Source organism: Homo sapiens, chromosome 5 (assembly GCF_000001405.40).
Source record: "Homo sapiens chromosome 5, GRCh38.p14 Primary Assembly".
Lineage (NCBI taxonomy): Eukaryota > Metazoa > Chordata > Mammalia > Primates > Hominidae > Homo > Homo sapiens.
Window position 1 is genome coordinate 121,299,433 of NC_000005.10, and position 72,089 is coordinate 121,371,521.

Below are 72,089 nucleotides of genomic sequence, written 5' to 3' on the forward strand. Positions count from 1 at the left end.
AAGAGAGGATGTTTTCTTGTGTCTCTTTTTCTTCATATAAGGGCACTAAACCCAGGGCTCCACTCTGATGACTTTATCCAAAGATAATTATCTGCAAAAGCTCCAACTTAAATACCGTCACGTTAGGGGTTAGGGCCTCCATATATGAATTTTAGGAGTACACAATTCGGTCCATAGCATTTGCCCACCACCCTCTCCAAACTCATGTCCTCACATGCAAAATACATGCATTTCATCCTACTTGCTCCAAAAAACTTATTCTAACATCTATTCTAAAATCCAATGTTTTACCTAATATCATCTAAATCACATATTACTGAGATTGAAGTTAATAATTCATCCTGAGCCTAAATTCTCCTCTACCTGTGAACCTGTAAAAACTTGTAGACAAGTAATGTGCTTTCAAAATTTAATGGTGGAATAGCCTGGAAAGACATTTTCACTCCAAAGGAGAGAAAACATAAAGAAGGAAGTGGTGATAAGTCCTAAGCAAGTGTAAAATTTAGCAAGAGAAATTCTATTATATCTTAACATTTAAGAGTAATCCTCTTTGGTTCAATGCTCTACCTTTTGGACCTACCAGTGTAGGAGCTGCTCTCTGTGGCTCTTTCAGAAAGAGATCCCACACCCAAGAACCTGGGTCTCCACTCTCTTAAAGTTCATCAGCACAATTTCACCCTGAAAGCTTTGGGAGGAGGCCCCCTGGCCTTTTGAAACCTAGTCCATGTCTCTGATGACCTCTGATATGCTTTCAGTCTCCTTATTCTAGTTTATTGGATAATGATGTTCCTTTGCAGCTGAATATCACTATGGTCCATACTAACAAAATCTAAAAAGTTGATTAAGTTCATTAGTTGCACCCATGACCTCTTTATGAAATGGTTATTCAGCTATCCCCAAGTGTTCTCTTAAGAACAGTGTTCTCAGTTTTTGCAGTATAGATAGGCTGAGAATTTGCCAATATTTTCAAGTTCTCATTCAGTTTAACTTAACTATTATTACTTTATCTTTTTTTTTGTATTTTACTATAAGCATTCAAGAGAAATCAAGCTACTCCTTCAACACTTTTATTAGAAATCTCCTGAATTAAATATCTAATTTCATCACTCCTAAGTTCTGCCTTCCGTGAAAGATTAGAACACAGTCCAGCTAAGTTCTTTGACACTTTATATCAAGCATTACCTTTCCTCCAGTTTGCAATAACATGTTCTTATTTTGGTCTGATTCCTCACCAAAATTGATTTTAACATCCATATTTATATCAGGCACCTCAAACTCCTCCAGCTTTGACCCATTACCCAGTTCTAAAGCTGCTGCCGCATTTTTTAATATTTCTTACAGCAGCATTCCACTTCTTAGTACCAATATCTGTCAAAGTCAGCTGGAGCTTCTATAAAAATATATCGTAGACTAGGTAGTATAAACAACAGATTTATTTCTCATGGTTCTGGAGAATAGGAAGTTCAAGGTCAAGGTGCTGGCCAATTTAGTTCCTGATGAGGGCTTTCTGACTTGCAGTATGCCTTCTCACATGGTGGAGAGAGTGCAAGACGTCTGATACCTTTTTTTTTTCTTCCAAAGGCACTAATCCCATCATGAGAGCCCTACCTTCATGAACTCATATAAAATAAATTATCCCAAAGGTCCTGTCTTCAAGTACAATCGCTTTTGGGGTTTGAGTTTTAACATAAGATTTTCAGGGGGACAAAATTCAGTTCTCAGCAGACAGTATTTCAAATTGTCATTCTTCTGTAACTCATTTTATACTTATGTGCTTTAATATACTAAAGAAAACAAATGACTTTAGACTTTTCCATAATTCTTTCTTTAGAAAGGGTAACAAGCTGCTGACACTTTGGTCACTTTTTTTCTGTTATTGTCCAGTTGGTAATAGAATTTGGAGAAACAGAGAATATGAAGATCAATAGACACAGCAAGGTGATAAATGCCTTATTTTTACTTGTACTTGTGTCTTAAAACTACTTTTTTGTATGTTCAGTTAGCAGGTGTAGAAAATAGAACACAATGGAAATAAATAGACATAGCAGAAAGTGCCTGCTCTGTGAAAATAACTGTCAAGAGAATGAAAAGACAAGCCGCTGACTGGGAGAAAATATTTGCAAAGACACATCTAATAACATCTGATAAAATACTATTATCCGAAATATACAAAAAACTCTTAAAAGTCAACAATAGGAAATTATACAATCTGACTTTAAAATGGGTTACAGGCCTTAATAGACATATCATAAAATAAAATATACAGATGGCAAATAAGCATATAAAAACATGCTGCTCATCATATGTCATCAGGGAAATACAAATTTAAAAAATGAGATATCACTACATACTACTTTAAAAGACAGTTTGGTGGTTTCTTAGAAAAGGAAACATACTCTTATCATGTGATTTAGCAGTCACACTCTTTGGTGTTTGACCAAAGGAGTTTAAAACTTATGCCTACAGAAAAATCTGCAAACAATAGTTATCACAGCTTTATTAATCATTGCCGAAACTTGGAACCAACCAAGATGTCCTGTGGAACACACAAGATTTTTAGGGAAGAAAATATACTCTAATGATGAATACATATAATTACACATTTTTCTAAACCCATAAAATGTACAACATCAAGAGTGAGCCCTAATATAAACTATGAACTTGGAGTGACAATAGTTTGTCCATGTAAATTCATTGATTGTGACAAATGTACCACTCTGATAATGGGGGAGGCTATGCATGTATTGCTGCAGGGACTCCTTGTACCTTCTTCTCAATTTTGCTGTGAACTTAAAACCACTGATTCTCGTATACACTAATCAGCCTGGGTTTAAATCCCCTCTATGTCACTTACTATATTAGTTTTTCATTACTTTGTAACAATTCACCCCAATATTTAGCTGCTTAAAACACAAAAGCATTTATCATTTACTTTTTTTTCCTGTAAATCAGACATCTTAGGGCAGCTGAGCTGAGTGGTTTCGGCTTAAGATAATCTCTTAAGACTGCAACAAGGTATTGATTGGGGCTTGCTTGTAGCTATTCTAAGATTTGAAGAAGAGGTGACTGGGGAATGGTAGGTCTTGTTTCCAAGCTCACTCACATGGCTCTCTGTGAGGTCTGCTTCTACATACTATGGCAGCTAATTTTCCTAGAGCAAGTGATCCAAAGAGAGAATGAGAGAAAGCTTTCAGAACGGAAATTGCAGTCTTTTATAGTCTAATCTTGGGAATGACATTCAATCATTTCTGCCATGGTCTTTGTTATTAGAACAGTCAGTAAATCTAACCAAAACTCAAGGAGAGAGATTACATAAGGGTATGGATATTAAAATGGCAGGACCATTGAGAATTGTTTTAGAGGATCCCTACCACACTTCATATGTGTCATGTTTCCTTGCTTCTAGAATTAGACTAATAATGTTAGTCTCATGGAAAATAAATTGATAATTGTGAAACATAATGGCTCACAGCAACCTCTCAATAAATGTCATCCATGGTCATGAGAATGGCATCCATTGCTTGAATTTCTCCCAATGTAGTCAATACTGCTCTAGCTACCCTCCAGCATCCTCTGCTCCAATCAATCCTTCTATGAGGCTCCCAGATTTTTATTTAGACACTACATTTATTGTGTATCTCCATATTATGCTGCCCTTTACAATGATTTTATTCCTCACTACATCGAAACTCCAACTTTCACTGCCCTTTATAATCTAGTCTTTTACTTCCCAGGTACCAAACAGACTCTTGGCTTTAACTGGACAAAGATCCAGATTTTCATTGAATTATATTCTCCTGTACTCTTTTTTATAGTTTTTACTTTCTACATTGAGTCTATAATGCAAGCCTCACTAACTAATGTAGTTTTCTCAGAATTATGGACACAATGTTGAACAAGTCGATGCCTGTACTTAAAGAATGACTGATTAAAAGGGGGAAACAGAACAATTAAGGGGGAATTACAATGTAGCATGATACATACCCATTAGGTTATAGCCATTGCTGCTATGGAAAAAAACATCTTACAACATGGCATAACCCCACCTCTACTAAAAATACAAAAAATAGCTGGGTGTGGTGGCCCATGCCTGTAGTCCAAGCTACTGGAGAGGCTGAAGTGGGAGGATTGCTTAAGACCCGGATGTCAACGCTGTAGTGAGCCATGGTCATGCTGCTGCACTCCAGCCAGAGTGACAGAGTGAGACCCTGTATAAAAAAAAAAAAAAAACCCAAAAACATATTAATATTTAATAATCTAGGTTAGGGATCAAAGAAGACATTTTGACAAGAAGCTACACTTAATATAAAGTCTGAAAGAGAAAAAGAGATAATTAGATAAGAGGCAAGCAGATAAGAAGGTGTAGAAATTAAGGGTTGGGGGTAAGTGAATAAAAAGCAAGCCCAGGGCATGTGAAAATACTGTATTATTCACTAATTGTTTCATCTGCATAGGTTGCAATTAACCAATGGGATCATATCTCACTCACCTATAATGTAGCAATAATGTCCCTAATTTTCTTCCATATTTCATCCACCCCTAGGTCCAGGGCTACAGATTAATTACTAATCAATAATTAAAACATGACTTATTCATATGAATGCAACACTATAGCTTTCTATATCTCTAATTATTTGACAGTTATATTTATATGTTAACTTAAGAAAATATAACTACCAGTAGTTGTTGATTTGAGATTATGGTACTATGCACAACAAGTTACAAGTCCAAATCCATTTAAAGGGACAACCCTGTTCATCTTCCACATACTCCAGTTTGCTATGTTTATGTAATGGCTTTGGAGTCAGACTGCCTGGGCTCAATTTGGAGATAGATAGATTAGATAGACTTTATATAATTATACATAAAGGTAAGTTATTTAACCTCTCAGCCTCAATTACTTCATTTCTGAAATGGAAATTAACACTTACCTTAATAGGATTCAATGATTATTACGATGATGATTGATTATTACTTTGAGTGAAACTCCTCCAGCTTATAATGCATAATTTATGAGTATTCATGAGGTTTATGGAATTTTGACTAGTGTCCACTCAGCTTAGAATAATGCTCAATTTGTTCATACATTTATTCATTCATTCATTCATCAAAAAATGAAGCTTCCAGCATATGCTGGGCTCCTGTTGGGGGCTAGTGAGGTGAAGATGTATAATAAACATTCCCTGCCCAGCTGTTGCTTATGGGATACAAAGCAGAGCAGTTATTTGGGCTATGAAACAAAATAAAGTTTGGCAAATGTAGCTGAGCTACTATGGTGGTACAATAGAAAATTTGATCAACTTTGCCTCAGAGGATAAAAAAAAAAAAAGCAAGAACAGCATCCTGGAGTAAAAAAAGGTTTGACTTGATTCTCAAACAATTAATAGGAGTTTTGCATGAGAACGCACAAGGAAAGGCATTCCAAGAGGAGGAAAATGTATAAAGAATTACTAGACAGATGATGATTATTAAAATGTCAATATTTTGTGTGGACAAATTCTGAATTCAGGTGTTATTTTTAGAAAATATTTACATGTTATCTCTTTATTGTTATAAAAATCAAAGCACAGAGGAATATGGAAACTTCTCCATAGTATATTGCGTAATTCTTATATATGTTAAATAGTGTGCTACTCAGTCACATTCTACCCCTTCTCTTTCTATCCCATTTCTTAATATCTATAAGGCAAATTCAAAACAGCTAGGATATAATATTTTGTAAAAAACATGTTAATGGAACTATGGGTACATTTCCATGATAGCTGTTTCTTCTCTTCTCTTCTGTGTTTATAATGCACAGTTTGACAAGATGGGGGATGAGTGGTGGCCAGAAAGGGAAAATGATCTATACTGTCTCCTATTAGATACTGGGCATGGATGGAAATGGGCAAGTTATTTACTAAATAAAAACAGATACTCTGGAGAGTAACATCCACTCTAATCAGTAATATCATTTACTTGTAGGTTAGGGACACAGGAACATAATCTGCTCTGTTTTAAAGATTAGCTGAAAACCCTATTGGCTTCAGTCATCTAGAGGAATTATATTTACCATTAAATGTTATTACATTAAGTTAACATTAAATGTTACCACAATTTATTCTTAAAATAATACTGTAGAAGTTAGTATAAGATAAACTTGACTGTTTTTAAAATATATACATATAGCATAATTTAAATAAGGAAAAGAGTGATATCAAATTATAATTGCTAAAAAGGAGCTGAAATAGGAAATTGTCTTTTCGAATAAAAATCAGTGTCATTGTAAGAAGAAATAAAATAATTCCTGCTAGGCCAACTTTTAAAACCAATATTTTATCATACCTTCATAAAAGATATTTTACTGATAATGTAGGCATAGCGGTGATATACAACTTCCTCCTTTCTCTATACCCCTAAAAAAAAAAAAAAAAAACAAACAAACAAAAAAAAAACAACAACAACAACAAAAGAAAGGAGAATATTCTACGTGCCAGAGATAATTACTCTTATTTGTGCCTCATAATCAGTGTATCTCCAGAAGGGAACAATATTAAACACATTTAGAAGTAGCATAAATACTTTATGACTTTTGAAGTATGAAAGTATAAACAGTTCTTATTCTTATAGTGGCAATAAAAGTTGAACATTCAATATATCCGTGTCATGCAACTTAAAGCAATTGGTGTTCTTTCAAATTAATTTAAGCAGTATGCATGATAGAAGTGGAAGGTAGTTGTTTATGACTAAATTTTAAGCCCTATTTATGGAGCAAATTATTTGACTTTAAACAGCAAAATGTTACTAATCAAAGAAACTAAGAATACTGAGTTTGCTTATGTTTCATGAACACAATTATCACATATTATTTCTATGCATTTATAAAACAATTTTATTTTAAACTTAATTTTATAAAAATGTTACAATTTGTTCTTAAAATAATACACATTTTAAGCTGACTTACACAGGTGAAACTTTAGAATACACCTTTAGCTTCAGAATCAATGTTAAAAGAAATCACTAACACAGTCAGATATATGCTGTACTTTAGATAATGCCATTTTAGCAATATTAACTTTAGTAATTATAGAAAAGCATAAAAATTTGGGACTTCCATGACATTCATTAAGATTTTATAATTCATTATGTGAAATTACCTGTTTCGTAAAGGTAAAAATAAATACCCGTTAAAATTTATCATTTGTTTTTCTTAACTTCGTTGTTAAGACAAAGGGTCTTGGTAAATATAAATGAGCCTTAAAATATAAAATAATTACAAGTCAGCTACTACCTGAATTGTGAATAGTCTGGAGATACCACATACATAGCAATGATTGATTGAGCACTGTCTATTTCCCCATGGCTTGCTCTCAGTTTTGCTGCAGATAATACCTAAGCCAGCCTCATGCATTGGGACTATCTGCAGGGCAATCCTTGGATTTCTGATCCACATTTTCTTCTTGCTATATAATTCGGCTCTTTCTACTTCAGATAGTCACCTTTCCACAGCTAAATACAGATATTTAACTCTAGGTTTTGCCCTCTTCATTCTCTTAGTATAAGTAACATAGGAAATGGGTCTTCTCCCTTGCCCGTTTTCATTCATTTGCAAAGCAAATTTCAACTCTGATTGTTACTAATAACTAGTTGGGTAGACTTAGAAACAAAGCTCTATAAAAGTATGTGAAAATAATATGACTCAAATTTAAAAAATAGAAATTAAAAATAAGAGCTTTAAGGCTGGTACAGGATACTGAGCATTTAAGTCAACTGGAAATTTTATATGGGAATTCTGGAAACAATCAAAGTATCTCATAGCCTCCTTTCTGTTTAACTGAACAAAGTCTTCAGATTAAGAATTTTAACTATGCTAAAAATGATAGATTTCACATTTTGATGCTATTGTAAGTGGTATTTAATTTCAACTTCTGAGTTTTCATTGGTTGCATATAAAAATACATTGATTTTTGCATATTGCCTCTTATATTCTGCAAACTTGCTAAGCTTATTCTAGTTGCTTCTTGAAGATTTCATAAAATTTTCTACACAGGTTAGTCATGTCATCTGTCAGTAAAGAGGGTTTGCTTCTTACTTTCTAATGTGGATGATTTACATATTTTGCTTGCCTGTTGTACTACATAAAACCTCCAGAACAATGCTGATTAGAATTCTTGAGAGCAAACACCCTTGTTCTCATCCTAATCTTACGTGAAAAACTATTTTCTTTCACAAGTAAGTATAATGATAACTGTAAGTTGGTTGTAGGTGCCATTTTTGCAGTGAAGGAAGTCCCTTTCTATTTGTAGTTTGCTGAGAGTTTTTTTTAAATCAGGAATGGATATTAGATTTTATCTAATGCTATTTCTGAATCTATTGAGATGACCACATAATTTTACTTTATTATTTGTTAATATGGTATGTAACACTGATTGATTTTCAGAAGTTAAATTATACGTATATTTCTGTTAAGAATTTTTGTAGTTTCAATTTTTTATCTGCATTTGCGTAATAATTATTGCTTTCTGTCATTTTTGACATTTCAATTTTGTAAAACTATCAAAAAGCAATTTGGGATGTTATAGTATCTTTTATTTAGAACTCATTTCTTAACAGGAAATCATATCCAGAGCAAGATGGAGATAGAGTAATAATTGACAGCTTTATCTGTTCCCCAAATACACATGTTTATATTTTAAAAAATATATTATTTTTATAAGATATATATATTACATATAAATAACATAGTGTTATAATGTATTGTAAACAAATGGAAATTTCAGGAAGGAGACACATATATGAATTTAAAATAGGCAACTTCTAAATATAAGTAGAGAGTAAAGTCAACAGAGCATATCCCTAATCTACTAGTTAATTTAGAAATATTATTAAATATGTGCCAAACACTATTTTTGGTGCCTGGGATATGGCATCAACTGGAACCCCAGCCCTAGATTTATATTCTGTGTCAAGGTCAGGCAATAGAAAACTGTACACTGAATGTAATATTAAGAAGTAATAATCACATTGACAAAACTTAAACCAGGACAAGCAATAGGCAGTAGAAAGTGGCAGCAGCAGGGGGAAAGGCTACTTTAGAGACGATAGTCAGAGAAGGCTTCTCAGAGAAAGTAGGGTTTCACTCTGTTCATTAATGAAATGAGAGCCATACAAAGATCTGAGTGAACAGCCTTCTAGGCAAGGGAAGAACAAGACCAAAGTTCTGGGGAGAGAACGAGTTTGGCAATTTCTTATGTGAAGAAAACCAAGAAGGCTGGTGAGGCTAGAGTTGATATCACATGAGGCCTTCTAACTTAGAAAGGAGTGGAAAATTAATTTCTAAATAAAGTAAAAAGACAAGGATAGCTTTGAGCAGGGGAGTGACAAATGCCGGCTTTTGAGGCCTCCATATTATTTTATGGTTTTCTCACTTCAGGAGTGTCCATGCTCCCCTCAGTACAGGAATAATCAGAGGAAGAGTCAGATTGCTTTGGGCAGTCTGGACTCAGTGCACAACTCATGGTTGTTCCATACATTTTAATCAGCAGTCCAGTTGAATAATTGGTTGCAAGAAACTACCTATACAGCAGTTAGTTCCCATTTTGTTCAAATATACCAACTGATTCATTAAGATTTTTCTGGAATTGGAGGATAATTAAAATGTTGGAATATAAATAGAGGTCTCTTAGTTAAAAGAGGAGTGAGAGACAATTCTGAGCATTGATTTTTAAAGCTCCCTAATCAACTGGGGCAAATACTCATGATTATAGGGACAGCACAAAATGGAACAGGTAGATTTTAAAAAAACCAACAGGATAAAAACATCATCCTCTAACCAACACGATACCCTTTGGGCTACTTGAATATACACAAAGACCTCAGGGCACTGGTAACACTTCTCTTCCCTGGTCGCACCTGACATAAAGCTATTCAGTTTTCAATATTTTGCTAATCATATCATATATAATGTGAACATATCTTTTTATAGAGTCTAATATTTCTGTTATATATTGCTTTATTGATAGCTACTTTAGTTGGGGTGGATTTCATTATATTACCTCTATTTCTTTGACAAGTACTTTTTCAGAATTCACTATGTATACAGTTAAGTAATATAAAATGTTCTCTTTTCTATTACTCCCTATCCTTGGGTTGTTTTATGATTGCAATGAAATGATGTTGTTACTAAAGTGATTATAAAGCACCTAATGTTTCTGGATGCAGAAAGGTAGGACCTTATTTTAGGGACATTTTTATGACCCAGAGGACTAAAAGTGCTGCAATGGTAGAAATCCATATTGTATTAAATGACATCATACATTTGGATTCACTCAGTGTTTTTAAAATCTGCTACCATAGTTTTCTCCATTTTAAAACACATGTAGACCTAGATTTTTGCTGAGGCTGCTCTTCAGTTAGCAATGTTCCTAAGTCTATCAACCTGCACACAACTTCATGCTCTAAATATGCCCACATCCATAAAAACTCACCAATACATTGCCCTGTTCCTCAGGACACTGTTCTCCAAACTGGGTGGAAAAGTCAGCCCTCCTAATATGTTGACTATCCAGCTAAAATGCACTTCTATAGTTTCTATACAGTTGTTGAGAATAGCGTGTATTAGGGAAATGGTACAGATAGGAAGAATAGTAAAGAGGCAATTGCAGTAAGAGAAATTAGGGTTTTTCAGACCCAGATGGTATCACAGTATGGTCAGAGACGTGGTCAAATTCTATCTATATTTTGAAGCCAGCGTCAACTGGATTTTCTCTCTCATTAGATACGAGGTGAGAGAAAGAAAAAGGTAAGGATAAATTCACAGTTTTTGTTGTTAGCAAATGGAAGAGAGGAGCCACCATTTTCTGAGAGTAGAATGGTTCTGGACAAGTTAAACGTTAAGTATCTGGTCGGTGTTCAAGTGGAGATGTTGAGAGATATGGCAGATATGCATATAAGTCAAGAGCTCATCAGAAAGATGTCTACTAGAGTTATACATGTTTAGAAGTCCTCATATAGATGGACAATGTAGGAAATAAGTTTAAATAAAGCAAAGGACAGATATATGAATTTTGGGACACTCCAATAGGAAGCAGTCCATTAGAATCAAAATAAAGCATATTTGAACTAAATAACTGTATCAATTATTTACTCCAAAATGAATAAAGGAAGAGAAAGAGAAACGATTTTGAATAATAACCAATGGGACTCTAAATGGAAGCATTCATTTTTTTTATAATAATATTTTGTAATTGGTTATAAATTTTCACCTCTGGAGAGCAAGAACTATGCAGTTTGATGATTTATAATACTTTCAAAATATTTTATTGACTTTATAATAGATAAATGAGAACTTTGTAATTTTAGAAAATAACTTTTATATTCTTGAGAGAACATGTGCAGATAAGAAATAATTTTCAAAATTGCCATTTTAATTAATGAAACCTTAAAATTACATTTAAAGTTGGATATGTGCTTTGTTATTTTTATTATATTATCTTTTCTTTCATGTATTCTTTAGTTATTTCATTATTTTTATTGAAAAGTTTGGGTTGATATTTCTTTTGATTAATTTCACTTCTTAATTACTTTCCATTAAGTATGTATTTCAAATTAATATATACGTATCATTTATTTAACTACTGTTTCAGGAGAAGTACAAAGGTTCATCCTAGGAAATACACTCCAGCTGTAAGACTATATTTTCTGTTATCTTCTATTATGTTAGGAAAATGTAAATTATATTGTGAAACAATTTGTTTTGGGCGTTCTTGACTGACATCCTACTTTAGCATTTACCCAAATTTAACAAAAACTTGTATTCATAAATCAGTTTGCTCTTAGTCAAGGATTATCATGAAAACTAAGGCATCCAGGTACGTGTGTGTCTGTGTCTGTGGTGGTGTGAGTGCATATCTATGTGTGTGTATGTATGTGGGGTATGTGTTTTTTCATGAGCACATTTTTATGATTTATTGTTTTTCATAATCTTTCTATAATAGACATGAATACATGTAAGTCAAACTAAAATTATTATGTATGGATCATTTGTTATAAGCCACGTATCAAGGGAAGCAACAATTATGCAAAAAAGCACAGTACTATTTCCCAAAATGCTAGTTTACTTCTTGCAAAGTTTTAAAATGCAGTGACTTATTTCTGTCAATGTGCAAGTTTCTCTTGTTACGGATTCTAAGGTGTTCACAGTTTAATGAGGTAAAAAACATGCCGAATGTCATTATGATACAACGTGAGAAGCAAAATAGTAGAAATAGATCTGCTGTCACACAGCTAAAGGGAATCACTAACCTGAAAAGGTGTAACAGAGAAGGTTTCCATATGGTATTAGCAATTTTTTTTTTAAATTATACTTTAAGTTTTAGGGTACATGTGCACATTGTGCAGGTTAGTTACATATGTATACATGTGCCATGCTGGTGCGCTGCACCCACTAACTCATCATCTAGCATTAGGTATATCTCCCAATGCTATCCCTCCCCCCTCCCCCCACCCCACCACAGTCCCCAGAGTGTGATATTCCCCTTCCTGTGTCCATGTGATCTCATTGTTCAATTCCCACCTATGAGTGAGAATATGCGGTGTTTGGTTTTTTGTTCTTGTGACAGTTTACGGACATGGATGAAATTGGAAATCATCATTCTCGGTATTAGCAATTGTATTTCTGGAAGAACGTCTAGGATGTTTAAATGTCTGCCATCTCACTCTCTTTTTTCTTAGCTAATTGCCTGTCATCTACCAGGTCTTGCTCTTGTCATTTTCTTAGGGATTTCTTCCCATGCACCTCTGGCTGATGGATGTCCCTTTGCTATATGTTCACCTCCTATCAATGGTATTCATTTCTTTACATTGTAATAATGTATTCATTAGTGAAATTATTTGCTTGCTTTTCACTGGACTTCCCTCCCCATCAGAACGAATGCATGGAATATGTCTTTTGTTCACCCTTGTATCCCGGCACCTAACAGAATGCCTGACCTGACCAAAAGGAGGAGCTCAATAATTTCTTACTGGATGAAGAAATAGGAAATTTAAAAAATAATTGAAACTTCAGCTGTGTTAGTTAAATATTATGTTTATATTTTTATCAGATCCTTAAATAACTAAATCACTTTTTCAGGTCCCTTTGTGTTGATTTTACTCAACACAAAATTTTAGAGTAATAATTTGTATTATGGAACTATTAGGTATGTTACTTAATAACGTGCTTCTTATTCTTTTGGCTCTTCAGCAAGTTTAAATATTATCTTCAAAAATTCATAAATTTTTCCCTTTATTGACCTTCAAAGTTGCCTCATAATAAGTATTTCCTACTTCATCTTTTTTTATATCTCTATCACAAATATATTCTGAATGCTTTTCTTGCTCATTTTTTAACTTTAGCTTTCTCCAACCCTGAAACATACAATGGTCTTGTTACTAGTTAGTTTTTCTAAGTTCTATTTGCAAATTTAACAGTAATTATAATATATGACTCTGTCTGTATTTTAAAATTATATTTTATTTTTAGTCATTCAATATACTGAAATTCTAACATTAGAAAGATAAAATATGTTTTACCTCAGGAATATTCTAAACAAGAAAATATTAGGTTGGTGCAAAAGTAATTACGGTTTATGCCATTGAAAGTAATGACAAAAATCGCAATTGCTTTTGCACTAACCTAATAATTTTAATTGAATGTACTTTTCCTTTGCACAAAGAACTTGTAATTTCCAGTGTTATTACTTAGAGTTAATTATAACTTTAATAACTTGTGTCAGGCAGAAAAGAGAGAAAGTAATCTTTCATACCATTACCAAAACTTTCCACTTGTTGGTAGTTTTTCCTGTGGGATTTTTTTTAAATCTGAGATAAATGATATAAACTGATATCAAAAGGAAAACAATTTATAGTTCCTTTTGGGAGGTCAAATTGATAATAATAATATTAAAACCCCATGGAATTCCAGTCCATTAAGAGATATACATATTTGTGAAAAAGAACATCATACACTTTATAAAAAATAAGGATAGGCTAATATCTGCATAGACAAAACTAACTTTATGTTGTTTTTGAAAGACATTTTAAAAGAAAAATGTTTCTGCTTACCTCCAAATTAATGTCTCCTATCATCCTCTGAAATGTCTTTTGTTTAAATAATAAAATCTTCCCTTGAGCTAAAGCCTTATGAGTGTACATAATTAGGATATATTAGTAAGTTGACATGACTGTGTATTGATTAACCAAAATCAGAAGCCTAATGTAAGAAAATATATTTAGTAATATAGATGAAAAATGTAAACCTCACACTGTGAAGACTCTGGAATCTGCTATCTTCCTTGGAAGAGTATCAACTTCTTTGTTTCAGCAGACAGGCATTAAATTAGACGGACTTAAACATTAAACACCAGCATTTGGGTATCAATTCAAATCACCTAATAATGCTGATTATTAAATCACTTAACAATACCTAATAAAGACTGTGGATTGTTCAAAAACTATGGAAGAGTATATATACAATGTTGATCACTCCCTCTCTGGTTCTGTTTTTTCAGGATTCCCCTGACCTCTACAACAAGTTTGGTTGTCTCATATTCTCTCCAGTTCCTTAGGCCAGCTCAAGTTTTATCAGTATCTTTTGGACCCAATGAGTCCTTCCTGGCCTCACTCCAGAAGAAGACTGGCCTCAGTCCAGAGAAACAAAAAATGTGAAATTCACCCACTGGAACTCTCCTTCTCCAAGTATCAGTCTCCTTCCAGAATTTCCGGCTTCTGGTCTCTTTTCAAGGAATTTAGAAGGTACTTTCTATATTCTGTCCAGAGTTTACATCTGTCTACAATACAGGGTTGCTCTGATACTAGCCTACTTCTTTATTTGTGTGATTTTAAAATTAGTTATTACTCTATTCTAATTTGTCTAAAGTCATCTATTTTTCAGAAATATTTACAGGGGCTTACTTTCTAATTTATGTTCGAATACAGGTTACTCTATCTAGCAGTTTATCTCATTTGTTCTTTCAAAGACCAAACTGCTGAACTCGTTAATCTTTTGTGTGGTTTTCGTGTCTGAGTTTCTTTCAGTTCTGCTCTAATTTTGATTATTTTTTGTCTTCTGCTAACTGTGGGGTAGTTTGCTCTCCTTTCCCCAGTTCCTCTAGGGATGATGTTATGTTGTTAATTTGAGATGTTTCTAACTTTCTGATGCAGGCATTTAGCTCTATAAATATCTTTTTTAACACAGCTTTAACTGTTTCCAGAAATTCCTGTATCTTATATCTCTCTTCAAATTTGTTTCAAAGAATTTCTTGATTGCTGCCTTAATTTCATTGTTTACACAAAAGGTACACAATGTTGTTTAATTTACATGTATTTGTATAGTTTTGAGCATTTTTCTTGGTTTTGATTTCTCTTTTTATTGCACTATGGTCTAAGAGTATCGTTGGTATGACTTCAGTTTTGAATTTTCTAAGGATTGTTTTACAGCTGATTTTGTGGTCAGTTTTAGACTATGTGCTCTGTACATATGAGAAGAATGTATATTCTATTGTTTTTGTTGGGGAGAGTTCCGCAGATGTCTAGTAGGTCCATTTGGTCAAGAATCAATTTAAGGCCTTGGATATTTTTGTTTATTTTCTGTCTTGATGATCCATCTAATAGTGTCAGTGAGGTGTTGAAGTCTCTTACTATTATTGTGTAGTTATCTAAGTCTCTTTGCAGGACTCTAAGAAATTGCCTTATGAATCTAGGTCCTCCTGTGTTTGATGCAGACATATTTATGATACTTAGAACTTTTTGTTGAATTAAACCCTTTAACATTACGTAATACCATTCTTTGTCTTTTTAACTGCCTGTTTTGTCTGAAATTAGAATAGCAACACCTGCTTTTTTCTATTTTTCTTTTGCTTTGTAGATTTTTCTCCATCGCTTTACTTTGAGCCTATGGATGCCATTGCCTATTAGGTGGGTCTCTTGAAGACAGCATTCCACTGGGTATTGCTTCTTTATCCAACCTGCCAACTGCACATTTTAATTGGGGCATTTTGTGCATTTACATTCAAGGTTTATAGTGATATGTGTGGATTTGGCCCTATTATCATCTTGTTTGCCGGTTATTACGTAGACTTGTTAGTGTGGTTGCTTTTGTAGTGTCAATGATCTATGTATTCAAGTGTGTCTTTTATGGTGGCTGGAAATGGTGTTTCTTTTCTATATTTAGCACTCCTTTCAATTAGACAGGTCTGGCAGTATATTAGGGTTCTCTAGAGGGACAGAATAATATATATATATATGTGTGTGTGTGTGTGTGTGTGTGTGTGTGTGTATATGTGGGAGTTTATTAAGTATTAACTTATAGGATCACAAGTTCACACAATAGGCTGTCTGCAAGTTTAAGGAAAAGGAAGACCAGTCTGAGTCTCAAAACTGAAGAAGTTGGAGTCCAGTGTTCAAGGGCAGGAAGTATCCAGCACAGGAGAAAGATGTAGGCAGGAAGGGTAGGCCAGTATCCTCTTTCATGTTTTTCTGCCTGCTTTATCTTCGATGGCAGCTGATTAGATTGTGCCCACTAGATTAAGGGTGGGTCTGCCTTCCCCAGCCCAGTGACTCAAATGTTAATCAGCTTTGCCAACACATTCACAGACACACCCAGGATTAACACTTTGTATCCTTCAATCTAACCAAGTTGACACTAGTATTAACCATCACAAGTGGTAATGTATCCCCTTTGCATTTGCTTTTCTGAATAGGACCTTATTTCTCCTTCCTTATGAAACTTAACTTGGCTGGATATTAAATTATTGATTGCAATTTATTTTCTATAAGAATTCTGATTATAAGCATCCTATCTCTTCTGGCTTGTGGGGTTTCTGCTGAAAGTTCTACTGTTAGCCCAGTTGGGTTCCCTTTGTAGGTGACCTGCCCCTTCTCCCTAGCTGCCTTTAACATTTTTTCTTTCATTTTAACCTTGGAAAATCTGAGGACTATATGTCCATGGGATGGTCATCTTGTGTAGTATTTCATAGGGGTTCTTTGCACTTCCTGTATTTGAATGTTGGCCTCTTTAGGAAGGTTAGGGAAATTTCCATGGACAATGTCCTGAAATATGTTTTCCAAGTTGTTTGCTTTCTCTCCCATTCCTTCAGAGTTGCCAGTGGGATATAAATTTGGTCTCTTTACATAATCCCATATTTCTTGGAGGTTTTGTTCATTCTTCATCTTTTTTCTTTATTTTTGTCTGACTGAATTATTATGTAGAACTGCTCTTCGAGGTCTGACAGTCCATCCTCAGCTTGGTTGATCATGCTGTTAATACTCGTGATTGTTCTCTGAAATTCTTGAAGTCAGTTTTTCAGCTCTATCAGATCACTTTGGTTCCTTCCTAAGATGGCCATTTCATCTCTCATCTCCTAAATCATTTTATTGTATTCCTTAGAATGCTTGGACTCCCCTGAATCTTGATGATCTTCATTTCTGTCCATATTCTTAATTCTGTCTGTCATTTCAGTCATTTCAGCCTGGTTGAGAACCACTACTGGAGAACTAGTGTGGTCATTTGGCCATTCTGGTTTTTGAGTGGCCAGAGTTCTTGTACTTGTTCTTTATCATCTGTGTAGACTGCTGTTCCTTCATTTTTTGAAGTTGCTGTCCTTCGTATAGGTGTTTTTGCTGTTACATTTTTTTTTTTAAACTTTCAGGGTTTGATTGTGGTAAACACTGGGTTCAATAAACTAGCTTCATTTCTGGAAGATTTTCAAGGGAAAAGACTCAGCTTAGGACTCCTGGCCTGGGTACTCTAACCCTGGGGCCTGGTGTCAGGCCCCCAGCTTTGTTCTCTGGCCCCTGGAGGCTGTGCTGGAAGGGGTGAGGTGTTTCCAGATCCTGGCCAGAGCACTCTGATGACTGATGCTGGTGAAAGTGCTTTGTTAGATCGGCAGCAATGGGATCTATGCTCATTCACATGTGCTAGCAGCAGCAGCAAGGTGGCAGGGTGCTTGCACATTGACTGGGTGCAGGGTACCCATAGGAGTGGGGCTGCAGTGTTCCTGCATGCACTCATGCTGGCAGCAGAGGTGGGGCAGAGTGTTACTGGGTGTGGGCTGCCAACCTCCATGCACACATTTGTAGCAGTGATGGTGGTTGTGCTAGGGGTGGAGTGGTGGTGTTGTCAGTGTCCACATGTGCATTCACATGGGCAGCAGTGGTGGCACAGGTGGGGCAGGGTTTCAGACCTCAGCGTGTGCATTCACATTGGTGGCAGAGGCTTTGTGGGTAGGCAGGCTCATCCTATATTTTAAAGCTGGTAATTAAAGACATTATGACACTTGGTAATTTTTGTTTCTTTAAGCTGTAGTTTTTAGCAAGAATAAAGATATCAACAGATGCTAATTACTGAAATTTAACTTTTGCTGTTCCTACTGGAACTTACCAAATGTTCTGTTGCATTATTAGATCTGTTTTTCTGGACAAAATATACCTTGAAAACACACATAATAAGAGAAAAAGATTATGGTGAAGTAATCTCCAAAGTTTTCTAAGAGATAAGGAAATAAAAAGTAAAGGGACAAAGAGAAATATGAATGAGGACTGCCTCTGGCTACATACGGAAAATGCTACAATTAGATGTTCAATCAGAGGGCAAGTCTGAGGGGAGTTAGAAATCCTACTATGGGTGCAACTCTAAAATTCTGAAAAAGTAAAGGGATGGTGGAAGGAATTATTTTTGAGAAATATGGCTTCTACTCTGAAACCTTTGATTCTGGGCTTAATTATTTAAGATAGTTCTTGCTAGTTATCCTTGCAGTTTTACTGGTGTAATTGTAAATTGAGTGTTACAATTCCTCTTGAAGTCTCCTAATAATCTATCAGAGGTTTCTTGTTCCTTTTGTCTTTTTGGTCAAATTCATAAAATGAATATAGTATCTTGACAACCTGTTTTAAACATTGCTTGTTTATCCAACTTGCCAACTGCACATTTTAATTGGGGTATTTTTGGACCCAATTAAATAAAGCCTTTACAAAAGGCTTTTATTTCTAGTGCAGTGAAGGCTTTACAATTATTGCATTTACTTTTAACAACAACAACAATACATGGTTTGCACACATTTCATTCCCCTTCATAAACTCTCTCTCTTCTTCTTTCTCTTCGTACTTGTCCTTCCTCCTCCTCCTCTCTCCCTCTCAATGGTGATTTAAAGATAGTCTGTTGCTATTTGAGGACTTTCACAGATCCAGTAACATGGCCACTAGAAATTTTAGTTTATGTCTTGATCCTGATCAAATGCCTGGCTCTTCCATCCATACCCTTAAGTTTATCCAGTGTCAATTTGATAGGGACAGAAGGAAGCCAAGTGCCTAGGTAGGTAGGGGCAGGTACCCTTTGAAAACCCACCTCCAAGCCAAAGACAGTTTAAAGCCTGAAAGCTAAACTACAAGCACCGGATTGAGAACTTGTCCTCCTATTTGGCTTGCTTTCCTCTGATCCCCACTCTTCACCTATTTTACATACACCTAACCTTTTCTAATTGGCTTTCTACACTGCCCTACCCACCTTTAAATGGTGCTTTCACTTTAAGCTTTTTTGCATACTCACAAAACAATCATCATGCACACTCCATCCTGTGCCTGTAAAGGCCCCAGACTCAGTTGGTAGAGAGGAATATGGCCTGACTTTGGAGAAGAGACAACCTGACTTCAGGGAAGATTACCTGCCCTTCTTTTCCCCTCTCTAACTCCCCTCTCTGCTGAGACCTGTTTTCATCTATCAATAACATTCTCCACCTTCACCATCCTTCAATTGTCCTTGTGACCTCATTCTTCTTGGCCACTGGACAAGAGCTTGGGACCCACCAAGTGAGGGTACCCAGAAAAGGCTGTCACACTGGTGCTTTGCCCTCATTGGTGGAGAGCAGCCACACCATGCAATGAGGCAAGGAGCCAACTGAGCTGCTAACACACTGCTGTCTATCATACTGCAGACAGCAGAACTAAAAGACCACTGTAACACCCCCTCTGAGGCTTTGGGGTTGCAGGCACCCTCACTTGGGTGCCACTGTGTTCCCCTCAGGGCAACACACCTGGTCTGGCCATGGGCCCCCATGTGGAGCTTGCTCCTGTGTCAGTGCCTGGAGTGGCCATCTTGATCTCGCACTAGCTCACTCATGTGTTCCCTCCCACAAGGGGCTGAGCACAGAGTGTTGAGTAGATGGGGTGCCCCTGCCATGAGTCCAGTGAAGGGGCTGAGAAAACTCCTGCATCAATTTCATAGTGATTTTTTTTTTCAGCATTTGTGTTTGTTTTTTTTTTTTTTTTGGCCTCTTTCTTTAGCAGGGCCAATCACACTGCTGTCACTGGCTTCAAACTAGAAAGCTGAATCTACCACTTCCCCTCCTTGGCAATTCCTTCTACCCTTTACTCTGTAGGAGCTTCTGTTGCCTGTGTGTTGACCCAGGGCTCACCAATTCAGACCAGTAACTTCATTTCTGCCTAAATGAAAATACAAAATACTATTTTGTATATACCAAATAAAAGTATCCATAACTAGGAAATGAAATGAAAATACAAAACAGCTTTGAAAAAAGTCAAGAACAAAAGAATCTTTGTAGTTTGTCTTGAATGCAATACAAGCAATTCTCACAATTGGCCCATATGATCTAACCAAAACAATTCATTAAACTTGAATATGTTGATGACATATGAGAATGTTGTGTATAGCTGATATGGTTTGACTGTATCCCCACCCAAATCTCAACTTGAATTGTACCTCCCAGAATTCCCACGTGTTGTTGGAGGGACCCAGAGAGAGGTAATTGAATCATCGGGGCCAGTCTTTCCCGTGCTATCCATGTAGTAGTGAATAAGTGTCACGAGATCTGATGGGTTTATCAGGGTTTCTACTTTTGCTTCCTTCTCATTTTTCTTTTGCTGCCACCATGTAAAAAGTGACTTTCACCTCCTGTCATGATTCTGAGCCTTCCCCAGCCATGTGGAACTGTAAATCCAATTAAGCCTCTTTTTCTTTCCAGTCTTGGGTATGTCTTTATCAGCATCATGAAAATGGACTAATACAATAGCCTTTAAGGAACTGTGACTGAATTATATCTGAGTACCCTGGCACTTAGGAGCAAAGTATCCCATCTTTGCCCATGACTGGGCATGCAGATGTCAACAATAATTGAATGCAAGTGCAGCTCTACAAATAAGAAAAATTACGAGATAGTGGTTTGTGAGAAAGGATAGAAAAATAAAGAAGCTGCATTTTCAGTGCTGAATGTATTGTGATTGAATTACTAGATAGTTTCATCTGTCATTGTGGCTGAGCATAAAAAAGTCATACACACAATGCAAAAAAGAAAAGTACATTAATATATCCTACATTAGACTAATCATTTTTGGTATATGGGTTTATTAAATCAGTTGCTATCCATATTTGTGGAAGAATAATACAAGTTAATTGTTCCTACTTTTGGTATATTTCAGTTTCCCAAATGGCTCTTCAGATAATTAATATAGTGGAACTTGTACATGGGATAGGAAACCAAGTTCCTAAGCAAGTATGACTGGCTTGAGTATCACCCTAAACCAAGGTAATGCAAGAGCAGATAAGAATAAAAATAGTGGTAATTATAATAATACTGTAAATAGAATATCCAATGTGCCAGAGATGATTCTGGCACAATGGCAGGCTTTGCCTAGGTGAAGAAAATTATACTTCATGAGAATGCCAGAGTTTTCAATCTATTTTGAGCCTTAGGATCAATAGATGTTTGCCCACTGATGCACTTTTGGCCTTAATTCACCAAGACAAACTTGGCTTTTAAGATATGCTATCTAGATTTCCATATCATTCAATTTATAACAATTTTTCTCAATGCATTCATTCAAGTTTACACCAATTTTTGAATACAAACTAATGTGCCAGTTAACATACTAGGTGCTGTGTATACATTGAACAGAAATGATACCTGTTGTCACAAAACACAAGTATGCATTAAGGAACATGATATTTCATATTGATATTACTATTTTGTAAAATTAATCTGAATTAATAAACTTAATTTTAGACCCACAAAATGCAGGGCTGAGACATGTTCTAGCTTTCTGTATCTACTTCATATGTTACTATTTTAGATGGACTATCTGAATAGATGGAAAAAGCAGAAAATATATTTGAAGCAGCCTTAAAAATAGGACAAAATTGAAATAATTATCAGTTCACATTCATAGCAGATTGACACATATTACTGTATCAGATATGTACTGGACAGTGTATCTGTTAGATATTTATAATTGTATTTAAAAACATAAAGTAAGGTATGGAAGTATTAAAAAGCTGAACATAAGTTAGCCATGGTAGGGGCTTGAAGTTTTTGTAGAGCTCAAGAAGTATTCGTTTTATTTCTATTTTTTTAAGTTTTCAATGAAAATGTATAAATGGATTACCTATATTCTTCAAACATCCTTTAGTATTCCAAGATGTTATGTTTTATTTTATAAGTGACCTAACATCAGGCACTGGATGAAGAATAACATACACCTTCTAGCATTCTCATCAATGTAGTTTTCAGCATAAAAACATTAACATTTTTGTGTTTTTGTATGGTCTCCAATGGGACTAAATTGAAAATGAATTAAAACAAGAAAAAATAAAACCAAGTTAACTCAGTAACCAATGGGACTGATACAGTAAAAACCATTAGTGACAGAGTATTAATAGATTGGCTAAAATCTATTTAAAAATTGCTCATTCCAAATATGCAGTGTTCCATGTAATAGAATATAATACTAAGCTAGAAATTTGGATTTGCTTATGTAAATCTGGCTTATTCCACATAAATAAGATATGTGGCTTAAGCCAGTGACTGAATTGTGAATTTTTGTTGAATTTCTCTGGATTTATTTAAGATGAAATGAATATTGAATGAAAGTACCAGAAAATGTATTACTTTACTTATAAGATGATATGGTTTGGCTGTGTCCCCATCCAAAACTCATCTTGAATTGTAATTCCCATATTCCTCACGTGTTGTGGGAGGGGCCTGGTAATCAAATCATGAGGGCAGTTACCCTCATGCTGTTCTCGTGATAGCGAGTGAGTTCTCATGAGATCTGATGGTTTTATAAGGGACTTTTCCCCTTTTGCTTGGCACTTCTCCTTCCTGCCACCATGTGAAAAAGGACATGTTTGCTTCTCCTTCTGCCATGATTGTAAGTATACTGTTTATCTCCAAGCTGATCAATTTGTATATTTTAAATATGTAAAGCTTTTTGTATGTCAGTAATATCTCAGTAAGTAATTAAAAATAAAAATTTGGTCACTCCTATGTTTAAAAAAGAAAATAAATTTTCTATCATTGCCATTTTGCTAATAATTTTTAAAAATCCTGGGTGTTAAAATATGTGAGATCCTTTTGTTGCGTCTATCGTGTGAGCTTATCTTTTGTTAATGTAATAAATTGTTTATTTGCTTTTTGATTATTAAAGCAATTTTGTATTCCTGAAATGAAACTTAGCCGTGATCTATAGTACTTTCTATACATTACTGAGCAATTGGATATGCTGTTTTTTCTATTTTCTGCATATCTGTTTATGATTTTTATTGCCCTATATCTAATATCTTTTTAATGCTGTTGTCAGATTTTGGTATAGAGCTTATGCTGGCACAAAAAAGAGTGAGAGGTATGCCCTTTTACTATCCCCTGAAAGACTGTTTTGTAAGATTGATGTTAGTTGTTACTTATAATAGAAAAAGATATTGCTAAATCTATCCTTTTTGAAGATTTTCACTTGCAGATTCAATTTCTTTAATAGACATAAAGCTCTACACATTTTCTATTTATTCTTGAATCAGAATTGGTAAGCTTGGGCTTTTATAGAATTTTTTACTTCTATCAAAATTTTCAAATGTTTTTACATAAAGCTGCCATAGAAATTATTCATATTTGTAGTATTGGTATAGAAGTAAACTTTTTTTATTTCTGATGTTTGCAATTTATAATTTTCATTTTTAAATTTTGATATTGATTTATCAAATTTATTAGTGTGTTAATGAACTAGTGTTTGGCTTCATTGATATTTCTATATTCTATACTTGTTTTCTAATTCATCTATTTCTATCATATTTCTTTTAATTCTATGTGAGTTTAATTTGTCACGTTATCTTCTAGCCCCTTGAAATGAATGCTTAAAGACATGATATTCAGTCTTTCTTTTATAAAATATACAGGCAAGGTATATATTAAGTATATATATATATATTTGTCCCTAAGTCATGTCTTACTTAATTCTTACAAGTTTTTATGTGCCACAATTTTATTTCCATTCCATTTAAAATAATTTCTAATTTCCACTGTGATATCATTAAAAAAACATGGGTTATTTAGATGTGTTTTCTTTTAAAGTTAGAATTTTTTGATTGATTTTTTCACTTCATACCACTGAGGCTAGAGAAAATGCTCTTTATGATTCAATCATTTGAAATGTATTAAGGTCTTCTCTATTTTTCAATATGTGGTCGATGTCTATGATTATCATTTGTAATTTTAAAAGCAGGGATAATGTGCAGTCATTGAGTGCAGAAGTCTATATATGCCTATTATGTAAAGTTTGTAAAATAAGTTTTCAATCTTCTGTATCCTTAGTTCCCCTATATTCTCACCAGTAACTAAAAGGTATGTTAAATATTTTCATATTATTATTGATTTATTTATTTCTTATACACATTTTATCAACTTTGTAATTTATACACTTTAAAGCTAAATTTTGATACTTAGATACCTTTAGGATTGTTATATCTTCCTGCAGAATCCATGCTTTATTTCATAAAGAAATGCCCTTTTTATGTCTTGTTATGCGTATGATTTAAAATCTTTGTTGTTAGAAGTAAATTAGTTTTCCTGATGATTTCATATATTTCTCAATCTTTTTACTTTCAACTGTTCTGTCTCTATATCTGTAATTTTTAAATAGTTGTTAATGATGCTATTTTTATTGTTTTAAACCAGAATCTGATAGTTTTTTTCTAAACAGGAGAATATGCTCAATATCTATTTCATGTGTTTAGTGATGAATTTCAGTTTATATCTACAATTCTATAATTCCTTTGTTTTTATAGTTCTTCTCCTTATTTGACTTCATTTGCTTACATCAATATAATTTTATTGTTATATTTTGTTCTATTTATCTGATAGCAGTGTATTCCTTAATATTCCTTGGCATATTAGAGTCTAATTTAAACCATGCAATATTAGAATTTGGATATTATAATGCTATGACCACACTTATTCCCTTTTTATATTTTGAGCTATTGTTGTCATATGTTCTAATTCCTCATATATTTTAAACCTCAGCATTTCATTAATTTATTATTTTAAACAGACAACATTCATTTTTTGAGGTTTTTTTTTTTTTTCTGCAATACTGGATCAATGTCAGAGATAATGTTCCGTCTGTGTAAAGACCTCCTTTTAGAAAGAGGTCTTTCTATTGATAGTAAATTTTGATAATTCCATATTAATGATTATTTATTTTTGATATTCTGAAGATTTAATGTAATAGTTTTTTATACTTTCATTATATCTGAGTTTTATTTATCTTTTGATAAACATATATGTTATTTATAACATATGTCTTTGAGAAAGAATATTTAAGAGTCAATTTGTTTTTAAAGAGAGTCATTAGTGAAATGTTAAACTGAAGAACAAGCCTTAATAGGTTAAGAATAAATTTGAGGTGAGACAGAGTATAGCTTACTGTATCTGATTAGCGCCATAATTTGTTAAAATTAGGGTGGAAGAAATACCTCAAAGAGAGAAAAACAGAAAATATTTACGTGAATATGCTACGCAATATATCAAACCTCATATTGAACTTAATGCTCTCTATATTTTGATCACTCTTTCCAGAGTTCTCTATTCTTAAAATTCTTTCCTTCTGGCCTACCACTGATTATATGCAAAATATTCTAGTCCTAGTCGAAACTACTGGCTCAACTACACTGAGGAAAATAATATTTCCTTCTAGCATAGTGTCCAGAATGAATCTAAGTAGAAGAAGGGAAGACGAGAAGGACACAAGAAGGAAGACAAGGAAAAATGTCGACCTCAAAGAACTAGAGGAACAACACTGGAGTTATACGAAACACCCAGAATTAGAATCAGAGCAATTTGATTGGATTTACTACAGCTGATTCTAGATACAAGAACTTTACCGAGCCATTTACAATTTTTGTGCTTCAATTTCATCATTTTAAAACAGAAAGAAAGCATTTACCTTATACGCTTGTTGCTTAGATTATAAAGGAATTATCTATATAAAAAGTACAATAAAGAAGAATATAAATGTAAGAATGTAGAGGGTCACAAACATTGTTTGAAATATCCATGCTTTTCATTTTGGAGTGAAAAGAGGAAAAATACTAACTGTAAAATTAAATTCATTACTATATCAAAGTCAAGCCTGCCTATCAAGTCATTTGACAGTTAAAAATGTTTTGTTTATCCCATAAACTTTATGAAAAAACTAGTTCATTGCCAAAGGGATGTTACTTACAGCAAAATCTCTAGAAGCTCTGAAATAGAATTTGAGTTTTATTTGCATTTTATTTTTACATTCTTACTACTCTACTAACTACATTCTGCCTAAGTAAATATGCTCAAAGCTTTAAAAGTAGGCTGAATGAATCACTGGTGGAAAAATAATGACCAGGAGCCAACAACAAGCTGAAAAAACAAGAATCCATAATCTCCATATGAGAGGAAACTGTGTGGTAAGATGGATTTAATGGGTCTGGGCTAAAATGGTAAAAGTATAATGGATGTAGCTAAAACAAACAAGGTCCAACTCTAAACCAGCACAAGAAAAACAGAGCAAGGGCATTTGATTTCATTTAAAAGAAATTAAATTTTAAATCAAAGTAAAAAATGTAAGTCATTACAATATTGAGGTAGTTAGTGGAGTTGACTGTATAAGAAATTGGCTACTACTTTCAAAGGGCTTCATCATTTTAAAGCTATACAAATATTTGTCTTGGATAAGGTTAAAATTATGAAGACATCAAAATTCAAAGAAAGTTCAATGCCTTTTGGGGGTCAGAAAGTCTGAAAATAAAAAATTCATGTATTTTCTTTTGTTCATAAGAAATGAAAAGTGGTCTTTCATTTTTTCCCATCTAATATATCAATATAGCAACTTTTGTCAAACAAAGGAGATAAACATCTGGGTTACTATGGGTAAGTTTTTCTCTTTCTTTTCTTAAGGGCAACCATGCTTTCCATTTGTCTGTAATACTAGAAATATTTCACTGTATTTTTCTACTCTATGCCTCAACTCTATATTTGACTTCATTAGATTTTATAAATTGTCTCTAAATTTTATTTTGTGTTTATACTCTAAACAAATTTATACTTTAGGGTTTTTGCCTATGGAGTCGAAATAGTTTATCATTTTCTGACTGTAATTCCTGTAACATATTTAAAAATTAAAAACTAACTTTTTTCATGTTGAATTATATTGGAACAATGTTTTCTTCCTTATTTTTATATTTTTTCTTTTAAGTTTGTTCCCAATATCAACAAAAAATATATTTTTAATGTGCCTTTATTTTATCTCCACTCACATAACTCCTGGGAAAATTTTTTTTCTTGAGGATGAGGAACTATTTTAAAAATCATATTTTCTGTTCTTTACGATGCAAAACACTCTATGCCAATCCCTTTATTTGCCTTGTGGCCAGTCTCAGTATTTAAGATGGTTATTAGTAAGCTATCCAAAGACATGTAAAAACTGAAGCTCAGAGAGGCTAGGTAATATGCTTAGCTATTAGCTTGGTGCAAAAGTAATTGCAGTTTTTGCCATTACTTTCAACTCTAAAAACCACAATTACTTTTGCACCAACCTGATACTTAGCACAACCAGCTAGTTACTGAGCAATGGAATCAAAATTGGAACTCATTTATTAAGCCAAGGTTTCTCTTTGTTCTAGTATATGAGGTTGCCTGTGGAAGAGTCAAAAAATTAAAGATCTGACTGTAGCACTTTTGCAGTTTTTCTGTTTCATCATTTACAGTTTTGCTATTGGGGTTTGTTTTCTATGTATTCCTTATTATTTAAATTTTCAGTAACATGACAAGTTACTGAAAGAGTGAATAGTGTTTTATAAGTTAAAGGCCTACACAGGCAGATAGTTTGAAGTCAGGAGTTCAAGACCTGAATGGGAAACATAGTGAAATCCCTTCTCTACACAAACGAAACAAAACAAAACAAAACAAAAAGCTGAGTGTGGTACGCCTGTAGTCCCAGCTACTTGAATGGCTGAAGTGGGAGGATCTCTTGAGCCCCAGAGGTTGAGGCTGCAGTGAGCCATGATCGCACCACTGCACTCCACCCTGGGAAACAGAGCAAGACTGTCTCAAAATAATAATGATAATAATAGTAGTAATAAGAAGAAGAAGCTGAAGGGGTTTATATGATACAATTTCTGTTATGTATTATGTTGTATATGTGTTATGTAAAAAAGAGAAAAAGGAATCACAAGATTTTCACCATGAAACCAGAATGTGTTAGCGATTTTTCTCATGGAGGTGTGATTACAGGTAATCTTTAGTTTCTCCTTCATGCTAATCTGTGTTTTTTAAATTTTCTACAATGCCTACAGATTATTTTGATACATATTATTTTTTAAGAACAACTGTTACTACAAATACCAAAGTGTGGTTAAATTATCCCTCTTTTGTCTCAAAATATGGGAACTGAGAATAATAGTTTAAAGTATAAAGGAGATCTATCTTTATGTTATTTATTATACTTTAAGTTCTGGGATACATGTGCAGAACATGCAGGTTTGTTACATAGGTATACATGTGCCATGGTGGTTTGCTGCACCCATCAACCTATCATCTACATTAGGTATTTGTCCTAATACTATCCCTCCCCTAGCCCCCAACCCACAAACAGGCCCTAGTGTGTGATGTTCCCCTCCCTGTGTCCATGTGTTCTCATTGCTCAACTCCCACTTATGAGTGAGAACATGTGGTGTTTGGTTTTCTGTTTCAGTGTTAGTTTGCTGAGAACGATGGTTTCCAGCTTCATCCATGTCCCTGCAAAGGACATGAACTCATCCTTTTTATGACTGCATAGTATTCCGTGGTGCATATGTACTACATTTTCTTTATCCATTCTATCACTGATGGGCATTTGGATTGGTTCCAAGTGTTTGCTATTGTGAACAGTGCTGCAATAAACATATGTGTGCCTGTGTCTTTATAGTAGAAAGATTTATAATCCTTTGGGTATATACCAAGTAATGGGATTGCTGGGTCAATGGTAATTTTGGTTCTAGATCCTTGAGGAATTGCCACACTGTCTTCCACAATGGATGAACTAATTTACCCTCGCACCAACAGTGTGAAAGCATTCCTATTTCTCCACATCCTCTCCAGCACCAGATCTATCTTTAAATCCCATTTTGCTCCTAGCATTTAACTCCTACAGTTATGAAGTTTAGAGAGGCAATAAATATAAAGCACTTGAGACAGTGCTTGGCATGCAAGCAGTGATTAATTAAGCAAGAGCAATTTTGTAAAGTAGCATTTTATCAATTTTATGAGATTCTGGGGTGCATTCTATGTTAGGAGGGATATCAGGGCACCCTAGAATGGGGTTTTGTTTGTGATAGGATGACAAGGAGAACTTATGTGGCATAGAGCTGTAGCTATGCTAATTTTTTATTTTGCTGCAGAGTTGTAACATGTCTAAACAATGCCCTGCCAACTCAGAAGCCACAAATAAGGGCACACAATTTTACAATTTGCTGAATCTTCTTTCTATTTATTTGGAAGTTATGGGATATGACAGAGGAGGCCCTTTTAGGGAAGCTTCATTCAGCCTGTCCAGTGAGAGAGTTACTCACTTCATCCTCAAGGTGAAACTACAGAAATTGCTTTGCCTTTGCACTGCCCTAGGAACTGCTGACCACTCTACACTATTTCTAAAATGCTGATCAGATCACAGTTTCTCAATCAACTCTTTCTTATTAAATTCCTTCCAAAGCTGTCTCTGTGCTGCTTATGCTTCCGTTAAAACTTAGATATTTAAGTTAATTTTCATTTGTTTTATATGTCTATTTCTCCTATTACAAACAATAAACTATGCAGAAAGTGATTGTGCAACTTTAGTCAATAAATTGTAAAAACTTAAAAAAAATCAGTATTTATGGATTGCTTGGAGAATACATTGTAGTTAACTCTAAATGAGCAGATTATCATTTTATTTATTCCAAGGAACTGAAATAATCAGAGGTTTAGCAGGGGGTACTAAAAATGTTTAAATAATTGAAACTTTTCTCAATAATTCAAAAGAATAGGAAAACATTTTTCTTAGGGGACAACTTGAAATATTTCTTAGGCGATTTCTGTATAAATAATATGACACTTGCAACAACTTTTTAGCTTTTCAAAACAAAAGAGAGTTATACTTCTTCCTAAATTAATAAAATATAATAGCAACATCATCTGTCTGTAGTACACAATTAAACTATACTCAAAGGCATAAATAATAAAATTCTGTTCAAGCAAATGCATTGCATTTGTTTTTAAATGGACCATTAAAGTGTGGCTTTGAAACAAGCAGCAAATAAATCCATTGTCAGATTTTTCTAAGTACTATTCTTTACTAAATTTAAGTATTCCTTCAATCATATATTCATTATGATCACTGTATATAGCCAAATGCAATCTCCACACACATGAAAAAAAATTCTGGCAAAAGCTATGAGGCTAAGTTGGTGAATTAAAAGTCTCAGCAATTCTAATTTTTTTGCTTTTAGAAATAATTGGTGAAAGTGTTCAGATAATAGAAAGAGAGAGAGAAAAAAGATAAAGGCCTCCAATATTTTGTTAGGTGGGACAAAAAAGAAATAGGAATTGCTCTTTGTTGCAGAAGTTGGAGACAAGTGGTTCATCCAACTTTTGTAGTGATTTTCTAAACAATTAGATCATTTGTTCTGCAAAGTGTTCTCTGTTACCACCGATCTAAGCCTTCTCATTTGTTACTACAGTTGGAGAATTCAGGTAAGGGGTATATTTAGGATTGTTCTTTCCTAACATATATAGAGTAACTGAAAGATTCCTAGGAAACTCTCTTATAGTTCTTGTTAAAGACACATTTAGATCCCAGGCTTGCTGATGATGTGGTGGGCATGGGAGAAATGGCTGCTTTGCATAAGTGTGTATGGGGGAAGAAGGATAGAATTTAAAATTATACCCCTATGCCAAACAATTTTACTTTGTTTAGATCATCCTCTATTTTGCTACAGAATTTAATGTCTTAATTTAATTAAACTTTATACTAAGTATTTTTTCTAAATTTTACACTACATATATCCATCCCAGAGTCTCATATAGCATGTTTCATGCTTGATGTACACTAATACTAAACAAAGTAAATATTGTAAAAATTTTAAACTGTCTCACTTTTTATTGTTACAGGTAGGTTTAAAAATAACAGATCTTTCAGTATTAGGAAACATAATTTTAGCAATCTGATATGGTTTGGCTGTGTCCCTACCCAAATCTCATCTTGATTTATAGTTCCCATAATCACCACGTGTCATGAGAGAGACACAGTGGGAGGTAATTTAATCATGAGGGCGATTATCATGCTGTTCTCATGATAGTGAGTGAGTTCTCATGAGATCTGATGATTTTATAAGGGGTTTTTCCCTCTTTTACTCAGCACTTCTCCTTGCTGCCATCATGTGAAGAAGGACGTGCTTGCCTCACTTTCTGCCATGTTTATGTTTCCTGAGACCTCCCCAGCTATGCAAAACTGAGTCAATTAAAACTCTTTCCTTTATAAAAAACTCTTTCCTTTATAAATTACCCAGTCTTGAGTATGTCTTTATTAGCAGAATGAGAATGGACAAATACAGGAAACTGATATGGGTAGAGTGGGGTGCTGCTGTAAGGATACCTGAGCATGTAAAAGCTAATTTGGAACTGGGTAACAGGCAGAGGTTGGAACAGTTTAGAGGATTCAGATGATGACAAGAAAATGTGGGAAAGTTTGGAACTTCCTAGAGACTTGGAGGGCTCAGAAGACAGGAATATATGGGAAATTTTGGAACTTTCTAGAGACTTGTTGAATGGCTTTGACCCAAAATGATGACACTGATATGGACAATGAAGTCCAGGCTGAGGTGGTCTCAGATGGAGATGAGGAACTTGTTGGAAACTGGAGCAAAGGTGATTCTTAACTGTGCTTTAGCAAAGAGACTCGTGGCATTTTGCCCCTGCCTTAGAGATCTGTGGAACTTGAAATTGAGAAATGATTTAGGGTATCTGAAAGAAGAAATTTTTAAGCAGTAAAGCATTCAAAAGGTGACAGAGCATAAAATTTTGGAAAATGTGCAGCCTCATGATGGTGTAGAAAAGAAAAACGCATTTTCTGGAGAGAAATCCAAGCCAACTGCAAAAATTTTCATAAGTAATGAGAAGCCAAGTGCTAATCTCCATGAGAATGGGGGAAATTGTCTCCAGAACATGTGGGAGACCTTTGCAGCAGCCTCTCCCATCATAGACCCAGAGGCCTAGGAGGAAAAAATGTTTCCTGGGCTTGGTCCAGGTCCCACCTGCTGTGTGCAGCTTCAGGACTTGGTGCCCTGAATTCCAGTCACTCCAGCCATGGCTAAAAGAGGCCAAGGTACAGCTTAGGCCATTGCTTCAGAGGGTGCAAGGTCAGCCATGCTTAAGTGTGAGTCAATTAAACCTTTTACTTTTATAAATTACCCAATCTTGGGTATATCTTAATTAGCAACATGAGAACTAATACACCATTCTTGTGAATAGACACAAGTCTTTTTAGTCTGAGCTAGAAGAAATTGTTCAGATAAGTATGTGGGTCTCTAAAAATACATTTAAAACAATAAAGGGCCATAGAATCTTATAATTATTTGTATTGAATTGAATGAATTTAATACTATACAGCTTTATTTTCAAAAATGTAACATACATAAAATATAGAAACATATTCCATTAGTCTGTGACTCTTCAAAAATAAGAAACTTCTAGCATCAATTAATAGTAAGTAGAGACATCAAATATGCATCATTCCAAGGCTTTTAAATATTGTTGCTATTCACAAGGCTATTATGTATTATCAAATGTTCAATAATGACTAATATTGTAATTAGCATTTATTTCAAACACATTATGTTGTATATCAAAGTAATTATAATGCATTTAGCCTTGTTTTCAGATTTATTGCAAGTACTAAATTGTAATAATAGCTAAAATTTATTTCTGATTAATGTATTAATCTTATGTTTTATTACTTTCATAGAATGCAGGTATAAAAAATACATTTTTCAAACTTACTTCAAACTTAGTCAAAATTATATTTGTAAAATAAAAAATACCTTTGATAAGACAGCTGAAGTAATGTGTGTTTGATGATCAGAGGTTTGAATGCATAGCCTACAATTTTTTTACAAATAATATATTCACTCAATATACAAAACTCAACTGTTTTATGTATATTAACTTTAATCACCAAAATATGCAAATATTGTCTGCCTCTTTTTTAAATCCAGAAGGTCTCATTTTTCCCAATGTGTCTCCAAATCAGATTCACTTATAGGGATTCACTTACAGGAAAACTTGTGCTGTGCTATTTTTTATGATAATTGATTTTATTGTTTGGTAGTTCATGACAGAAGAGAGAAGAGAAGCTCGAGGCAGGGCCTGTATCCAGAGGCTAGAGACCCAGTGCAAGAGCTTTTGTAGCTGGTATATAACTATGTCTTACAGCTTTGAGTGCATGTATATTATTTGTAACTGCTTTCATATGTGATAATCTGGTCTAAATTTAGTGCAAAATCACAGGAAGCAAATATATATATATATAAAATAAATAATAAATATATATATATTTATATTTATATCTCTGAAAAGAAGCAGTCCAAGTTGGGGAGTATACTGAACCAAAATTCTGATTCAATTAATATATTAAATTGGAATCATTCCCTGAAGCTCTGGGATTACTCTCTGCACAGATATTGGTTTACTACAAAGAGAACTATTTGGATATTGTAGTCATCTGAAACAATGCTAACTGAAGGATTAGAGAAACCCATAAATCCATCTGTCTTGGAAGAATTAGTAAGGTAAGAATACATACATATTAGATAGAAGGAATTCAGACATTTAAAGTAACATTTCTCAAACTATTTTGTTTGTAAAAATATTTCTTTGGAAACGGGATATGTAATAAAATTATAAAACATCCAAGAAAAAAAGACTGTAAAAGAACCATTGCCTTGCGTAGACCAAGATTTCATATACTCACACAAAAAATCTTAATGCAATGTAAATTTATAAATTGGAATATACTAAAATTAAGAAACTGTGTTCATATAAATGTAGTATTTATAGAATTTTTAAAGACTATATATGGGAAGAAAGCATTTGCAATATATACATTTGACAAAAGACTCTTATCCAGTATACATCTATGTGTGTATGCATGAATTCCTTCCAATCCAACATATTATGCCACTGAAACCCCACTAGCATGACTAACATGAAAAAGATAGATAGTTAATATTAACTACCGGGAAATATGTAAAAAGTGTCATTAATTTTCTTTCTTTTTTATTTGGAGACGGAGTCTTGCTCTGTCACCCAGGCTGAAGTGCAATGGCAAGATCTTGGCTCACTGCAACCTCTACCTCCTGGGTTCAAGCAATTCTGTTGCTTCAGCCTCCCAAGTAGCTAGGATTACAGGTGCCCACCACCACACTGAGCTAATTTTTGTATTTTTAGTAGAGATGGGGTTTCAGCATGTTGGTCAGGTTGGTCTCAAACTCCTAACCTTAGGTGATCCACCCGCCTCGGCCTCCCAAAGTGCTGGGATTACAGTTGTGAGTCACAGCACCTGGCCATTTTCAATACTGGTAAATTGTTATGACCAGTTTAGCTAAAATTTTGGTAATATCTATTTAAGCTAAGCATGCATATTACCTATAATTCAGCAATTTTAGCCTGGGAATTATTTCCAACAGAAATTTATTTATATATTTGCCAAAGTATATAGCAACTTTTTTTGTAGTAGTTAAAAACTGTCAAATATACAAATGTCTATAATTCTTAGAATGGATAAATTATGCTATGTCCTTTACAGGTCATGTGAAGCCAGTAGTACTCTCATACAAAAACTGAACAAATAAGTATAAAAAAGGAAATGGCCGGCTGGGCACGGTGGCTCATGCCTGTAATCCCACACTTTGGGAGGCTGAGGCAGGTAGATCATGAGGTCAACAGATTGAGACTATCCTGGCCAACATGATGAAACCTCGTCTCTACTAAAAATACAAAAATTAGCTGGGCATGGTGGTGTGCACCTGTAGTACCAGCTACTTGGGAGGCTGAGGCAGGAGAATTGTTTCAACCTAGGAGGCAGAGATTTCAGTGAGCCGAGATCACACCAATGCACTGCAGCCTGGTGAAAGAGTGAGACTCGGTCTCAAAAGGAAAAAAAAAAAAAAAAAGAAATGACCAATGTCTCTCATGAACTTAGACACAAAAATTTTCAACAAAATATGATCAAGTGGAATCTACCAATGTATAAAAAAATTTACACACCACAGCCAAGTTGTACTTATTTCTGGTATGCAATGCTGGTTTGATATTCAAAAATTATTCAATGTAATCTACTATATCAGCCAACTAAAGAAGAAAAATTACTTGATCATACTAATTGGCCTAGAAAATCTAACATCCATTCCTGCTAAAATTCTCACCAACCTTAAGAACAGAATAAATACCTCAACTTGATAAACAACATATACAAAGAATCTACAGCTAGTATCACACTTCACAGTGAGAGACTGCATGCATTTTCTGTAAGAGTGTTAAGGAATGCCTGTTCTTATCACTTTTATTAAGTATAATACAGAAACGTCTAGCCAGCACAATAAATAAAGGAAATATAAGATACACAGAAAAAAAAAAGAAATAAACTGTCCTTATTTGTAGATAGCATGATAATAAACATGGAAAATGCCAAGGAAGCTTACCCTTCAATCCACCCCAACCCCCCACCCCGGCCATAAAAAGCCCTATCAGAAAAAAAAAATGAATTCTTCCAGGTCATAGCATAAAAATCAACAGACAAATCAAATTTCAATTTACCTAAACTAATAATGAACCTTTGGAAACAGAAATTACAAACACAATACCATTTGTAATTGTTCTAAAGAAAATAATATACTGAGATTAAAAACTTCAAAAATATGTATAGTACCTATATGCTGACAATTTGAAAATGCTGATGAAATAGTTTTTTGAAAGACCTAAATAAATGGAGAGACATATCATATGCATGAATTGAAAAAGTTAACACAGTAAAGATGCAAATTCTATCAAAATTAAGCAATAGGTTTTATACACTTTCTATTAAAATACCATCACTTTTTGGTGTGTGTGTGTGTGTGTGTGTTTGTGTTTGGTATACACGACAAAATGTAGGACTAACATTCAGAAAACTAAAACTGGACCCCTTCCTTACACCTTATACAATAATTAACTGAAGATTAATTAAGGACTTAAATGTAAAACCCAAAACCATAAAAACCCTATAAGAAAATCGAGGCAATACTATTCAGGACATAGGTATGGGCAAAGATTTTATGATTAAATCACCAAAAGCAATTGCAACAAAAGCGAAAATTGACAAATGCGATCTAATTAAACTAAAGAGCTACTGCACAGCAAAAGAAACTATCAACAGACAGAACAGGCAACTTACAGAATGGGAGAAAGTTTTTGCAATCTACCCATCTGACAAAGGGCTAATATCTAGAATTTACATGGAATTTAAACAAATTTACCAAAAAAAAAAAAAAAATCAAAAAGTGGGCAAAAGACATGAACAGACACTTCTCAAAAGAAGACATTTATGTGGCCAACAAACATGAAAAAAAAGCTCAACGTCACTGATCATTAGAGAAATGCATATCAAAACAGCAATGAGATACTGTCTCATGCCAGTCAAAATGGCAATGATTAAAGTCAAGAAACAGCAGATGCTAGTGAGGCTGTGGAGAAATAGGAATGTTTTTACACTGTTGGTGGGAATGTAAATTAGTTCAACCATTGTGGAAGACAGTGTGGCAATTCCTCAAGTATTTAGAACCAGAAATGCCATTTGACTCAGCAATCCCATTATTAGGTATATACCCAAAGGAATATAAATTATTCTATTAAATTATAAAAATGTAAAAAAAAATGTAGGGCTAGACAAGACAAGGAGTTATTAGCCTTGATGCTAAAGGCATGGTCCATAAATGGCAAAATTATAAATTAATTATACCTCGCCAAAATAAAAATAACTTTTGCTCTGTGAAGAATCTGTGAAAAAAATGAAAATCAAGCTACACGCTGAGAAAAAAGTATTGGCAAAATATATATCTCACAAAAAGTTTTTATATCTAGATTATATAAAGAACTATGTCTCAAAATAAATAACTCTCGTAACATTAAGAAATAAACCAAGTAGAAAAAATGGGCAAAAGACATAAATAGACCTTTTACTTAAGAATATATACAGATGGCAACAAGAACATAAATTATTTTTAACACTATTAGCCACTGAAAAAATAAAAGCACAATGAATGAGATAGCTATTACAATGGCAAAATTTTTTAAAAAACTGTGAAAACACCAAATGACAGCAAGAATGCGGAGAAACGATTTGCTGATACATTGATGGTGGGAATGTAAAATAGTACAGCCACTCTGGAAAATAGATTGGCAATTTCTTGAAAAATATTAAGCATATATTTACATATCAGCCAGAAATTACATTTCCGCTCAATAATCCCAGAGAAATAAAAACTTATGTTTATACAAAAACATATACATGAATGTTCAGAGCACCACTATTCATAATAACTCAACATTGAAAACATCTCAAATGTCCTTCAATGGTGAATTTTTAAACACTGTGCTACATCCATACCATGGAATACTACTTAGCAATACAAAGGAACATATTATAAATATATGAAATAACTAGGATGAAGCTCAAGGCAAATATACTTAGTGAAATAAGCAAATTTTAAAAGTCCCATACTATTTGATTACATTTATTTAACATTCTTGAAGTGACAAAACTGTGGCAATAGCAAATAAATTAGTAATTCCAGGGGCTAAAGATAGGGGTGGGATGGTGGGAGAGAATGCTGTGCAGGTGGATGTAGCCATCAAAGGGATATCAAAGCAGGAAGATCCTTGTGAAGTTGGAACTGTTTTATATCGTAAATATGGTGACAGTTACATAAATACAAAAATGTGATTATATTAGGGTTCTCTAGAGGGACAGAACTAATGGTATGTGTGTGTGTGTGTGTGTGTGTGTGTGTGTGTGTATGTGTGTGTATGAGTTTATTAAGGTTTTGTTTTGTTTTTGTTTGGTTTTGTTTTGTTTTTTAGACGGAGTTTCACTTGCTACCCAGGCTGGAGAGCAATGGCACGACCTTGGCATACTGAAACCCGAGCTTCTAATTCTTGCTAATATGTTTGTCAACAAGCACAGATTTATTAATGATCCATTATGGATCTAGAATGCTCCAGAATAGAAGCTGAATAGATGTAGGTTTTTTGTTTAAGATTAAATCTAAAAACACACAAATACAGAATTCTCTTCTCTGTTTACTGATTTTTCTATAAAGCAATTGAATGGTAATTTTTTTCAAAACTGTAAATATTTCTGTTTGGAATGATTATCTCTCTGACATATTAGTCTAATATTTTCAAGCTGAATTTCATTTTCTTGTTTCTTACTACATTTATGACCTCTGTAGGTAATTTATTTCTATGTTTATTATAGTCTTTTGTCCACCTACCAATATACTATAATTCACGTGTTCCACAAACATGTAGTTTGCCTTTCTTTTAGATTTTAATCTAATGTTAAAGAAGATTAAAACTCACACCAAATCCTATAGAATTTGCTCTTTGGAAATATTCACATCCCATTCAATGACATGTGTCATTACTCTTTAGGAATTTTGAGCCCTTTTTAATCTATGAAATTGTTCTTCTCAAATATCATAAGTCAATTCTGAAAATACTATTTTATGATGTCATATCAAATATTTCATAAATGAGATTTTACATGAGATAATACTTGTGATACCTGAAACATCTGATTAATTTTCTCAGGAAATAATCTATAGCTATACAGGCTCATCTATATTTTAAGCTGCTCAGCAGTCATTTTGAAATATCAAGTAAGCAGAGATATAAGTAGTTCCTTACAAATTTAGTCAGTGTCATCGTATAGATGTATATACGTACAATTACACATGTATATGTGTACATCATATATATGTACAATTGTATGTGTGCAGACACACACACACATATGCTTCGATAGCTTCTAGTTTAATAATCCCATTTGAAATATAGTACCAAAAATATTCTGATTCATTTTTTCACTCAAATATATCCCCCATCAAAAATGTAGGCAATAGAGCCCATTCCTATTAAAACAATATTGATATCCAGAATACAATATATTTGCTAATTTCTTTCAGTTTCCTTAAATTATGTAAAGCACTTTTTATAATATGTTTTCTTAATAGCGTCTAGCGTAGTACACAACTTTCCACAAAACATTTCTTGTTGATAGTGCTGTTTCCTCTTCTTTCCATTAATGAATGAATAAACAAGTTTGTATATTAGCATTAGTTTTACAAGTTGATTAATAATCTCATCTTTCTTATACATTTGTCAAATATTCTATCACCTATTATTTTTCATGTACAGATTAAGATATAATAGTAAACAATATTTCAAAAACTGAATTTTAAGGACATAATAGTCTGCCTAACAAATATTTCTAAGGTGATATTGGCCCCCTATTGGACATAAGGTTTGCAAATCCATTCCCCAATTTCACAGGTTTCATTTCACTTTGTTGATTCCTCCTCCCTCTGCTGTGTAGGAATTTTTAGTTTGATACATAGTTCCACTTGTTTATTTTTGCATTTGTTGCCTGTGTTTTTGAAGTCATATTCATAATCTCTTTACCAAGACCAGTGTCAGGGAGATTTTTCTTTATGTGTTCTGCTAGGAGTTTGACAGTCTCAGGTCTTACATTTAAATCTTTAATCCATTTTGAGACAATTTTTGTATAATTAGTAGAGAGATAAGAGTCCAATTTTATTCTTCTGCATGTGGGTATCCAGTTTTAACAATGCCATTTGTTGAAGAGACTATCTTTTCCCCATTGTGTGTTCTTGTCAACTTTGTTGAAAATAAATAGCCCATAAATGCATACATTTATTTCTGAGCTCTCTATTCTGTACCATTGGTCTGTGTGTCTGTTTTTATGCCAGTATCATGCTGTTTTGATTACTATCAGTTTTTTTCTTAACAAATTGTTTTCATTGTTTAAACAGATTGATATTGTATTTTATAAGAACTCTGCACATAAAAACCAAACACCGCATGTTCTCATTCATAGGTTGGAAATGAACAATGATAACACATGGACACAGGAAGGGGAACATCACACACCAGGGCCTGTTGTGGGGTGGGGAGGGGTGTGAGATAGCATTAGGAGATATACCTAATGTTAAATGACGGGTTAATGGGTGCAGCACACCAACATGGAACATGTATACATATGTAACAAACCTGCACTTTGTGCACATGTACCCTAAAACTTAAAGTATAATAAAAAAATTGTTTAAAACAACATCAAAATAGTAAAAGGATTGAATACAACATATATGTATGTGGAAAAATCCTATATATGTTAAATAATGATTACCAGAAAGAATTCTATAACTTGCAGGTCTCTAGTGAAAAATGAGAATAGTAATATATTCTATATTGAGTTTTTGTGAGCAATAAATTAGGCTGAAATTTAGAATATTGTACAGTGTCTATTTCACAGTAGGTACTAAAAAATTATAACTATTTTTGGTATTCTTATGGCTTTCTGATAACTAGCTTTGTGGTATATTTTGAAGTCAGGTAGCATGATGCCTCTGGCTTTGTTCACTTTGCTTAAGATTGCTTTGGCTATTCAGAGTCTTTTGTGGTTCCATGCGAATTTTATAATTTTATTTTTATTTCTGTGAAGAATTTCACTGGAACTTTAATAGGAGGTTCATTAAGTCTCTAGATTGCTTTGGGCAGCATAGACATTTAAACAACATTAATTTTTCTGATCCATTGAACATAGACTATCTCTTCATAAATTTGTGTCTTCTTCAATATCTTTCATCAGTATTTTATAGTTTTCAGCTTTATATTTTTCATCTTCTTGGTTAAATTTATTCCTAGTTTTAATTTTTATAGCTATTATAAATGGGATTGTTTTGATTTTTCAGCTAGCTTTTTGTTAGTATATAGAAATTATGGGTTTTGTATATTGGTTTTATGTGTGAAATTTACTGAATTTGTTTTAGTTCCAACAGTTTTTTGATGTAGTTTTCGGGCTTTTTATATATAAGATTATGTCTTCTGAAAGCAGAGACAATGTAACTTTTTCCTTTCTAATTTGGATGTCTTTTATTTTTCTCTTGCCTAACTGTTCTGGCTAGGACTTCCAGTATCACATGGAAAAGAAGTGATGAGAGTGGGCATCCTTGTCTTGTTGTGATTTAGAGGAAAATATTTCAGCTTTTCATTATTGAGTATATTAGCTGTGGGTTTGTCAAATATGGTCTATTGTATTGAGGTACATTTCTTCTATACCTAATTTGTTGAGAAAAATTATCATGAAAGTATGTTGAATTTCATCAAATGCTTTTTCTGCATCTATTGAGATGATCATATGATTTCTGTCCTTCATTCTGTTAATCTAATACATCACATTTTTAGATTTGCATATGTTAAATTATTCTTGCATCCCAGAGATAAATTCTATTTGATCATGGTTTCTAATTTTTTAAATGTGTTGTTTAATTTTCTACGCTAGTATTTTGCTGAGGATTTTTACATCTATGTTTATCAAGTATTTTGGCCTCTAATTTTCTTTTCTTGTGATGTCCTTGCCTGGCTTTAGTATCAGTGTAATACTGGCCTCATATAATGAGTTCAGTGGTGTTCCCTCTTCAGTTTTTGGAAGAGTTTGAGAAGGACTGCTATTAATTATTATTTAAATGTTTGATGGAATTCACCAGTGAAGCCATGTAGTCTGGACTCTGTTGAGACATACTTGATTAATAATTCAATCACCTTGCTCATTATTAGTATGTTCAAGTTTTATATTTATTCATAAATTAGCCTTAGTAGGTTGTATGTTTCTAGCAATTTGTCAGTTTTTTCTAGGTTATTCAATTTGTTGGTGTGTAATTGTTTATACTAGTCTCCTATGATCCATTGAGTTTCTGTGGTGTCAATTGTAATGGCCCCTTTTTCTTCCTGATTTTTATGATTTGAGTCTTCGTTTTTTGGTATTCTTGTAAAAGATATGTCAATTTTCTTTAGTTTTACAAAAAAGAAGAAATGAGATCATTTATACTCTGTGGAAATGTAATTAGTATAGCCATTATGAGAAACATTATGGAGATTTCTCAAAAAAATAAAAATAGAAGCAACATATGACCTACTAATTTCATTTCTAGGTATATATACAAAAGGAATTAAAATCAGTATCTCAAAGAGATGTCTGCACTCCTATGTTCACTGCATAATTGTTTACATTAGTCAAGATATGGAAAACCTAAGCATCTGACGATAGATGAGTAAAGAAAATGTGTTACGTGTACACACGGAAATGTATTAGGACATACTTGCATTGCTATAAAGAAATACGTGAGAGTGGGTAATTTATAAGGAAACGAGGTTTAATTTGGCCACAGTTCTGCAGACTGTACAAGTATGGCACTGGCACCTACTCAGCTTCAGGAAGCCTCATGGGGAAAGGCAAAAGGGGAGCAGGTGGGACAAAGAGAGAGAGAGGGAGGTGCCACACACATTTAAACGTCTTCATTCACAATTGTGAGGACAGCACCAAGGGCGTGAGGCTAAACCATGCATGGGAAATCTACCCCCGTAATCCAGTCAGCTCCCACCAGGCCCCACTTCCAGTGCTGAGGATTACATTTCAACATGAGATTTGGACAAATATACAAACTATATCACATATTGAAAGATTATTCAGCTTTAAAACAGGATGAAATCTAGCCATTTTCAATAATGTATATGAATCTAGAGAACATTACGCTTAGTGGAATGAGCCAGGCATAGAACCACAAATACTGCATGATCTCACTTACATGTAGAATCAATCAAAAGAAATCTAACTTGTAACAGAGAACAGAAAGATGATGGCTTGAAGTTGTGGGGAACAGGGAGTAATGAAAATTAGGGGGGTTGGTCAGGCATGGTGGCTCACGCTTACAATCCCAGCACTTTGGGAGGCTGAGGTGGGCGGATCACTTGAGGCCTGGAGTTCGAGACCAGCCTGGCCAACATGGTGAAAACCTGTCTCTACTAAAAATACAAAAAATTAGCCAGGCATGGTGGCAGGTGCCTGTAATCCCAGCTACTTGGGAGGCTGAGGCAGGAGAATCACTTGAACCCAGGAGGCAGAGGTGGCAGTGAGCCGAGATCACGTCATTGCATTCCAGCCTGGGCAACAAGAGCGAAACTCCATCGAAAGAAAGGAAAGAAAGGAAGGAAGAAAGAAAATTATGGGGGTTTGGTCAAGGGGTATAAACATTCAGTTGTAAAATGAATAAGTTCTGGAAATCAAATGTATAACATGGTAACTATAGTTAATAATCATATATACTTGAAATTTGCTAAGTGTTTTCACTACACACATACAAAAACAGTAACTATATGAGTTGATGGATATGTCAATTTGATTGTGGTAATCACATCATAATGTGTATGTACATATATATCAAAACCATGTTGTACACCTTAAATATATTCAATTTTTTTAAAAAAAAATTATACTTCATTAAAGCTGGAGGAAAATTTTATACTGGAAGGCTTAAGTTGTACCAATATGTACCATTTCAATTATAAAGTATACATTAACATACAGCTCCACTGCTGCTTTGAAAAACTTAATCTGTAATATACTAATCAATTCATGAATACTTTAATTTATATTCTTTAAAAATAAGTGCTCCACTTAAATAATACACAAATATATGTTGCCAAAAAACACATAATCCATCTAAAGAAATATAAATTGTAATAGACTAGTTCTGTGCAAAAAAATTAACTCACAGAAAATAGTTCTTGGCCGGGCGCGGTGGCTCACGCCTGTAATCCCAGCACTTTGAAGGCTGAGGTGGGCGGATCACGAGGTCAGAAGATCAAGACCATCCTGGCCAATGCGGTGAAACCCTGTCTCTAACTAAAAATACAAAAAAAATTAGCCGGGTATGGTGGCGGACGGCTGTAGTCCCAGCTACTTGGGAGGCTGAGGCAGGAGAATGGCTTGAACCCGGGAGGTGGAGCCTACAGTGAGCTGAGATCGCGCTACTGCACTCCAGCCTGGGAGACAGAGCAAGGCTCCGTCTCAAAAAAAAAAAAAAAAAAGAAAGAAAGAAAGAAAGAAAGAAAGAAAATAGATCTTAAAACATAATATTTGTAAGGTGAGAGTAAATGGAAATCTTATAAATGTATACTGTAATTTTAGTTATGCTAGTTTTTTTTCACAGGACATTTTAGTCATTTTGGTCATGTGCAATAAGCCTAGGTCATATATTCTCTATGAAAATATTGTTGCAATTAGCAAAAGTGTAAAATATAAACAACTGGGTATTTCCATTTACATAAAAAGAATTTCCATTGTATTGCTTTAATATTCATATTCTTAAAAAATATTATTTAAACTATATGTAGTTTTTTATTTTTTTCTCCAGAATGAGAATATGGCTCTTTATGCCTTTTTCTCCTGTGTACTTCTTACTAATCGTTTTCCATGTGCACATGTACCCTAGAACTTAAAGTATAATAAAAAAAAACCCATACAAAAAGGAAAAATAAAATTAAAAAATTAAACTGTAAAAAGAAAATGCATTGAAATTAAAAACCAAATTAGCAATAATAAAAATTTTCAATAAAAAGTTTACAAAATAATTTTTAAAAAGAAAGGAAAAAACCTAAATATCAGCATACTGGAATATATTGATTAATAGTTTTTATTTTTCTAGTTGTAACCAAAACTTCTGTCTTCTTTGTATCATATTCTCTACTTTCAAATATTTTGTTAAGTAATACCTAATCTGTAAATATGTATTAAATATTTGCTATTAATTACCATATAGCAGGCACTGTGGTAGGGATGCCTTCATGTCTTCAAGTCTTAACAATATAATATCTTTATAAGCTGGAGCTCTCAATTTTTAACTGGAAGTACATTCCACACTTACAAGTAAGTACAAATACAAATTCAGGAGAAGCAATCTCATACTTTGATCTTTGTTTCCATTATACTCATACTTTTTGCCTCATTTGGTGACGTTGATACTTGTTTCTTCTTTGCCTCCCCCATACCCCATTTCCTCATGACTTGACTCCCCTTATTCATACTAGAATATCTGCTTCTAATTAACCTTTTATCTCTGCTCTCAGCTCTGGATTTGCCATATATCTAGAGCCACAGAAGAGAAATTTCTCCATCTCGAATCACATGGGATCTTACTAGATGGACAAGCATCCCTGGTTGTCAATATGGGGGAAAGATTAATTTCAGCCTGAGCACCAAACAGCCTAGCTCGGAAACATCTCTAATATATTTCTTTCTGCTTCAATCAATGTCACCTTCATTATCATTTCCCCCATCATCATCATCAATACCATTAAACATTTGTCATGTAACTCCAAATATTCAGGACAAATAAACAAAAATAAATAAATAAAAATAAAATCAAATAAATTTTTTTCAGGGATCACAAGGTTTCTCATTTTTATTTGGCTGACTATAGGATTTTTTTGAGGTAGGTATAAATACAATATCTTATTACTTAAAATTTAATTATCTCCCTGATGAATATTCAAGCTCCTAACAACTTCTACTATGTCACACTTACGCCTACATAACTTCTGCTTTCTTGTGCCATTGTAAGTTTTACAGGAGAATGAGTGAATTTCAAATCACTCAATTTTACCACTTCTTAGCAATTCTTGGAAAATAATTTGAGGATTGAAATTTCTGCTAAAGTCAAGGATTGGTACAACTTTGAAGTATTCTTTAACACTTAAACACTTCCCATTAAAGTAAAAATTATTTCAAAGAAAAATACAGATTTATTTTTGACCCCGAGGTCAACTTATTAGGTACAGTGCTTAGGATGCTCATTACTTTTAGGGGCACAGAAAAATGTTTTAATTTCCTTTAAAATGAGAAGAAAATAATAAACTTTTAGGTCAAAAAATGTGTTAATATATAATATTAATAATTTGTTCATTATACTCAGGTAGCTGTGAAACATAAATCTAAATATTTGTGTGTGTGTTGTATGTGTCTATGTGTGTTTTAATAGAGAACGAGGACAAAGAAGACAAAAATAGCTAGGACCCCACAGAAGTCAGAATGGGGCCATGATTGATTCTACTTAAAACATATGGAGATCTATGAAATTGTTGGTGAATCTAATGGCTGAAAATACGCAGAATATTTTTTCTACAAGACATTCATATTTACCATTATATTTTCTCTATAGTTGATGAGTAAAAACCATTTCCAATCTTAAGAAAGGTATAGAAATAGTAAATTTGCCTGTGAATCTACGACAAATTTAAAAAATGTACTTCCATGGAAAAGCATTTTATAAAACTTCTAATTCTCACTATTTTCTTATACTAAAGAAAGAATTGGTGTGAGGGAAATACAGTTGAATTGTCAAGCTGATTTTGTGTCCAGGAGAACCTCAAGTAAACCCTAAGCTATACAAGCTTACTATATAATACAGGTATATCTATAAACAGTTAATGGAGGAAAAGGAAGACTTGACCAAAAGTACTGAATAACTTAGTTTGTCCTGTGTGCAGCTGTGACAGTCTTCCAAATGTTTATAAAATCTTACTCTCAATGATCTCGTCTGTATTTTGGAGATAATTATGTATAGACATGTTTCAAAACTAGCTCAGAAGTCACTAGTAAATACTATTGTTAGTCCTTAGGATTAATAAAAGAAATATTAGAAAGAAAAGTGCTGGCCGGGCATGGTGGCTCATGCCTGTAATCCCAGCAGTTTGGGAGGCCAGAGTGGGAGGGTCACCTGAGGTCTGCAGTTCGAGAAGAGCCTGGCCAACATGGCGAAACCCACTCTCTACTAAAAATACAAAAATTAGCCAGGCATTGTGGCAGGTGTCCATAATCCCAGCTACTAGGGAGGCTGAGGCAGGGAGAATCACCTGAACCCGGGAGGCAGAGGTTGCAGTGAGCCGAGATTGCGCTATTGCACTTCAGCTTGGGCGACACAGCGAGACACCGTCTCAGAAAAAAAAAAAAAAAAAAAAAAAAAAAAAGTGCTAAATTACTTTATATTATTAAAGATCACAATCTTTCTTGCATGGTCATAATTTTTTTAATCTTCATTAATTAATAACTTGGCCTTCTGTTTCTATCCTTAATATTTTATCCTACCTTCAGATTTAATTTTAAGAATAGTGGTATTACAAAATACAATTAAATGGTCTAATTGAAATACATGCAATTTAATCATACTGAACTTGGTGTAGAAGCATTCAAAACATGCTGCATTTTAATTTTCTTAAACTAGGAAGCAAAAATATACTAGGCTTTAAACTGTGGATTTTTAATGTTGTACATTTGTTCAGGGACCATCAGAAAGAAGCACAGGTTGTTTTGAAATGTGGTTCAAACTTTGTGACTTAGGGGTGGGGGCATTCCAGACAAAATTAATATCCATTAGTACGATCCTATAAACTCTTATTTAAAATCTTCTTTTAAAATGTATTCAATATTAAAAAAAATACAGTGGAGCATGGGAGAAAGGCAATAGTGTAATTACTCTATGGCTAGCTAACCCACAGTGTATGTTTCTTGTGGGTAGAGGTAGAGATTGAATTGCATACAGTGATTTCTGAAACTGATGAAATTAACTAGATAATTGGGGGTGGTTTGTTATCAACAACAGATAACTGGGACTGGAAAAAAACATACTTTTCTTATTCTAGACTTTAATAAAAATACCTTGAAAATGCCAATACTAAATTCTATATTTGGAATAGGTTTTGATACTGGCCATTAGCTCATTAATGTAAAGCCTTTTTTCTTGCCTTTTCCAGCTTCTGGGAGCCTTCTGCATTCCGTGGTTTGGGTCCCTTTCCTCCATCTTCAAAACCAGTCTAACAGCATTTTCATATCTCTATGATACTAATTTCCTCTTTTTTGAGGCATAAACATATTTTCATTGAAAATCGTGAAGAATTGAGAAGGAAAGGAGTCTGAAATTTTAAATGGTGAGAGTTGTTTTATTATCATTATTATTATACTTTAGGTTCTGGGATAGATGTGCAGAACATGCAGGTTACATAGGTGTATAAGTGCCATGGTGGTTTGCTGAACCCATCAACCCATCATCTACATTAGATATTTCTCCTAATGCTATCCCTCCCCTTGCCCCCCACGGCCTGACAGGTCCCCATGTATGATGTTCCCCTCCCTGTGTCCATGTGTTCTCATTGTTCACCTCCTCTTTCTGTTAAAAGAACTCCTGTGGTTACATTAGGTTCACCTGGATAATCCATGATATTCTTCTTATCTCAAGGTTCTTAATTTAATGACATCACATTTAGCCATTTTCCATAACACATTCACAGGTTTGGGGAATCTGGACATGGAATCTTTGTTGCAAGGGGCAATTATTCTGCCTCCCATACCATCCAATTTCCAACTGATGCTAAAAATAACCTTGCCTTTGATTTTCATAGTGATGGTCTCCAGGTGTCCATTTGGCTCTACCTTAGTAGAAGACTTGCACAGAAGATAGCCTTAAGCAGATTGAGGTCAAATCACAGCATGGACAGGCTTGTGCAAGAAGTTTAGGGTAATGAAGATGTTTCCTGCCAGATCTCAAAGCTACAGCTTTGAACAATGATAAGTTTCAAAGTGGGATCACTTGAAAAAGGCAGCAGGAGAGGCTAAGGCTTGGTTTAGGAAACAAAGTTCTGAGGCAAATAGATAATTTAAAGGATAGCCAGGCAGCTTTATCCTGAACAACTCAGCTCTTTTACAGAGAGCCCTGCTGCATAAAGTTGAAGCCACATCTTACCTACATATTGTACTGTCACACTTTTTTCAAGTAAATTAAGACTTTATTATCTATGAAAAGCATATAACCAAGAAGGTTGGCTTATCAAAGTAAAGGACCCTTCATCTACTTTATCTTCTCAGAATCCCAGGTTTTTTGAAAGATGTCCCTGCCTCCAGGGAAATCTGGTACAGTAGGTCATCAAGTAATGTCATTTTTTTTTTCAAAGTCTTTCCTTGTAACATTGATGAGAAATAAAAAAAAAAAAAATCGATTCCCTGGCAGAACCACCATCTGTGCAGTTTGCAGCTTCTCCACGTCTGTATGGATTTTCTCCAGGCACTCCAGTTTCCTCCTATATCTCAAAGATGTGCAAGCCAGGCATACTCTAACGTCTAAATTGTCTCAACTGGAGTGAGTATGGGTATGGGTCTGAGTGCACCCTGTGATGGAATGGAGTCTTTTGAAAAGTTTGTTCCCACCTTGCGCCCTGAGCTGCTGGGATAGACTCCTGCCAACACAAACCTGAACTGGAATGAGCAGGTTGAAAAATAAATGAATGAAATAATACAAATGATTGCCAAATAAAAATTCATTATGTAGACAATAATCATGCAAATGCACAATAGACAATACAGTAAGAGAGCATCAGTGAGCCTGCCATATTTGAGTTTTGAAATGTATGGTGATAGGAAGTGCTTCTTACAATATTTTCTTTTGATAAACATTTACTCCTTAATTTAACCCACCACATTGTGATTGCCATCACTCTTTGATTCAGTAAAAATTGAGTAAATAATTATATTATTGTTTCTATTAATCTTTCTTAAATGTATATACAGCTCACATTTATTTCAATATGTAATATTAGAAGTTTTTTGCGTCTTTGTTTAGAAGTTTGGTGATGTTTTGTGACCAGAAATATGCTATAAAAACTTAACTGTTGGTCAAATCAATTAGCCTATTGTAAAACAGAGTTTGTTATATGTCATTTAAGTTATAGTTTCCAAGAACTTATAGATGACATTAAGTGAGTACATCTGCATTTAGCTAACACGTGGGGAGCCAGTGATTTCTCTGTGGACACTAACATTAGCCAGCAACTTTGGCATGTTAGTCAAGGACAAAAAGATAAAAACAAATGGCTGGGGGAAAAATTTATCAACATTTTGAGAAATGAACTCAAAAGGCAGATTCCTCACTAGCAGCAAGATATCCATTGTGTACCCACTTTTACCTGTATGGACAGGAATTTGTTATAATTTGTTGTATTTATAATTATTTTTATTTTTAAACGTAGTTAACTAATTCCACCTTAGTTTTTTTAGGTGAGATTCTACAAGTCATCAGGTTCTTTCTTGCTGGCTAAGCCCTAACCTCTGGAATTCATAATCGGAGGACCTCATAAGGATTATGGAAACAGAATTTCATGGTAAAATAAGTGGAAGTGCTAAATTCTCAAGGAAACATTAACCTTTAACAGTGGTTGCTTCTAAAGTTCCAAACATAAGGTTATAATTCTGAGAGGAATAGAAGGAAGAAAAACTTTTGTCCCTAAATTTTCCACTTTTCTCCTCGTTCTCTTGTCCACACCATATGGCTAGACATGACCACTTTGAAATGAAGGTGATGTTGTCTTTCTTGGATTCCATTTCCCACATGTTGAACTCATTTGGTGCAACTAAATGCTGCATGCAGAGACTTAATGAATACTTTGGATGATTATGATGACAAGGCACTAACATGGCAGACTGAATTTTCCCTCATGGGAGAAGAATCAGATACTGTATAATGGATTGAAATGCTTAAGTTCATGGCCAGCTTCAAAAGTAAGCTGAAGGAAGGACTACTTTTCAAATGAAGAAGCTAATTATTTGTGCTCGATTAGATGATGTGGGAAATAGTGTTTCTAGTTTCACTTTTAAATATCAACAAGCAAGTCAACTGATTATAGATTACGAGTTGCTCTTTAGAAATCTGGACAAAATGATATTCCTTGTCATTGCCAATAGCTCTTGTTTGCACAAGGTTCATTTATCATCTCTTCTTGTTTTCAGGTTTGAGCATGAGTCATTGTGGTAAGGTTCTTGTATGTGGCTGATCATATTGAATGCTAATTCAGAACATATTGTACAATAGACATACCAAACTTCAATAATGATTAATTTTATTTAGTCTATTGCTTGAATTACTTGTAAAATATGGTTTATTGTTCTTTAAAAGATCAAATATTCTATCGAAATCCAAACCACATTAATCATCTGTTTCTAAATACTATATATCCATGCTTTGTGTAAATACAACTTGATATCTAAAGCTATTAAACTAAATTTTAAAATTCCTATTTTATGTCTGATATAAATCAGCAGTGCAAACTCAAAAATGCATTCACATAAGCCATTTTTTAGATGCCTCTCATTTTATTGAATATCACTCTTTTATGTCTATTGAAACCCTTTTTTGTTGTTGGCATTTAAAAATATACTTTCATTCTGAGAACACGTCTTAGTTCTAGATACTTGAGGTCAGATAATATGATAGCACAAGAGCTTTAAAAAATTTTCGCAAACTAGTTAATCTCTGAGTAGCTTGTCCTGTTTTTTTCCTCAGTTATGATTAAATATTTATGGCCTCTATCACTCACTTGCTCCTGAACAGATTTTTCCTTATTGATATAAAATGTCCTCATATTTTGCCTATATGTGCTCCATATGTCAGCTACATATTGAATCACAAATACTCATTAGCTTTCTTTGTGTATTACTCAGAGCAAGAAGATGAAACATATGACTAGGGCAAAACTCATGAACACTCCAGTAATTATCATAAAAGGCACATTCTTCACGAGTAGCTGATTATTGTATACAAATTTCTACTTGCAAAATAGAAATTAACTATGCTTTGTTATTTTATTTTTAGAATTAATCCTTCTTAAATGTATTAGAGTGAAACATTAATAGAATTATGTCAGAGGATAATTTTGCATAAGATATTGAGGCATTATACCAGTACAGAAAGGTTAGAAAGTATATTGACTACTTTTAGACTTTTGTCTTATGTATATTATAATTTACTATGTCAGACATAGCAAATTTTTTTCTGAAGGAACTCTTGGAATGGAAATGATCTTAAAAGACCTGAAAAAAAAAATGCTTCTTTGCTGGGTTTAGGTCAAAAGTCATCATCTGGGAGCACCATGAAATTCAAACCAAGGAAGGGAATTTTCCCAGTAATGGTCCCAGCAAAATGGGTGGTCTTATGCCAGAATAATGTGTTTAGAATGACTATGTGCACTCTTTAAAAGTTAGGATAATAAAGAAGTGGGTCAACCAGTACACTCATTATTTACAACTGGAATGATAATGTAGCAGCAAAAGCTCCTACGAGAATGTATTGAAAGACTATTATACTTCAACCCCTGTACATATCTCCTTCCATATGATTTCTTATTGTCACAATTCTATTACATTGTAGAAATAAAATCTGAGCAATATTTTGAACCTCATTGATAATGTATAGAAGGGATGAACTCTTTCTACCCGATAATATTTTTTAAACTTTACCACTTGGTGATTAGAATAACATCAACAACAAATAAATAATATAGAATAAAACTCAAGCAAACACTGAGTAGAATAGAGAAGCATTATTAGATATAGGGATAGATTATGGTAAAAGAATAGTTGCTTCCAGATAAAGTTGAGGCTTTCTGAAGCATTTTTAAAAATCTGGTCAATTTGGCTGCTGTTCCAAGTCCCAATCACACCACACCGTAAGAAGACAACTTATTCAAGCCTCGAAGAACATTCCATGCTCATGGGTAGGAAGAATCAATATCATGAAAATGGCCATACTGCCCAAGGTAATTTATAGATTCAATGCCATCCCCATCAAGCTACCAATCACTTTCTTCACAGAATTGGAAAAAACTACTTTAAAGTTCATATGGAACCAAGAAAGAGCCCACATTGCCAAGTCAATCCTAAGCCAAAAGAACAAAGCTGGAGGCATCACGCTACCTGACTTCAAGCTATACTACAAGGCTACAGTAACCAAAACAGCATGGTACTGGTACCAAAACAGAGATATAGACCAATGGGACAGAACAGAGCCCTCAGAAATAATGCTGCATATCTACAACCATCTGATCTTTGACAAACCTGACAAAAACAAGCAATGGGGAAACGATTCCCTATTTAATAAATGGTGCTGAGAAAACTGCCTAGCCATATGTAGAAAGCTGAAACTGGATCCCTTCCTTACACCTTATACAAAAATTAATTCAAGATGGATTAAAGACTTAAATGTTAGACCTGAAACCATAAAAACCCTAGAAGAAAACCTAGGCAATACCATTCAGGACATAGGCATGAGCAAGGACTTCATGTTTAAAACACCAAAAGCAATGGCAACAAAAGCCAAAATTGACAAATGGGATCTAATTAAACTAAAGAGCTTCTGCACAGGAAAAGAAACTACCATCAGAGTGAACAGGCAACCTACAGAATGGGAGAACATTTTCGCAACCTACTCATCTGACAAAGGGCTAATATCCAGAATCTACAATGAACTCAAACAAATTTACAAGAAAAAAACAAACAACCCCATCAAAAAGTGGGTGAAGGATATGAACAGACACTTCTCTAAAGAAGACATTTATGCAGCCAAAAGACACATGAGAAAATGCTCATCATCACTGGCCATCAGAGAAATGCAAATCAAAACCACAATGAGATACCATCTCACACCAGTTAGAATGGTGATCATTAAAAAGTCAGGAAACAACAGGTGCTGGAGAGGATGTGGAGAAATAGGAACACTTTTACACTGTTGGTGGGACTGTAAACTAGTTCAACCATTGTGGAAGTCAGTGTGGCGATTCCTCAGGGATCTAGAACTAGAAATACCATTTGACCCAGCCATCCCATTAGTGGGTATATACCCAAAGGGCTATAAATCATGCTGCTATGAAGACACATGCACACATGTTTATTGTGGCACTATTCACAATAGCAAAGACTTGGAACCAACCCAAATGTCCAACAAGGATAGACTGGATTAAGAAAATGTGGCACATACACACCATGGAATACTATGCAGCCATAAAAATTGATGAGTTCATGTCCTTTGTAGGGACATGGATGAAGCTGGAAACCATCATTCTCAGCAAACTATCGCAAGGACAAAAAAAGCAAACACTGCATGTTCTCACTCATAGGTGGGAATTGAACAATGAGAACACATGGACACAGGAAGGGGAACATCACTCACCGGGGCCTGTTGTGGGGTGGGGGGAGGGGGGAAGGATAGTATTAGGAGATATACCTAATGTTAAATGATGAGTTAATGGGTGCAGCACACCAACATGGCACATGTATACATATGTAACTAACCTGGCCGTTGTGCACATGTACCCTAAACTTAAATAAAAAAAAAAAAGAAAAAAAAAACTTTTGGCTAGGACTTAACAACTCGTGCTGATATTTTACTGACGAGGGATGTGTATATTACTCCGCAAGCATTTATTTTTTAATTTATAAAACAATAGAAATGTATTTAGTATTTCTAAAGACTGCCTAGAACTCCCTAAGAATGTGAGCACTTTAAAAGCAGCTTACATGGGTCAGGTTTCAAGAATAATTTCCTCCCAAATTATTGTCAAGTGTATTCTCTTGTTTACCAGGTGTATTACTGTCACAATCAGGACACATATTCTTATCGAGTCTCTGTTAATGTTTAATAAGTATGTAATTATCATTAGTTTATTTGTATTTTGCCTTTCAAAAATGAGAAAAAGCTCACATATTAAAACACCTATAATATGTAATAATTAAAAGAATCAAACCCAAAATAAATGAAATAAGGAAAGAACTATACTAGATAGCAGAGATTATTAATTATCAGTTAGGTATTGATTTATTATTATATTTAGGTATTTTTATACTAGTGTTTCTTGAAAAATAAGACAAAAGAGAAAATCATTTACTCGTATCACAAAAGAAGCCATGCAAACTCATCTGAAGAGAAAAACGTTTTCCTTAACGCTGAACTATAAAATAAATATATCAAAAGGCATTGGATGACATAATTAACAGTATAAGTGACTTTGGTTTTGCAAAAATTTGCAAAAACTGCTTCAATTGGATATTCTATAAATTGCCAAGGGCATACATTTAAATCCCGATGTAGGGAAATTTTCCACAGCAATGAAAGAATAAATGATTCAGGTGTTTTTGTTTTCTTTCACCTTACGATAGTAGGTTTTTACATTTTGCAGGCATGCTTTCATAAACAAGTTTTCCCCAACTGGTTACATCTTCTCAATCTTCTGTAAGATGTTTTACATAAACACATTTTTGTCTCTTCTCATAAAGATTTTGATTTTGTATGTGTGGTCTAGAATGTAGGTGTTCATATTTTTAATAAGCTCCCTCATTATTTCTGATTCACAGCCACATTTAGAAACACTCATTAGATTCCCTTTTTCACTGTCTTTCTCAAATACCAAAATTCTTAAGTGAGCTTTCAGAAGGTGGTGGATTACAGCCAATTCATGGTAAAGTTCTTTCACAACTGCTGTATGTGACAGTATTCTGTATTGTTTATTTAACATAGATACTTATTTGTTAGGTGCCAGATGTAAGAGATAAAAACTTTTCAATTTGTTGTGACAATTTGAGAGCTTATCTTGAATTCCTGCCCAGATGGGATCATTAAACTTCCATATGGAGGCAGGATACAGGAGTGGCTATTTCTGGTCAAGCCTGCCATTTCTTTTTCTTTGAAGAGACACTTTATATACTCATAGCTTATGGCAAAATATTCTGTTGATAATTTATAGTAAAGCAAGATAAAGAAAGGAAAACCCTTTCTTGATCAGGAAAACTAAGAATAATAGCAATATGCTACCTTAATCACAAATGAATCTCATTATATGTATCATAGAAAATGGACATTAGAGGATGATTGTCTTCTAATTCACATCCCACCTGTTGTTTTAAAATTGGCTTAAGTGGTGGTATACAGTAGTAAGCATTAGAAAATACTAACAAAAATAAAGTTAAGAATATTAACTAATAACACAATTATGCTACTGTCAACACTAAGTTGACCTAATAATTAACAGCATCAATGAGGACTACATATTTTGTTGAGATTACATGCTGGTACATGAATTTTGCTATTATATGACATTTAAACATGAGAGATGGGTAGATTGCTGTAAAAAGTGTGATTTTATCACTGATGGAATGTATATCCATCAGGAATAGAATTGTTGGACTTAACACATACTTGTTCCTCCTGCAAGACACTATTTGGAGAAATACTAATTTTGAGAAGCATAGTACTATACTTACTATAATACAGAGAAATACATTCTGACAATTGCTAAGTGTAACATTGGCCTGGAATTTTAAAGGTATCTAATAGATGAAGAGACCATTCCATACATATTCTATGTTTTTAACATGTGAGTGGATCATACTTTATCTTGTCTTAAATAAAATGTTTAGTAAAGGTAAATCTTTTGACAAATTTGGTTCTTACCACTAGGATAATACCTAAGTTTTTCCTGGATCCTTGCTTGACATTTTATCAAGATGTTTCCAAGTAGCTATAGTGGAAGAATTCCAATAACTAAGGCTGAGGCATATCTATGAAATGTGAAAATTTTAATGGGTAAATGTTTAACAACCGTCCCTCTCATTTAAAAAAGCTCACATTTTTAGCATTTGCCAATTTGAGTGGCATAAATGCACAAACCATGACTGATGTTTACATAAGAATATTATTCCACTAAACATGGCATTTGATAGAGATACACACAATTAACTATCATGAGCAGGTATGAACTGGCTCCAGCACACCACTGATGTGATTAAACTTCCTATATACCAATAAAGAATAATTTTATTTTTTACAAATCAATCTGTGAGTAGCAATTTCTTGTTCAACACACACTTATGTGGACACTTTAAAATGATTCCTAATTATATTAGCTTCCTGGTGTTCACACTCTTGTGTTATCTTTCCCCCTCAGTGTGGCCAGAAGCTGTGATTTGATTTTAACCAATAGGATACAGCAAAAGTTATCAGATGGCATTTACATGATTATATTTTATAAGACTGTAATATTCATTTTCCTAGGAGACTTCTCTCTTGCTGGCTTAGGTAAAGCAAGCCCCACATGGCAAAGAACTGAGGGACAGACAATAAGAAACAAGCTCTCAGCCCAACAAGCCACAAGGAAGTGAATTTTGCCAACAACCAAGTGAGCTTGGAAGCAGATCCTTCCATAATCAAGCTTTGAGACAAAACTGCAACCTGGATTGACCCCTTGACTGCAACTTTGAAGAGAACAACTAAATTGTGTCCTTACTGCTGATCCACAGGATTCTGTGTTGCTTTAAACTACTGTTTGTGGTAACATTGTAACACAAATATACATAACCAATACCATTTACATGGTGCTTACTATATGTCAGGCACTATTCCAAGAGTTTACTCTTTTAATCTACGTAACTCAAGGATATAATTCATCTCATTTTATAAATAAAGAAGAGAACACAGAGCTTAAATAACTTGTCAAAGTTCACAGAGCAAGCATCTCCAATCAAAATATATAATAATATGCTTCTCTGTAAAAATAATATTTTGTTAATGAAATGGAGTTTAATAGGCCTGTATGCTACCCACATCTGAATTCCACTGAAGTATTTTCTCACAAATATTTTATACCTCACAAAATATTTTATACACAAATATTTTATATCTCACAAAAATTTTTATACCTCCTGGCAAACTCAATCAAACCAAGAAATAGGATGCCTTAATTGGTTAGACAAGGGAGAGTTGAAATTCGTTTCAGCTTGTCTGCAATCTGTTTGTAACACAGAGAAGAAATTTTTGCCAGAAGACAATTTAACGAGGGTGATGTAAATATTTTAGCCAATATCATGTAACCATCTTCTTCCCATATTAACTATCTTGTTCCATAATTTCCATCCCCCACTTAAACAATCCTGATATTGCCTAATGTTAAAATATGTTTAAAAGAAAAGTTTTAACTTAGGCTAAAATATCATTTTCATAAATAGAGCTAAGGAAATGACAATTGATTAGAAAATAAATGTCATGTTGCCACATTACTGAACTACATTATACTATAGGATATCCCAAGTACTGTAATGTGGAGTAGTGTTAGATTTTGGATAACAGATGGGAGACCAGTTTTGATGCAAAGATTTTAGTTGATTTCCTGAGTTAAATCAGATGTTCATCCCTATAAATTAAGTAGCAATCTTATCCCTATTCTAGCATTATAAATGCCTCTATTATATCATGTAATAAATGTTGACCATAGTTAAAATACAGAAGTGTGACATATTTCTTTGATATAACCCCATAAACATCCCCTACCCGTCTGTCCTTCCTTAGCATTCAGAGTACTCTAGCCACATGGAACTACCATACCAAAACATTTGTTTTATGAGTGAATAGCTTAATTGCTGATATCCTTATAGAAAACACATACCTATGTATGTGTAATAATTTCATACCATTGTTCAGTTTATTGAATGTTGAAGATATTAAACAGGACACTTGTGTAATGTAACTGCTCTTGGATTAGTCACAATAGAAAGGTATTTGCTTAGGTTGTCAGCTGTGACAAACTGAATCACTAAATTACCTCAATTTTAAAATTAATAAAAGATATTTAAGATATATCAATTTTTTCTTCTGGTCTGATAATAAAAGCATGGAAAATTCAGGAAAATGGAAAAATCCTATGGCTTATCAGGAAAGATGATGTTTTGTATCAATATGTCTACCCTGAGAGCTTTGTCCATCTTCTTTTGTTACTTTTAGCTAATCCTTTAGAGGGGCAAAGAGAACAGAGAAAGAAAATGAAAACAAAAAGATGGCACGTATCAATCATTTATCCAGATAAACCTATTTCCATATATTGGGTGTTCTATGTATTTAAGGATATATGTTAATAATTAACTCAAAAGTTATGAGTAAATTTCATTTAGCTCAAAACGTTTCCATACACAATCTGTTATGTCAGAAAATATTAACCAAGGTTCCCACCTTACCGATAGAAAAAAATAACCAACTCCCAGTTGCATCAAATCTACAGTTTTGGTGAACGTTAGTTTCATGACCATTAAAAAACAGAGATTAACAGATGCTTTCAGATCCAAAATAAGGCAGTCTTTTATATACAAAAGCCTTGGCACATGTCTGCAAATGCTACTGAGAAAGGTAGCATTGCAAACTGTTCAGTCTCATAGTTGATTCAAAAACACTGCTCCCTTCTTTTTCTTCTCTAACATGCCAGTCTAGAAATTCAGCTCCTGTGCCATAGGGATGATTGGTATTAGAGTCTTCCTTCTTGCATGCATCCCCTACAGTGCTGCAATGAGGATGGTAGAAATGGGAAACACGTCCCCTCTTACTTGAGTGCCTGTAGCACATTTGTTAAACTGTTTGTTGTCACTTCTCTGTAAAATATTAACTGGAAGTTGGTTCCCTTTTTGCAGCAGCCAATGAAATATTCATTCTCTTGAGATTATTTGTTGGTTTTTCAAGAACCTTCCTCTCCTTGCACAATTTCCCAGTGCTAGAGACTTGGCTTAGGATTAAATTTCTTTTTAAAGCATCTCAAATCACCATACTGTCTTTTGTCCTCTGGTATGGGTTGTCCAGGGAGTAAGTTTACTTTTGTTCTGTAATAAACTACCCGCAAACTTAGTGGCCCCATCACATTATTATCACTTACAATTATTACTAGGTGCTTCTTCTGGTATGGACCACCTAGTCTGATCTGTTTGGCTAGCTCAGGCATCTGTAGTAAACTAATGAGTCACCTAACCAATTGGATATTATAGGATAGCCTTGCCTATGAGTTTGGAGATTGAACAACTGAGGCAACAGGCATCTTATCTACGTGTTTTTTCGTTCTTCATTTTCTAGAAAGTTAGCAGGCTGATTTACATGGTCACCCAAGCTTTCCAAATGTAGCCAGAGAGGGCAAGTTTCAATGTATGAAAACTTTTCTAGATGAGAATGCTTCTTTTGGGAAGATTCTATGTATACCCCTCTCATTGCTTTCCACAATATTCCCAGCTGAGGAGAGACATGTTGAACAATTCAAATGAACTAATAACACTCAATTTCTTAAAATCTAGTGGATGCTGATGTGTTCACTATTTATCTTTAAATAAATCATTCAATTTATATTATTTTAACTTAACTATATCTGTATCTATATACACATATATTCTTTTATATGGTATATTTTAATATAATATTTTTAAGGATTTGGTAATAGAAAAAATAAACAAAACTATAAATTTGAATAGACCTACCAACTTGGCCCCTAGCATTTGCTGGCATTTGCAATATAAAAATTCATCACTTATTCTTTCTAAAATTAGAATAATTAGAAAATAAGAGTGGATACTTAGAAATTAGAATCTTTTACAGGCAATACCTAACTAAAAATAAAGCTGATAAAATTTACCTTCCCATCTTCCAATGTTGTTTCTGGCTACAATGGGACTAAATAAGACATAGACAAAAGGGAGGTATCTAAAAAATTCTTCTATATTTAAAATTAAATAGCACACTTATGTATCACACATGGGTCCACAAAGAAACCACAAAAGGTATTATCAAAAGTTTTAGTTGAATCTATATTATGTCCTTACTATGAATACTAATCTGTGTGTGTGTGTGTGTGTGTGTGTGTGTGTGTGTGTGTGTACTTGAAAATAATTTGTTTGATTCAGGGCTTGCATTTTTGCTCTTTATTTTTCTTAATTATATTATACTTCTATTTCCCAGTCATCTCATTTATGAGTTATGCTTTTCTGTATTCATTAACAGATTTCCTTTTATCCCACTTGCATTTTTCTTTCCCAGCCCACTTTATGTTGGAAACCTCCTCCTTCCATGGCCTTCCTGATAGCAGATGATAGAAAAGTAAATGTTTTAGTTAACCATAACAAAAATTATGTTATCCTTAACCATGCTCTACCTCTCACATTTTACACTTAATCTATATAGAAATCCAACTGACCTTATCACCAAAATGTTTTCGTAATCTGAAACCCATGTCTACACCGCCATCATCTTGGTCTGTTTCATCATGATATCACACTCAGACTAATGCCATAGCCATCCCACCACCACGTTTTCATTGCTTTAATTTTTGCCCAACCTGCTTTAGTGTATTTTCTACATAATAGCCTGGGAGACAATTTAAAATGTAGTTCTGATGTCACTATTTTACTATAAAACTTGTAGTGGCTTCACTTAGCCCTTCCTTTACCTGAATGTTCTCTCCAAAAAGTCCCTCAACTTCTTGTTGTTGCTCAAATTACATGTTTTCAATGAAGCCCACTCTAACTACCGCCCTTGCCCCATGTATCCACTACTTTAAGTCTTGCTTACTCTAGTTCTACATTTTTTCATAACATTCATCATTTGTAGCAAAGTGACCTACAAATATGTATTCACCTGTTTAGTATTTAATATCTGCATATTCTATTTCACTGGGGCAAGAAAAGTATTGTTTTTTCACTGGTATAAGAACCTACAACATTGCCTCAGATATGATAACCCTTCTATAAATATTTATAAAATGAATAAAGCATTCATTTTAAAAATTGGGTCTCATAATTCACGGTTAAAGCATTTTGACTACAGATTTAATTCTTTAAACTGTGATGGATACATTCATTTAACAATGTCTTCATGAGCCAGTTTGGATTTTTAAGACATTTGTCTATTTCATTTAGATTGCAAATTATTGGCATGAAAATTTCCATAATTTTATTGTCTACAATATTTATAAAATTCATATTTCCATCTTTTTTCTATGATCAGTTTCATCAGATATTACTTTCTGCTTTCTCTCTATAACAAATGATGAACAAATTTCTATCTTATTAGTTCCTTCTTACTACTATGTGTTTATTTTACGTCATTTTTCTGTGTTTTAAAAATGGGTGGCTAGCTCATTAATTTTCTATCTTTTGCCATCCCAACAGCTACATTTAGAGCTCTGATTTCGCCTTCAAGATACTGTTTTAAATGCATTCCATAACGTTTATATTATATTGTAATAATTAAGTTCCAAATATTTTCTTTAGCATGTGATTTTTTTCTTTGACCTAAGGGTTATGTAGAAATGTGCTTCTTCATTTCCAAAGACAGAAGAAAATTTTACTTATCTTATAGTTATTATTATTTTTGCTGAATTTCACTGTGGGTGGAGAAAAATTTCCATATGACATCAGTGTTTGAAATTTGTTAAGACTTGCTCTATGGGTCAATATATAATCAATCTTCATAAACACTCTATGTTGGCTTAAAAAAATGTACATACCAAAATTGATATGTACAATACCAATTGGTATGTACAAAATTGGTATGTACAATACCAATACCAAGGGTACAGCATTCTATATGTATGTATTAGGTGGTTTCTTAATTATATTCTTCAATACTTCTATCTCCTCAAAGCATTTGCCTTCTTTTTCATAAGCTCCTATGATATGTTCAACATCTTCTACTATGATTGTTGACTGATGTATTCTTTGTGTATTTATATGATTTTTTCTTTTTTTTATAATTTAGAAATTGATTTCTGATGAACTGAAACTCTTATATGATATTCATCTATATCTCTAAAAAGCCTTTATGTAAAAATTATATCTGTAGTGACATAGCTACATCAGCTCTTTTTGTCTAGTTTGCATATTGTACCTCTTCTTTTTCATTCCTATATCTTTGTTTTAGATTAGATCTATTTCTCATGAATCAGTGACAATAATGTGTGCATTTATTTTCTAACAGTTCAATCTATACTGTTGTTTTATTCATCTTTGTGCAAAAGCCACACTCTTCTATTTATTGTGGTTTTACAATAAGTCTTCATATTTATCAGTTTCATGTCCTTTAATTGTGTTCTTTTTCTTTAAGATTGCCTTGGCAGAGTTTCTCTTCTGCTTGAAACGTAGAAAGTGGGAAAGGAATCTTACACCCATTTTAACAAATGAGTAAAATTTGGATAATCTAAAAAGCCACAGTTTTTATTGAATCCATCAAAGAGCTAAAGACAAAAGGCAGTGAAGAGAACTGAATTCCAACTAATGGCATAATCTTCTGAGATGTAAGGCACGTGAGCCATTTTACCATTGGCAGATCACAGAAGGAAGAGGTAGCTGTTGTAGAAGCAGATAAGAAAAAATTAACTCTAATTTTAATAATTTTTTAAAGCTGCATTTGGACACAGCATCAGTTTAGATTACCTGGGATTTCAAGATACAAAGACGATCTGTGGACACATACACTTTTCTCCAAAGACCTCCACTGATTATTTACAAGAAAGATCGGCTCAGGGGAAAAGACCAGAGAGCTCACCTCTGTAGCAGAGGAAAGCCACGGAAATAATTTTCTATTGACTGGAAACACACAAAACACAGCACACTTCTCTGAGCTCTTTGACTATATGAAGCAAAAGCCTTAACCCACTGGAAAAGAAAGGCAAACCTTCCAGCTCCTGGGCTACTTCACCCAGGTAAGAGGTAGGAAATTATATTACCAGTCACCAGATCCAGGCAAAGATCCAATGCTACCGTGGAATGGTAGACATAGAAGTCTTCTGTCCTTTGCGAGTGGGACTGAAATATCTCTTCTTCTAGGATCTTGTACCAGTATAAACAAGTTTGCTAGAGGTGTGGAGAGAGGAAGGTAACTTACTCTTGCCAAGCCTGTCACAGATTGAAAGCAGAAAATAGCTGCCATGCAGTGCCAAGTGTCAGGAATGACAAAAGAGCCTTCACAATCCCCAAGTGCATAAAACCTTCCTAAGATTGTGGCTTGACGATAACTGAGAACACTGTAATAGAGAAGATTCATGATTATACTGATATATAGAGAAAGAACATTTGTCAACATATAACACTATCTCAAGCTAAAAACATCTCAACTAAGTGTAATAGGAGGATTCTATCTTCTTCAATCTAATATAGGACATCTACTTAGAAAAAAAATAAATAACTAAAGCAAAAATGTCAAATGATTCTCCAGGCCCCAACTCCAACAAAACAAATCACGAAACAAAGATATCCTCTCCAGTGATATTTATCCAGTATTTAAATTGGAGAACTTAACCAATTTATATATTTTTATATTTATAACATAAATTTTAAATTTATATTTATAAGGCAAGAAAAGATAAATTAAAAAAAGATTGAAATGAAAGAAACAAAACCGTCTTTATTCATAGATGAAATGTTGAGATTCCGAAGAACCTACAATGTAGAAATTAGAAAAAATAGGTGATTTTACTAGTATCACAGGATACAAGAGCAAAATACAAAAATAAATTGACTCAAAAATGTGTAAGGAAAAGCAAATACAGGCAAACCTGAAAAATAAATAAAATCAAATTTGAGGAACATTGCACTACCTGGTTCCAAGATTTATTCTAAAACCAGGATAATCATGACAATGTAGTATTGAAATAAACATAGATATATAATCAATGGAACAAAATGTAGCATCCAGAGGTGGACTCTCATATACATGATGTCAAGATAATAGGATGAAGAAACATAGTAATTACAAAAAATGATTCTGGAACACTTCAAAATTCAGCGCAAGCAAACAAACCTCAGCCATTCCCATACTGTGTGTGTATATATATATATATATATATATATATATGTATGCAAAAATCCAATCAAATTAGCTCGAAGGCCTAAATGTAAATAAAAACTATAAAACTCCTAGGAAAAATTATATTAGAAAATTTTTGTAGCTTTTTTGGGGTTAGACAAAAATATCTTAGGTTGGAAATCAAGATCACAAATGAATTTTTAAAGTATGAATTAGACTTCATTAAAATGAAAAATGTTTTTTTAATTAATAACATTTTTACCAAAATGAAAAGTTAATCCAATACTTGGAGAAAATATATGGAGTACATCTGATAAAGGACAGACTATCCAAACTGTATGCCAAACTCTTACACTCAGTAATAAAAACAGCCTAATAAATAATGAGCAAAAACTTGAACACTTAACCAAAGAAGACATTTTAATGGCAAACATGCACTCAAAAAGATGCCCAATGTCGTTAGTCAATATGTAAATGCAAATTAAACCTGAAGTAAATACCACTACTACACATCTACTAGAATGGGAGGGGGAAGACGTCCTTAATAAGTGTGGGACAAGGCAGAGAACAAGTGGAATTCTCATGCATTGCCAACTGTAGGATGCGAAATGCCTTTTTAGATGTTAGCTCCTAGTAGTAGGTTGTCAGACTTGTTGTTCACATTTCTCCCAGAAATAGAGGACTAGAAACCCTTCAATTCTGATGTTACATATATTTTATGACTTGTTTACATATTCATTATACAGATTATTAAAAATAATGAGATTTAGATTGGTAATAAATCATTTGTAATCTATTGGAAATGTATTCTTCTTATATATCTATATGTAACACATAATACTTGTTATCTATTAAAATACATTTATTGGAAATGGGTATTTTGTTATCTATTTTAATTATCACAGTATAGATTTATAAAACTACTCTAATATTTAATAGTTATGAGACTTATAACTATAGCTAGAACAATATTTTAAAACGTGTTTATATTTTCACAAAATGTTTTCTTTTAAAAATAAATGTATAATATAGTCTAGAGAAAGATCATCATTTGACTACTTATTGTGGAAACCAAACTGGATTGAGTTCTCTAAAGGCAAATATTTTTGCATGCATTCAAATTTATGCTTTGCAAAATGTGTTCTAAATATTTTATTACATAAATTGAACTTCATGTGAGAATGATGAAGAGAGATATACTTGCTCTATTGTGTGAACCAAATTTGTGAATACTATACCAATAGGTTCATCAGAGGGTTTTCTGCAACCATACTCACCCTCTGAGAATATTCATAAATATAGTTTCCTTCATCTTATTTTCTGCAATTGCTTAGTATTCCAGTACTATTTTAGGGTTCAATAAAAATTGATGGTTCCAATTCCTCCACACTTTCATCTAGTTTTACGTGAATACTCATAGATTATTTCTCCTGGATAGTGAATGAAAGATCTATAAAGAATAGAGTGAAGTCTATTATGCACTTATTGAATTTACATGCCCTCTTACAAAAATAAGATTGTACCCATTAATATTGCAACTTCCTGGCTATCTCATCCCATGTTTTTTTTTTTTTTTCCTTTTGGTTTTTCTTTCTGGAAGCCCTAAAGTATTTTAAGATTGGCAGACATTATATTAATTTCTAGGCACTTTGATAAAATCAACAGAAATGTTAGCCTAGACATGACAAAACAGTTCATGTCATTCAGTAATGAAAGAAAATCTATATAAGCATGGGAACACTTTATGTTTGAAATGACTGTAAATTTTGAAACTTGCTGTTTGATTCTACAAGCAATTTGTTAGCTATGAGCTTGACATAGTTACAAAACATTTGTCCATGATGTTTGCAAGAACAAGATGTCCTGCTTCAGCTCTCACAACTGTGAAGCCAAGATGATTGTCTCTGTGAAATTGTTACCAGTTTTGTCTGACTACATCATCAAGCACTGTAGACTCCTCTTGGTGCTTTTGATAATTACACTTTGATTATCATCAATGACTTCAATAAGACATCAAGTAGGTGGGTGGGAATGCCGTCAAAGTGATCAATTAAAATTACCAAGACTTTATTTTAAAATCACTTCAGATATGTTCCTAAGATACGGTATGGATGGTGGTTAATAAATGAATAAAGGAGTTAAAATTTACATACAGATGACATTTTAGACTACAGCATAAAATAAGTCAGTGGAAGAGAGAAAAATACAGATCATTCCCTTTAAGACATTTCCATTTTTACGAGCTGTGGCAAATAATTTCCAGGCGAAGCATGAAGTCCTTCAAATTTCACAAGAAATGTTAATATATACTCAGAACTGGGCATCACTATGAAAGAATGTAAATCATTGTCAATAAGCAGGGCATGTCCTACTAAGATTATGTTGCTACTGCATAGTCACATATGACTCATACAATCATAGTACTCTAGAAATCTTGAATGCCCTACATTCAAGCCTGTGTGACTACAATCCCCCATGATTTTGTGCCTTTTTTTCTTACAGTATAGCATCAAAAATGAGAAGTCAGCTTCACTGAGGACCCCAGACATACGTATTCTTTGTTTTGTAGAAATATATAAACCAGTAGTAGTTGTAGTCATCTGACACAAACATCATTTTCTGCTATATTGCATTCCAATCTTTTTTTTTTCAATCGGATGGCTAAGTCAGTGCCAACACCTAATAATATTTAACATTTTATTCAAAAATCTTCATTGAATCCTGGATTCTAGCATTTGCTCTAATTGTTGATTGACCATTTATGCAGCCAACATTAATTTAACTTTAAGCTTAACTGATTACTAGTAGAAAAGTGATTTTGTGGCATATCATGCAAACACAATCTTATTCAAAAAGATTTTTCTACTTCCATATTGACATGCATTTGGTGAAATAGTTTTTAAAAACCTAATGGTTTTGATTGGATATATTGATATTATGGTTAATAACATTTTTTCTCACTCAATTTTCTATAAGCTTGAACAGTTCTTTACAATTTAAAATACTTTTACAATGATGTGCTTCCAAGTCAGTCTTTGGTGTTAAGCTCTGAGCTTTTTATTATTATTATTATTATTATTAAGGCAGGGACTGTATCTAATCCAGCTTTGTATTCTCAAGGCATAGAAGCAGTTTCTGATAGGTATTAGATACACAAACAACGTTGCAATGCAAATTATAAACCTGGAGTACAAGATCTTTGCCTCTCTCAGGACCTGTTTTCCTGGAAAGTAAACCATTTCCCAGCTGCTTGTAGGTTAGATGCTATTGGCAGACTTTTTGCAGATAATCCTTTAAGATGTAAAAGTTCTGTGATGTGATTTACACTTCAGAGACTGATGGTGGATAAGGATACCTAAGATGACATTTGTGCTTGGGTCCTCCTCCTTCCCTATCCTTCTATCACTATCTTATAGGTTTAATTCTGTTGAGTACACCCTCAATAAGCCATGTGCTCCTGCATTAAAGTGCATGATTTCATGATCTTTACCTAGTACAGATGTGAAAAAATCCACTAGACTACAGTTTCCCCCAAGGGGTTCATCTGCATTCCAGACTCACACCAAAACCCAAAGTTATCTAACCCCATTCTCCTCTCCTTATACCTCTCACCCACCTATGCTGGTGAAACTGACAGGATAACTGCATTCAAAGAAGAAAGAAATAGGAAAGACCTAAGAGTCCTTGGCTCACTGTAGTACTGAAATCCATCTGGGCACATGTGTCCAGCTCTCTCTCCTTCAAACACAAGGAATGTTCTTTGACTATGGCCCAGTTCTGCTACCTGGAAGTTGTTCCCTTAATGCACTGTTCTCCACATCTCTTGGCAAGCCATCTGAGAATATCTTCCTTTTCAATGAGAAATAGCCCATGTTTGGACTGGGCAGTCTTCTCAGCCTGCTTTCTGGCTGTAGGAAGTTGGCATTTCAGGCCTATTTTTCATTTTGAACTGTCTTGGGCCCTGAAGAGGCCAAGTTGGTAGTGCTTTGGCCAGGACAAGCCTCTTAAAAATGTTATTTTTGGAAATAAATCTCTATGTCCCAAAATTAACATCTGCAATCCTTACTGAGATTTATCTCTCTCTACATTGGGTGTGGTGGCCTGCTGTGTAGGACAATGTTTTAAGATTCTCCTGACCCCTTTTGTCCAAGTAAGAGTGCATAAGCAATGCATCCAGCCATTCTTATTTCTGAACAAATTTTTGTTACAACCAAAGCTTTGATTTTTTACCTTAGTGTATTTCTTTGAGAAATTTTTGAAGTTTTGGATACTCTATATTACTGTATAGAATAATCTATATTATTTAGATTATATTTATATATTTTGAACAATCTATATTATTCTGTATTTCCTGGAAATTTTGCTTGTACTCCAAGTATCTTCTTAGCTCTTGCTTGAATTATTTTAGCATATTCAGCTAGAATAACCCACTGGCATTTCAACATTCTAGATATATCTTCATTAACATAAAAAAAATTTTCCAATGAACTTTTTAAACTTCCAACATTCCTCAGGTCATATGTTTGCCTTTGTTTTTCTGCCACTATATAGTTCAGTTTGCTCTTTTTGAAGACTCAAATAATTTTCTCTGTCTTTTCTGTCTCAGTAACAGTTTACTTGCTATTCAATCTGTTCCCAGCCTCCTCACCACTTTTCTAGCCTTTCCTGTTGCTGAACCCCATTCCAATGCTACGTATTTTAGTGTTTTTTTACAGCATTAGATTCCAATTTCTGTGCCATTTATTTATTGCTGCATAACAGACTGTCCTCCCAAATAGTAGTGTCTTAAAAAATATTATTTTATTTCCTCTTGACCTAATGAGTTGGCAATTTGGGCTGAATTTACTAATTTACTCTTGAAGATACAGTCATCTTCCCCACAAATTTGTTTATAAAAGTGGCACTACCTCATATCCAGTGCCAGTTTCTTCTAGTAAGGCTGGATTTTCTTTGCATGTGGTCTTTTTTTTTTTTTTTTTTTGAGACAGAGTCTTGCTCTGTCACCGAGGCTGGAGTGCAATGCCACATCTCGGCTCACTGCAAACTCCACCTCCCAGGTTCAAGCGATTCTCCTGCCTCAGCCTCAGGAGAAGCTGGGATTACAGGCACCCACCACAACACCCGGCTAATTGTTTGTATTTTTAATAGAGACAGGGTTTCAACATGTTGGCCAGTGCAGCAGCACCAGTTGTGGGGGGTCTGTCCCTTGCAGATCCCTGACCCAGCGAGGGATGAATAACGTACAGTGATATACAGATATTCTGCTTTGCCAGTCCAGCTGAGGGTGTCCGAGCCTCTTACAGACTCCTTGTTGAGTATTGTAAACAGTTGCAACCAAGGCCTCCATCAGCGAGACTCACATTTATTCGGTTAGATTAATTAAGAAAGGCTTGAGTCAACACCATTAGAGGTTAATTGACATTGTGGACTTCCCAAGTAAAAAGCACTTAAGCACCAAAGGTGCATCAAAGGTTAGTCATAAGACCACATTAATAAACAAGCTATCTAGGTAAACTATTCTGCCTTTCTTTGTTACTACTTTGTTTAACTAAAGGTAAAGGGACCAGGCTGCCTTCAGCCAGATCTATTACCGAAGTTATGCAAACTTCTTGGCCTTCTAAGAAGATTTATGTCTACCTCTATAGCTAGCTCTAATATTTTTCCCACCAGCCTGATTGAACGCCAACAGGCCAGGCTGGTCTCAAATTGCGTACCTCAGGTGATCTACCCACCTCTGCCTCCCAAAGTGCTGGCATTACATGCATGAGCCACCATGTCTGGCCTGCATGTGGTCTTTCATCATAAAGGAATCTGAGTTTTCCCACCCAGAAGTGCCACATCCCAAGAGGGTGAGAGGCCTGTTAATAGCTAGACTCAAAAGTCACAAAACTTCATATTTGCTCTATTCAATCCTTCTTTATGTGTTGTAGGGTCAGCCTAGTTTTAAGGGTGTAAAAATAGACTCTACACTTGATCAGATAATCAGAAAAGTTGCAAAAAAAAAAAAAAAAAAAAGGAGCATGATAAAGGAATAACTGATTATTGTGGCCTTCCTTACAAATTCCAATTCTTTAACCATGGTTAAGGAATTTACTTAATGAATTAAGCTATATAATTTAATCTTTGATTTTTAATAACCTAAAATGGTTTCTTTGTAATACTAGAACTTATTAATTTACAGAGATTTCAAGCAACTCATCAGATATAGTGAACAAAACTCCAATAAAATAGCATGTTTTGTTACAAAATTGTTGGAGAATAGTAAATAACGTGTAACTAAATACCAAAAAGACAATTCATTTTATAAATATTCATATTTGTTTGTATTCATTGTAATTCTTTTTCCTCAGGCTTAGGAAATTTTTTTTTTTTTACCAACTTGTCTGCGTCTTGTTTTAGAAACCTCTAACTTTTTTTTGCATTTGCACATCTTTAGGTATCCTATTTTATTTTTAACTATATGTGTTACCTTTAACAATAATAAAAATAAAGTTATTTATTTGTAACATTTTGAGGGTTCATTACTTAGTTGGTTGAAATAGTCTCTGAAAATTATTTTGCCTACATATAATTAAATCCATTAAAATAGCTTAATAGCATGATAAAAATGTAGGCAGATTAATATTCATAGTTCACAGTGTGAATGTTTCTAGAGGTGAATTCTAAGCTTATATGGTTATTTTAACCAAATTACTTCAATAATACTGACTTTTCCTTTTTTTACTGTGTAAAAGTCTAAATTGGTTGAGACAATTCCTGTAACATTAAAATTATGTTAAAACTATTGAAATTTCTTATAGTTACCATTGAAAACTATGAGATACTATCTCTGTTATTACCTATTTTACATTTTTCCTGATCCAAATATAGTGTATATTATTATGTATATGAATCCACATCTTAAAACATCTTATCATTTACAAATTATAAAATTATTTGCTATTTTGCTAGGTTTCCTTTCACTTTTATGAACATTTGTAAAAAACTAGTCTACAAATTTAATATTTTTATTATTTTAACGAGGTGTCATTATCTATACCCTAGTAGGCTACAAAATATTAATATGACTCTTCCTCTTCTAGCTTGCCTTCTAACTTTTCTCTATTTATTCTTACTTATGACTTCATTGTGCCTGCTAAAAATATCAATTGTGCGAGTTTATTTGAAA

General features: G+C 33.8%; 1 long non-coding RNA gene across 1 annotated transcript; it reads left to right on the forward strand.

Moving 5' to 3' along the window:
* The first annotated feature begins 23,117 nt into the window (after window positions 1-23,117).
* Window positions 23,118-26,405, forward strand: LOC102467226 (uncharacterized). Its single transcript, NR_104999.1, has 3 exons — window positions 23,118-23,175; window positions 24,609-24,638; window positions 25,990-26,405. It is a non-coding gene; the product is annotated as an uncharacterized LOC102467226 (long non-coding RNA).
* The last annotated feature ends 45,684 nt before the right edge of the window (window positions 26,406-72,089 follow it).